Source organism: Microtus pennsylvanicus, chromosome 5 (genome assembly GCF_037038515.1).
Source record: "Microtus pennsylvanicus isolate mMicPen1 chromosome 5, mMicPen1.hap1, whole genome shotgun sequence".
Lineage (NCBI taxonomy): Eukaryota > Metazoa > Chordata > Mammalia > Rodentia > Cricetidae > Microtus > Microtus pennsylvanicus.
Window position 1 is genome coordinate 54465067 of NC_134583.1, and position 72089 is coordinate 54537155.

At 38.3% G+C, this 72089-nt stretch overlaps 1 protein-coding gene across 4 annotated transcripts; it reads right to left on the reverse strand.

The window, feature by feature from the left end:
* Positions 1-384: 384 nt before the first annotated feature.
* Far1 (fatty acyl-CoA reductase 1) lies at positions 385-55315 on the reverse strand. Of its 4 annotated transcripts, XM_075971945.1 has the most exons (13): positions 55184-55256; positions 41544-41599; positions 32193-32386; positions 31127-31302; positions 24492-24671; positions 21994-22171; positions 21045-21089; positions 20809-20927; positions 20141-20208; positions 18404-18575; positions 10179-10308; positions 7436-7563; positions 2722-5479 (listed from the first exon to the last, which is right to left on the reverse strand). In XM_075971945.1, exons 3-13 carry the CDS (start codon positions 32379-32381, stop codon positions 5317-5319), a joined length of 1548 nt encoding a protein of 515 aa, XP_075828060.1. In that variant the 5' UTR covers positions 32382-32386; positions 41544-41599; positions 55184-55256; the 3' UTR covers positions 2722-5316. The 4 variants fall into 4 exon arrangements, with proteins under 4 accessions (XP_075828059.1, XP_075828060.1, XP_075828062.1 ...); XM_075971944.1 differs by lacking the exon at positions 41544-41599 and having other exon boundaries at positions 385-5479; positions 55184-55315; XM_075971947.1 differs by lacking the exons at positions 18404-18575; positions 41544-41599 and adding an exon at positions 17928-18099 and having other exon boundaries at positions 55184-55315.
* Positions 55316-72089: the final 16774 nt, after the last annotated feature.

Consider the following 72089-nt stretch of genomic DNA (forward strand, 5'->3'; position numbering starts at 1 on the left):
GCAGTAGCATCTAGTATTTGGGCCTCTTCATTCAGTTCAGGCCATTTTAGACCTTTATGTATGTTCATATCCTATCATCTTGATTTTTCTTGACCTTCTCTTGAAATCCCAGTGGGTTAACCTAGAACACTGTACCTCAACAGGACTGACTAGAACAATTCTATACAGTTTTTGTGGACATCAGCATTACATGGGGGGGGGTTGCTTCTTAAAAACAGATTGCTGAACTCCAGGGCTCCTGACTCAAAATGTATTTCTGTGTTCCAGTAAGATGTCCATGCTACCTGGAGACTACATTGTGAGAGATCAGAGAAAACTGAGATCAAGGTTTGCTTCAACAGGTGTGGCTTATACTCGCAAGAAAAAACAGCGACACCACATCAATGCTTTTTCTCTTGAACACTTTCATTTATTTAAATCTATATTTGGATATGTGTGATCCAGGAAAACCTTGTGGTGTTTAGTTTCTGATAGGCATTTCACAACAGTGAGTTCTGAGCATACAACGGCCCTCCATTTTCCCTCCCTCCCCAGCTTTAACTTTCCCTGACTACCTTGCCATTTTTTAGCACCAAAAATTAAAATAAGTATCCTTGTGGTTCACATTACTTTTCCAGACACAACTCCTTCCAAAGACCTGGAAACCTCTCTCCACCACTCTCCTCCTGCTGGGTGTTCAAATCACAACCCAAACACCTTATGATGAGATTTTTCTTAAAGTAGTGAGTGCTCCCTCCTCTCAGCTGTATTTTGTCCTTATCTGCGGTACACATTAACCTGCTTTTATCAACCAAAAAACTCCTAAGGGATGATAGTGTGTCATTCAGGACTGGATTACTTTGAAGCTTATCATTTGGTGATAAAGACATATAAAACAGTACCTAAGCATACTAGGCATTCAGTGTTTGTCGGATAACAGTTTTAGGAAGGAAAAATGAACATGAGTACAACCTGACAAGGAACTTTCTCTGAACAGTGATTTCAAATACAAAATCTCCAGATATGTCCGAGTCCTTTATACAAGTTGCACAATGTTTGCATACTGGCCTGTACACATAAAAGTACTTTTAGATTACTTATACTTAATAGGATATAAAAATTATGTAAACAGTCATGCAGCACAGAACACCTCAAATGGCAGGCCACATGTTTAACAGTATATATTATATGCCCTAAGTATAGAATAGATTAATCATCTAGATTTAAATACATATAGGTTTACATAACAAATCACCTGAGAAACACACTCAAGCAATTAAGGGCACAAGACCAAAGCTATACCATATCATTTATGGAAGAGATGTTTGCAAGTAACTTAAAATTATTTTCAAGCTATGATGGGTTGAATCCAGAGACATGGATATGGAGGGCCAGCTATAGTTATATTGAACAAAACTGTGGGCTTCAGAGCTAGAATGAGTTCAAGTCCTGGCTCTGACACTGATAGTATTATGTGTCATATGCCTCAGTTACCCAAATAAAACAGGGACAACAGAGGTGCCTTTAACAGAGGGCTTGTTATAAGGCATAAATAGAGCATCATATGGAAATGCTTAGCATATGCCTAACAAACACTAAGTACTCAAAAAGTGTCAGCTAGAGTCTTTACAATGTCCAGCATGAAGGCTGAGTCTGCTCTCATGAAACCAAGAACCAAGTTGAAATACAGAAGCTGAGAAAAATCTAACATAAAGCAAACTGAGTATTAAGTATCAAACTAAACACTGACAAATTAAAATACATGATCTCCCTGGATGACTATATCAAAACTGTCCTCAGTTGTCTGCTTACATGCATGTTTCCTTTTTTAAAAGGTTTATTCATATAAAATTATATTACTATGTGAAAGTCATTAGTGTATTTATCTTAATGATAAATATATTGATAATATTTCAATAGAATGCTTATATAATGATTTTGGAGAAATCTTCACAGATATTATGATGCATGGTTTTCAGCCCAGCACAAGCACACACAGAATGAGAGCTTTCTTCCTTGGAGCTCAACAGGAAAAATATTAAACTTGTATACCACTTGGAGCTTTTATAAGTAAAAGCATTTTGAACTTATCAACTTGCAAAAGGAGCACATCAAACAATGTTGCTCAAATTTTCTTTATTAAGAAAATATTTCATATACATTTAAACAGACTGTGAAACCCATTTCCATGGTAAGTTACGCAGCATATACCCTTTTCTCTAAGTTTCTCATGCAAAGTTAGATTTTTTTTTGTTTTCAAAGCAGAACAAGTCAGTGCAAACGGTTTCAAGACAGAGCTGGAAGCTGGCCTAGAAAGCCATGCTTACAAAACCATTTACACTGCAACTTTATCCTGACGCATTCTCATCCTCCCCCATGTGGTTCACTCAATCTCTGTGAAAATGAGTAATCCTTTTAATAAAGTAGATCAATTACTGGTGAAGAATCTATAAACATGATGTGATTTGCCCTAGAAATGTGCTGGTGGTCTCTTGGTTCTGTTTACATTAAAAACAAAACAAAACAAAATCTGTTTCATTATTAACTGCTGTATAAAAATATTTTTAACTAAGTGTTTATATTATGCCTATATGCTTCCTCTAAAGTACTGTGTGAATAACTCAGACATAAATAAAAGATGCTGAGAATCAATGAGGGCACCTAAAAAAGATGAAATGGTCAGAACTACGTAGTCACGGTAACTCATGGATGATTTCCACAGTGTAAAAATACAATAGATGCTAGAATAGAAATATAGGGTTCATTTATTACTTTTTGGTTTACAAACAAAGGCACCCAATGCTTCTATTTACTTCTTATAAAAGATTATCAGTTTACACTTAAAACAACAAACAAACAATACACAAAACAAAATTTTCCAATCAGTTCCTATAGACAAACACAAAGGAGAGAGGGGAGAGTCCCCTCCTGCTTCCAAGCTTCATCAGGCAGACTGGAGGAACGCTTATTCTATGTCACCCTTAAGTCAAACAACATACCACCTGCTCATGCTTATCTGCACTAAGCTTTAAGATACATTAGCATTGCCAAGGCAATTAAATGGTTACAATGACATTACAGTGTACAAATATGTATGCCAGAGTTCAGAGAAGGAAAGATAGTGAAAACCCCCCCAAATGGTTTAGAATACGGTTTTGTCAAATAAGTTGAGTGAAATAAATTTATTTTATAGGTTGTCCTATTGAATAATCTCTATGGAAAATAAAATCAGAACTAAAAGTGCTATCTAGCAAATTACAAACAAACAAAATACATTTACAAATCCTTTAAATATGACTTGACTCCAAAGCATACTTGGTGAGGACTGATGATCTCTCCGTACTAATTTCAAAATTGTAAATTCCAGAATGAGTGTCATTTATTCATTACCTTTCTTTTGAGAACAGGATTCTAAATACACAAAATTAATTTGTAACCTCAGCATAGCCCTAGTCAGCACTGCTTTAAATTAGATGACAAGAGCAATAAACAGAAGACACATGTTGATCCACTTTACAGACCTGCTCACATTGCACCTGATTCTTTTCTGAGACCCAAAGACAATTCACCAGATTCTAGGTATATTTGACAGATGTACAAAAATCATACAAAGGTTAGTGTGTTGTCATTACATCATGGAAATGTGTTTGGAGACATGGAGTATTCAATGTATATTATGTGGGCCACCTTATAGGCATCATTTATTCCATTTTCGCACACTATCATGGTCTCTCATACCTTAAACAAGGCATGGTCCTAGACCAGAGACTTCAGTATCATTCCAAAGAATACATAGATATTTACATACATACTTCTTTTAAAATAATGTTTATAAGTTTTACTACACAAAGTCTGGCTTCAACATAGAAGCATTTTTTTTCCTTTTCAAGACTATACACCTGCATGGAAAAAGTTGGTTTCCTTACATTTTGCTTTTTCACAATAGCAAAATAAACTTCTTCTACACTGCATTTCAACTGGCAAAAAATTAAAATGTAAAGTTACATTTCATTTCTTGTACTGTGAACTGACCCCTTTAAGCACTTTCAAGATACACGGCTGATGATTTAAATGTAGTACTTGATCAGCTTAATTATAACAGTGTTGTGCTGAACAAGTCATTAAAGAAAATATATGATAAAATAGTAACAAACTAGTAAGATTTAAAGGGAATTGTAATGCATCAATAAATATACATCAATTTTCTTGCTATTACTTGTTTCTATAACGCATGTCTTTCTAAAGCTAAAACAACATGCAAAGAAATGATGACTTGATACTCATTCAAAAGTTTGCTACTTTACATGGTAAAATCCTTTATTTAATTTTATACACATACTTATGCATTATTTATTTTTAAGGAATTCAGCTTTCAAGGTCAAAATTAGTATGTGTTGGTAAACACATGAGGACATTTTCTTAATGTTAAAAGCCGTAACTACATTCCTTCAGAATAATGCACGTTCAAGATGGGGTGAATTCTGCGAGAAAATTTGTAAGGGAGGAGAGAACACATGTGACAAATCCTTCCCCAATGCCATCTCCAATCAAGTCTCAAGAAATCCTCTTCAAAATGAGAACATATCTCACTAGAGTTACATTTGGTACTAACACAGGTTTACTGTGCAGGGTTTCACTTTGCTTCAAATGCACAGAGCATGTACTGATCCGGTTTCTCAAGTTCACTTAGATCTGTTAGTGTCTCTAGAATAATATTTGGCCTTCTGATCCTAAGAGCAACTGATTACTTGCAGAAAAATGATATGCAACACACATTTAATCAGAAAGTTAGAACAAGTCTTTATATATGCTACCACCTATAATTTATAGGAAGCAAAAATACATGGCTGTGGTCTTAACAAAACTAAAACCCACCTCTCATCTGATCAAAAAAAAAATCTAACATTGAAGAATCAAATCAAATACTTAACTAATTTAGCTAGGCTTCCTCTCTGCACACTTTCCATTGCACTGAATTTTAGGACTGCATGTTAAGGCATGTTTTAATTAGTATGTTCCAGAACTGCACAGTTATACTGGTCAATGTTCCCATAGTCCCACTTCTTTCCTCTTCCTACCCTCTGCATTCCAAAGATCAAAATGATAAGTCATAGTTTGAGTGGGTATTGCAAATCTGAGCTGGCATACCACAGTGTGTTCACTAGCTTTTCAGCATAAACATTAAAATGTTACATAAAATGGACCATAATTTACTCCACGCTCAAACTTAAGATGGTTTAATGTCTTAACAAAAGGTGAGATGACTTAGGTACATTTTACATTTTGTGCATTTAGATCACCGTATGCATAGATGTTCTAATGCTAAATTCTTGGTCTTCAGTATCTCATAGTGCTGGATGCTCGGAAGTATGACAGAAATTTGTAACACAGACTAACCACAAAGTACCAGATGTTTCTTGCCATTTGTGATCTTGCAATAAAAATACGCCAGATAAGAATCACAAGGATAGTATTGAAACCATAACGGATATTCCGCAACCTGGAAAGCAAATCAAAAGACACACTAAATATTTTCTAGAATAAAATTATTTTTGGATAGCAGCTAATTAATAGTTATAATTTTAATCAAAGTTCTAAGCAATCTTTGAACTTTCAACATTTGAAAGCTAAACTAAAAGTTAGCACAATTCAAACATGCCTTCCTGCCTGAACAGCATACCCGAACAGCATACTAATGCCTTACTCTAGCAACAGAGAGTACAGCAAAGTCTTTTCGTGTCAGTGTACCTGGACTAAAGACTCAGTAAACAACAATTAAACTGAGCAATTGCTTTGTACCCATTCCTGTGATAGGCTTCAACAAACTGCAGGTTAAGACAAGCATGGTGGCATCATAACTGGGTATCCTAGCACTTGGGAGGCTGAATCTGAGCAGGAAGATCCTAAGTTTGAGATCAGCCTGGGCTACAGAATGAGGTCCTGTCAGAAATAAAGAAAGAGGGGTGGGAGAAACCTGGATGGGGAGAGGGAGAGAGGAAGGGAGGGAAGAAGGAAGGGAGGGGGCGGAGGAAGAGAAGGAAGCCAAGCCAGCAAGCAAAACTGGAAGTAAAACAGATACATGTCTGAGTTTCTAGAGTTTCTAGCTAACAGTCCCCAAACCCAAAAGCCAACTGATAAGTCCTCATCTAAGAATAAGATAGCATTAGCTCCATAGAGAACCTTTCTGCTCACAAAGATCAACAAGCATGTTCCTTTATGTTTCTCAACATTTTTGAGGGCTTTTCATGGTTGCATGAAGAAATTTAACCCTTCAGGCAGGTACTATAATTCCAATAACTTAATCATGCAGTCCAAGACATGACTGTAGTATAACAATGAGGTGTAGAAGTAGTGACAGCAGCTTTAAATAAGTAGTCAAAACATCTATGTTCTAATTTCCTTACAGTTAGTAAAATATGATCTTGCAAACCTGTGTCCTCATCAATAAAATCAGCATTTTGCAAAATCCATAGTGCTATTATGACCTTGGCAAGTGAACAGTAGGAGTCTTAGAAATCACACACACACACACACACACACACACACTACACACACATAGTAATGAGATGACCCTTAGTAATACTTAAATCTCTGAATGATGGGACTATAGCTGATTTTGACTCCTGTTTTCTGAATTTATTATGTTTTAAAACAGCATGTACTACCTCTACTAAAAGAGTAAAAACACTATTACTCTGTGCTGTTAAGTTTAAAAAATAAAAAAAAATATAAGTAACTTTTGGTTCAAACAATATTCTCATTTTCTGCTAGTACTTTTACTTTTTCAATAGAAATTTAAGGTAAGTAAATAGTGATTTTCAAAATTAAAATTTACCCAAAGTTTATACTCTGGAATACACACAAATGAAGATAGTAATTTTTATAATCTCTATTTATTTATGTGTATGGATACTTTGCCTGCATGTATGTCTGGGTACCACATGTATGCCTAGTGCCTATGGAAGGCAGAAGATGGTGTGGGTGGGATCCTCCAGAACTGGAGTAATAGTTGTGGTCCACCATGTAAGCTGGGAATCAAACTCTGGGACCCTGGAAAAGCAGCTGGTGCTCTCTTAACCAGTGACCCACCTCTCCAGTCCTTTAATAATCTTTTTTTTTAAATTTATTTATTTATTATGTATACAACATTCTGCCTCGATGTATGCCCGCACGCCAGAGCAGGGCGCCAGATCTCAGTACAGATGGTTGTGAGCCACCATGTGGTTGCTGAGAACTGAACTCAGGACCTCTGGAAGAGCAGCCAGTACTCTTAACCTCTGAGTCATCTCTCCAGCCCTCCTTTAATAATCTTAAATACCACATAGTTACAAATTCAAAGTTAAGCACTATTCCTAAATATAATACATCATTTTTATTCAGAATACTCTTACACCAAAGCAAACTGAAATATTTTACAAGAAAGAGAAAATGTGCAACAAGCCCATGACAAACTTACTTGTTCAGATGCTTTCTAGCTGCAGGGAGCCCAGACATCTCTTCATTCAATACATATTTTTTAGTTCCCATGCAGTAATTCTCTATATATTCTGCCCAATGTAGCTGCCTTACATCAATATTAAAGGTCTATGGTAAGAAAAAAAGTTATTGCTGTGAAAGTGTTTTGTAATTTGTCAAAAAATTCAGCTTATCTGAAGTACAATCTCAATGAAACGATTATAAAACACTTAACTATACTGTCAACATATTTCTGTGCTCTTCACTACTTCACAAAGGAATTGACATATATTCAAGTTCCTTTTCATATTAACCTCCCCTCTCTTCTGTATATTTTCTACAGCAAAAAGATTAATTTTCTAGAGAATATTTCTGACATCAAGAATGATCAAGCAGAGCATGCCAGCACACAGTAGGCAGGTGGGTCACCAGTCTGAAACCAGGCTTTGTGTGTGGGATTTGAATGAAAATGGCCCCCATAGGCTCACATATTTCAATGTTTAATCAACAGGAAATGGAATTCTTTGAAAGGATCAGGAAGTGTGGCCTTGTTGAATGAAGAGTGTCACTGGGGGAGCCTTTGAGGTTTCAAAAGCCCATACCAAACCTAGCCCCTCTGCCCAAGAATCAGGAGGTACTCATCAGAGCCTGTCTGCATGCCACTATGCTCCCAACATGATGACAATGGACTAGCCCTCTGAGACTAAGCAAGATCCCAATTAAACGCTTTCTTTTATAAGAGTTGCCCTGGTCATGGTGTCAAGCAGTACTTCTTCACAGCAATAGAACAGTGACTAAGACACTGTGCTTACACAATGAGACCCTGTCTCAAACAACTACCAGCACACACACAATAAAGAAACAATAAAAAGCAACAGCTAGCCATGAACGTTGGTTTAGGATTTTAGTAACAGTTACTTTGTCATCTGATGAAAAGTGTTGATAAACCTAGAAAAGAAGACTTTATAGAAATGCTACCTGCGGCAAATAAGAGGGCTATTAACTGTTCAGTACTCTAGAGCACACAGGCAGTCAAGTATTTCTGTGAAATGACAAGATTATTCACCATAAACAACAAGTTCTAGAAGGGAAAACATTACAAATAAATCACTACAATAAAAAGATAGTACCACGGCACTAACAAAGGAGATTTGACTTCATCTAGGAGCTGTTATGAGACATGGTGTGTGTGTTTGTGTGTGTGTGTGTAAATAGAAAAGGCAAATTTCAACAGACATCTCAAGGAATGTGAATTACAGGAAAACAAACAATGATTAACAAAACAACAACATGGAAGTGAGGTAGCCTGAGTCAGACTGGGTTCCAACAGCAGAACCAGATCCTGCCGATCATTTAAATGTGAACTTGTAGAGAAAGGGTCTAAAGCAATTATGAAGAAATGTCTAAGATTAAGTTGAACTTTGTAAAAATAAAAGTATAAAAACTCAACTGGAATAGTTTCAACACTGCTGACTGGCTTTTGGAGAATTTAAACAAATAATTTACATTTTAGTTAAAATAACAAATGGATTAAAAGCCTAAGGACACCAGGGTCTACCACAAAACCATTCTGTGAGAGGATAAGACCAGAGAGAAATAGTAGCATCTGAAGAAACAGTGCTTAAGGATTTTCCCAAATTGCAGAAAGACACCCCATCTACAGATATAAAAAGCCCAAACAAAGTTTTAGAACACCAAATATGTGAAAAACCTGGAAAAGAACAAGGAGAAACAAATAACTGACTTTTCAACTGTAACAGAATAGAACATAAAATAATCTTTAATGTGCTGAAATAGTGTTAAAAAAAAAGCTACCTAGGGTGAATAAAGACTGATAATCAAAATATGAAAGTTTCACTATGATCAGTCTCCTAATTACGCCATATTCTGGTGTCCTAGACAACACACCAGACAGAAAGAAAATGATAATAAAGAGAAGCTCTAAAACTGAAAACAGATGGAGCAATTGTCTCCTAACTGTGGGGCTTGAACTGGAGAAGTAGAGTAAGATGTAAGCACATGGCTGGTGAGCTGAAGACACAGTCAGGGCCGTGCTAAGGTTCTAACCACCAAAAGGACGGGGCTGAGAATAAGGCCCTAGGTTTAATCCCTAGCACTGCTATACTTCTAACAGGAGGTAATGGGATGTATTTAAGACAGATATACACACTAAAATATAGGAGATTGATGGGCAGTAGTGGCCCAGGCCTTTAATCTAGCACTCAGGAGGCAGAGGCAGGAGGATCTCTGTGAGTTTGAGGCCAGCCTGGTCTACATAGGAAGTTCCAGGCCAGCCAGAGGCACATAATGTGACAAAACAAGCAAAATCTGAGGTAACTTCAGAAGGAATACAGTTTAATTTTCAAACAAGCAGAGTGGAATAACAAAGAGCATACAATATGAAAAAACAATTAGAGCCCCTCCCCCACCACCAAAAAAAAGGATCAGAGAAAACAAGATATCCTGAACATAAGACCTATAAAGATGTTAAAGTTCTCTCTTAGAGAACTTTCAACCTGTGGAAAGAAAGGATTAACAACTCATTTGTACTTTAGAAAGCCTTTGATATTCCCAAATACTTTATCAATTCTAAGACAATGCAAATTGTATCCCTCTATAAGTAATTAAAATTAAAATACTGAAAAAATATAATTAGATTGACTTATGTACTGGTTGTGGGAAATGCCTAGATTTCAGGCTGTTTTCTGGTTACATATTTTTAACCTAAAACGGAAAATACTTGCCTTTTTATCTTCAGGATTTAATTGGTTCATTAACATATTGACATTATCAGTATTCCAAACCCAAGAATTACTTGTGAAATACTCAAGAAACACCATGGCTTTGTGAAGACGGGTGATTGTTTTCATCATCCTGTATTTCAAGAAATAAAAAAATCCCATTATCACCATGGTCCCAACCATTTACTCTCAACTGTAATTCAGTAAGTGTACCAAAATAGCAGAGAATCAGAATATTTCTGCATCTTGGGAGCATAAATTATAAATCCAAAATGAAAAAACAAATTGGAAGTAGCAGCAAAGGAAATTTATTATCACCTGCACAAAATTCTGCTGACACAGAATTAATTCTCAAAGCATACGCAATACTGAAGTTTAAATTCAAATTTTCTACGTATCACATAAGGCAAAAAGATTCAGTTTAGACTCCCTTTGCTTTTTAGCTAAACCTGTCCTTAATAAGAATCCTTAACACAGTTTCTACAACTATGTTATAATCCCAGCACTTCAGCATCACTGAAGCAGATGACAGAAATATTCCTCTGCCATTTAGTCTACTCTAGTAGAAAAATACAACTTTCTCTTCAGCAGTGATTGGCACCACCTCTGATCATGTGGATGTGCTGTGAAATCAATGACTAATGCCAAGGACTTTCTGAAATACTTAATTGCTCAGGCCTCACCCATGTCTTTCCTCAGAGAAACAAACCAGTATAATAATTCTTTGTTTCCTTTTGAAGGGCAAGGATCCTTAATCTTATCAGACAATATATTTATTATCACTTGTATAAGTCATTGATATCAAAGTACTAATCCGAGCAGTAATTAAGAAAGAGCTTTCTGAATCAATTACACACATACACACACACACACCAAAAGAAAAAAAAAACCCAGGAAAATAGTTCATGTAGAAATAAAAAAATTCCATTTACATTCCCACAAAAAGGATTAGCTAAAAGTATATGAAATTTAGAAAGACCTCAAATTAGGAGCTTTACAAATGGAGAAAAATCAGAATATAAGAAATGATAAAGAAAATAAAAATAGTACCATTAGCCAAGAAACTATGATAACATTTATTACATTTAGAAAGAAACCTTGAATAAAATACTTGAAGGAAATAAAGCAATATGAATAATGTAAAGAAAAACTACTTAATTTACTAAGGAATTCTAAAATAAATTCTTCATTAAACATGTGAAGAATTATCAAACATCCAAAGCTATATCTAGATAAAGATTTAAAAACATATAGCTAAAACTTAGGGAACTTTCCTTTAATGAACAAGATTTTTCTAAAAGAATTTTTTCTTTAAAGATATAACAAATTTAGAACAATCAATATTTATAATATACATAATTATATACAAAATTATAATATACATTAATTTCATCCCAAACATGCATAGTTCACATCATTTTCCAATGAGTATTTTACTAAAACATTTTTCTTCCTGACTCCTTAACTGTCCATTCTTGCCTAATCTCATGTGTGGATTCATTCAAGTGACAATAGCTGCCCTAAAATCAACCCTTGATTCCGTCATCCAAAGAACATTTCTTATTTAAAAGTAAACAAACAAACAAAAAACCGAGAGGGGCCAGGCATGGCAGCTCAAGCATGCTTGTAATCCCACACTTGGGAGGGTGAGGCCGGAAAACTGCCATGAATGTGGAGCTACACTAGTTTATAACTCAACCCTGTCTCAAAACAAAACAATAACAAACAAAAAACCCACGAAACAGAGGGAAGAAGTTAGAAGAGTTGAAAATTCATACACATGAGAAATTTGCAGACAATTATCATCAAGATATTGGCAAAGTGAAGTACACTTGAAACTGTACCATCGCTCTGGTTCAACATGTCATAGTGAATGCTGTGACTATACTGTCTGGTACCTGTTGAGGATGTATTTATTCTTTACTATGACAACTTCTAAAACAGAATCAATAAAATATAATTAATCACAATTTACAGTACGGCCAAATCTTAATAATCATCTAATCTAGGATTTCTCAACCTTAGCTATCACAAATAAAAGTATCTATGTACTAAGATACTTGGCAGTACCCATGGCCTCAGCATACTGGGGCTGAGGTAAAGCACACCACTCCCCATTGTGATGACCAACTCCAAATACTGTCAAATGTCTCCTGGTGAGAATCACGTAGATGAAAAACGTCAGGTTCAGAGAAGTTAAACAGAACAACAACAAACATGAAGTAACTTTTTAAAATATGCTATTTGCAACAATGACATAATGCTAAATGTAGAATAATTAATGATGATTCTACATGTAACCTGGTTTCCCCTTTAACCAAGAAATGGAACATAATTATCTCAAAATATACAAAGAGTCAGATTTTATCTAGCTGATACTCAAAATCATGTAAATGAGTAAACTGGATTCCATGAACTGAACAACATTAGTTTAATGTAGAATGAGGTATTATATTAGGGTCTACAGAAGGTGTAACATAGTGTTCACTTACTCTTGACTAGGCAAATATCTAAAGAATAAACTATAAGACTTAAGTTAACGTGTACATCACCTAAGTAAACTTTTATATCCCTTGTTGCTTTTATTTACTTAATTGTTTTTCTGAGACAGGGTTTCAATTATTCTATGCTGGCCTATGTAACTATGTAGCCCAGGCTGGCCTCAAACTAGTGGAAATCCTCCTATTTCACAGCTTCCTGAGTACTCAAATTCAGTCTGCAGCACCATACCCTACTCCTTGCTGCTTTTATATTATAAACTTACAGAGGTCTCAGATTATTCCTGCTTTGATAGAGCCTACAAAGTAAAGTTACCTACACTAACTTCTTATCACAAGGGGAAGACATTAGAATGAAGTGTTCACTTCAGAAGTAAGAATGGCGCTAAGAGTAGTCTGTCTTGCTCTTTGTACACTCACCCTTGAAGACTTCAGTCACCTTAAATCCTGTCTAATGACCCCTGAGGCTGTCATGCTACAAGCAATCTCAAACCAGACCATGTGCAGACAACACATGAAGAGTCTAATTCTAAAGGAAGAAAGCTGCCTGGCTACTCTGCATCCTTCCTCTCCCTTAATGACTCACTCTAGTGTATATGTCCTGGTTCCTGTCTGATCATAGCTTAAAGACTTACTGGTGCAGGACAATTTTGTATTCTGTCAATTATGTTTTAAATAAATGCTGATTGGCCAATAGTCAGGCAGAAAGTATAGGTGGGAAAACCAGGCAGGAAGTAGAGGTGGGGCAATGAGAACAGGAGTATTCTGGGAAGAAAGAAGCTCTTTCCCCAGTCCTGCCGAGACCAAAGAAGTAGAATGTGACCTGCCCCGCTGAAAAAGATACCAAGCCATGTGGCTAACATAGATAAGAATAATTGGCTAATATAAGTTACCAGAGCTAATAAGAAGCCTGAGCTAATGGGCCAATCAGTTTATATCTAATGCAGACTCTCTGTGTAATTTGTTTGGGATATGTGAGCTGTGGGAACTGGGCAGGACAAAGATACACAGAAACCCCAACAAGCCTGGCCTTCATGTTACAGACTTACTTCAACCACAGCCATTCATCCAAACCTCTCCAGAATTCCTTATTCACAGAAGTTGTGACACATAAACAAAATAACTTGCTTTGAGACACTATGGTTACATAACGACTTGTCATGCAATAGAGTAAGACATCTTAGTACTGGGAAGGACTGACAATAATACAAAGTTGAGGTTTGTGGCACTTTAGAATTAGGTGGTAAACTCTGTTGTGACCTTTGAGATCATTTACTGAAATCTGAAAGGGCCATGGAAAGAAAATTAGAGGTCGCTTTATACAGCTTGAAGCTACAGTAACATGAAGATAACAAAAACCAAACCTATATTCCTAAAATTTAATCTAGTCAAGATTTCTTGTAATGAAGACAAGCTGATCTTAGAAAGTAAAGTGTCTGAATGAAATTTGGAGAAAACGTAAAAGGCTAATTAGGAATTCATTAAAAAACAATTTTCTTATGGCACTGATGCCTGTCATTCATGCTCACAAGTGCTAGCATACAAGTCCTGAGCCCTAGGCTCATAATGGCAGAACAGTGCCAGGTAGAGGAAGCCCAACTGAGCTGCAGTTTCCCCCAGAAAGTGTTTGGCATAGTTTACTGCACAGAAAAACTGCTGCATACAGCAAGCTGGGAGAAGCACATGGGAAAGCTGGGAATTCTCAAGATTCTTGCACTAAAAGCTGAGTGGACCACTCCACTGATGCTAGCTACCCTTGCAATCACCAGCTAACCAGTTTACTAAGAATGTATTAAAAGGAAGACAGTAGGCAATCCATCAGGAGGGTAAGAAGCAGCAACAGACCTGACAGGATAGTGGGAGACAGATGCTAAACCTATTGTTAGGCTATTACTAAGTCTGTGAATAGTAACGAATCAAATGTATAGAAAGTGATATTTTTAAATCTAGAATTCAGAAATTCTAGGTTGTATCCATCAATTATTTAAAAACAAAAGGGAAAAAGATAGTTTCTGAATATAAATCAAATCCAGGGTAGAGATATAACATTCTTTAAGAATTTAGAGTGCCCTTACACAAACATGGAATTTTTTAAAACAGAAAGACCAAACAAAAATCTCTCCAGATTGTAAAGACAGATACCATATTCTCTACTATTTGGATGGCAGGTTGTAAGAAGCAAAGATTTAGTATCTATAGGTAATATTCCATAGCAATCTAATGAGACATAAGAAGGGCTGTCTCAAAGAGATCTGTGATAGGCTCTGATCTATCTGATTAGAAAAGACACAATGGAAACTCCTAATTTTTAGCTACATGAATATATATATATATGTATATATATACATACATATATATATATACCAATGAAATTGTTTCTGTAACAAAAGTAAGTAAATAAGAGCCCACACACCAAATCCATTCTATTACTGAACAATCATGTTCATTATTTATAAACATGTCTATGACTTTCCTTTCTTTTAACAGCAGAGCAGACTGGTAGAAACAGAAACAATTGCTTACACGGCCTAAATGTATACAAGATGGCCCCTTTAAAGAAACATTTCCCAATCTCTGTCCTGGATTCTAACTTTTTATGGGCAGGAAACAGAATGAGTAGGCTGTTCAAACTTGCATGGGTCATTTTTTTATGGAAAAAAAATGAAGAATTTTCAGAATGTAGAAACGAGTCTAGTTGTCAACATATACCTGGACTGCAATTGAGAATTGTTATAGAACAGTGTTTGCTTCATGCCTCCCCATTTTCTCTTTTTGACAACACTGTCTGAAGCCATTATCTTAGGTTTCTCTCAACATATACAGAGTACCTGGGCAGCTGCTAATTTGCTTTGTCATGGAATCTGCAATATCATTTCTAAACTATCTTATCTGTAACTGGATCAGATTTAAATGGCAAAACCTCCAGCTGATATCATAGGGATTTGCGGAGGAAAGAATTAGCTGCACTGTTCAAGGTAGAAGAATGTGAATTCTCTTAGCCAGAGGGTTAACTGTTACAGGCTGTACTTTCCAAAAATAGCTGAAAGCCATTCTATTCTGATCACTTGCTCATTTCCAGGGTCTCACTGCTCTCCAGAGCACCCCTTTTCCTTACATCTAGGAGGGTTTGTGACTTGCTTGTGAATAAAAGCAAATCAGGCATGGTGGCATTTGCCTATGGTCCTGGCTTTCAATCTGAGGCTAGCATGGGCTACATGAAATCCTATTTCAAAGAACAAATAAGGCTGAAGTGATAATGGAGGATTTCTAGCTTCCACTTTACTTAAAGTCTAACACTTTAGCTACCATGCAAAAAAGTTAATTCTTAGAGGCAACCATTAGGCCTTGAAAAGATCCTACAAAGAATAATGCTGATGAACAGAGGCAGTAATACCTGGCTCCTTGCTAACCCAGTTCCACAACCCCTGACCAGACTGCAGTTTTTTCAGTCCCATCTGATCACATGACAAGTCTTAAACTAAAACCACAGAAGCTTTCTCTGCAAATTCCTGATCCCACGAGAAAAAGAACACAAGATAATGAAATAATGACTATTTTAACTACTAAATCTGAGATGACTTGCTATAACGCAGAATCTTCTTTGTATTGCTTAGTAACTATAGATTTTTCCTTTTATTATAATTATTCTGAAGTTTATTGAGCTCCCAGCTATGACTGCCTTCACTAGACCTATGCAAGATAAAGCCAGTCAACATTCTAACAAGGACAGGGTAGAATCTCACGTGTTCCCACCCCTAGCTGAGAAGCTGCTGATAGCTGACAGCAGTCAGTGGAGGGGCAGTCAGTTTTCTTCACACATGTGACCCTCGGTAGGTCCAACATGCTCCAGTGTATCATCCCATACCCATGTAATATGTAGGTAGCATAAATTGGACTCAGTGGGTGGTGGTGGCGCAAGCCTTTAATCCCAGCACTCAGGAGGCAGAGGCAGGCGGGTATCTGTGAGTTTGAGGCCAGCCTGGTCTACAAGAACTAGTTCCAAAATAGGCTCCAAAGCCACAGAGGAAACCCTGTCTCAAAAAAAAAAAAAAAAAAAAAAGAAAAAAAGGAAAGAAAGAAAATATAAAGTCAGGAGGAGTAGGGTGGATACAGAAAGTTGGGGGTGAATATGGTCAAAATATATTGATTTCTTGTATGAAATTCTCAAAGAATTAATTCTTTTAATTAATGGGAATTAGCCCATTCTCTTTGTCAGGCAAAATGGTGCATTAAATCTCTTTTACTTTTTGGGACTAGTTTTGTCTTTTCTGCCCTAATTTATAGCAACTTTACTAATATAAGTATGCATTACCATCAATCATTAATTTCACCTGAGTTTTAGCCATGAAAAATGCCAACATAAGCAAAACTATTTGCAAATCATTCTAGGAAAGTTGAAATGTTTGTTCTGCAAGTTGATCTATTCAACACTCCCCCTTAGTTCAATGGTGAATATATGAACATTCTGAACTATTCAATCTACCAAAATTCCCTATAGGTAACTCAGATCCTGAGACACTATAACTGGAAATACCTCACTTTTATTTTTTCAGCAGCTGATGAAAGTCCTGGAATCATCATCTTCTTTGTACACAAATACTTAAATTTGCCAATTAAAGGTGACCAATGTAGTTAAAAAATATACATTTTGTAGTATATTTCACTATGTGGTAAAGACAGTAAGTAGGAGAACTTTATTTGTGGGGTTTCAATGAAAAAAAAGGAAAGGAGAAAGAAAAGATATTACAACTATAAGAAAAGAGCAAGTTTACTGTTTGTCAACTTTTTAAAACTAGAACATTAGTCAAAAACTGTAATCACCATATTATAAGCTGAATAAGTAGCTAAGATATTTCAAGTAATTTTCTAGAATCATCCTATATTTTTCATATAAAACTAAACCATCAACTTTAAAGCAAAATATTTGACCCTGAATCCCTTGTAGAAACTTCAGCACTAGGTTTTTAAGGGAGAGCGAAGGACTCAATTTCAGCTTATAATAACAATGACAATCCTGAGGTAGGACATTTCCTGCTATAATGGGAGTTTGGAGAATCAGTGACCCCATAAGATGAAATCCATTCTTGGTATCTGAACATCTCCAATTTCTAGGAAATGTCCTGGCATCTTGATTGTGATTGTGTTTAATCAGGTTAGTAATTCTAAAGGTAAGCTCATGCTAGCGACATGATGTCTCTCCAGCAAGCTTCCACCACCTTACCAATACATAGTGTATTACTGCTATTCTTCTTACCACGGTTTCTGACCTGTCAACCTGAGTGCAAGATCGAGCAATAATGCAGGTACTGTATGTCTGACACCCTTCCAATAATGGAGTATTAGGTTGTTGGTATAGAACTTAATATTAGGGTGCCTGAGTACTTGGTTTAAAGGATTCATCCTGAAGAAATGAGTTATATAATCTCCTGTAGGAAAAATAAGCGTTAAAGCATTTTGAATATTTTTTTTATTCAGAAAGAACCTAAAGTTAGACCTAGACTTCAACACATGACAGTAATTTATCACCCAAAATTTAGAACAAATAGAGTGACTTACAGCACTACCTTTGCTTTTCTGACAGTGTCTTACATTCAAGAGTCTTCTCATTCACAAAAGGCCATTAAGCCTTATCATAAGCATGAACAGATAAAGAATTAATAGCATTTCAATGTTAAGCACGGGTTGTTTAACAGTCAGAGGAACAGATAAGACAGAGCTAGTCACCATTACCTTGGGCTTCTTCCAGTCATCCTGAGGTAGATATCATACAGGAATGCTGGGGCCTTATGGCTTACAGCAATCCAGTACTGATATAAAAGGTGATTGGAGGTTAGATTTACATTGGGCCGTCTGAAGGCCTGTTCGAGAGGATTCCTCTTGAAAGTGGAAATTACATGGTATTCTGAGGAAGAAAAGTTGTGTAACAGCTTTGATAACAACCATGTAATGAAGTTTTGAAAAAAAAAATCATGTTTTCACAATGCAAAATATTTTACCAAAGATTCAGAGTTCATTCATTTAAAAAACAAGCTTTTCTATTCTCCATAGCTAAGAGAAATGGGCATTAGACTGCTGATTCCAAGGGGTTAAAAACTGTCAGAATTTTAATTAAATGAATAAATTTTTACTAAAATTCATCCTGAAAATCTTGTTAATGTTTTACCTAGGCCACTTTATAATGTCACTCTCTATATTTCACCTCTCACGATAGCTTCTTTCTTTCTGTTCCTCTTTCCAGATTCTTATTACTGTACTTACTTAAAAAAGAAAAGGAAAATCATCATCCTTTGCTTATGAATGATTTACTCAAATTAAGACACATCATACAAGCTTAAAACAACCCCAAAATAACCTCTGCTGTAGTTTACTTAGGTTATTCAACATCAACACAATCAAACTAGGTATCTTCTATGTTAATATTTTAATGGAAATGTATAATATGGAATTTGATTTTTCACAAAACTGTACAACACAACAAAATGTATAAAAACCTCACTTACTTAAGATGCTTCAATATCCCTGAAGGACCATGACTTAAAATATTGTGAAATCACTATAGAGTTTTTTCTTACATACTCCAGTCAATCCTTAAATTTAAACACAAATGGCACAGAAAAACCCTAGTACAAATATCAAGTAAGACTGCTTTAAGGTAGCTAGGTGTGGTGGTGTATGACTATAATGTCAGCTCTTGTGAGGCTGAGGCAGGAGGATAGAAAGTTGAATGCCAGCCAGAACTATATTGCAAATTCCAGTTCAGTTTGAGCTACATAGTGAGATTTTTATCTCAAAAAAAACAAAGCAAAGCAGAAATAAGGGCCAGGAATGAAGTGGTAGAGTGCTTGACTCTGTGGATGGGTGAGGAAAGGGGTAGACTGATCCCCAGAACCAATTTACTTTAAAAACAAAATTATTTAGAATAGCAAAAATTCAATTGGAAATAAAAGATTTTAAAAAGAAAGTCATAAATATTTATATCTGACTCAATTTAAAAAGAGTTTGCCTTCAATTGTCTTCAAGTTTTACTAGCCTATTTTAGAGCTAGTTAACAAATGTTCTACTTGTTATAGATCTTTTACTTTGGTAGAATGTAGTATGGCAAAAAGTATCCTACTTCCTAACTCCTTCACTTGAAAGTCTGGGGACCAACTGATAAACCTACTCTTATAGGTATAAATATTACCTACAGACTGGCAACGTAAGACCTGAGTGTACTTATTTAAGCCACAGGTAGTCTATGAGAGTGTTGCAGATGACAAGAGAACAGCCAGGGTCTCACTAGGTGAATGGAGACATACATCAGGCTATGTGAAACACTGAAGGTGTCCACAAGGCAGGATTGGTAGTTATTCTCAAACAGTAACTAAAATAAGAATAACTTTGTAACTCAGTGGCTCCAATATCTCATTTAAAAAAGTCAGTGAATGCTTTAGGTTCTAACATTCAAAAACATAGATAAAATCATACCAACTTCCCCCCAGTGGAAAGGATTAGTGCTGCCTGTTGTGCAATTATACACCATGATGTTTCTTGGTCTGCAAAGACAAAGATGAAAGCAAAGAAACATAAGAGAAGTCAAAAGTATCTTAAGTTTTATGTACTATCAAAGCAGGAAGACATGATGATGCTAGGTACCTATTCTATATTATACAAAAAGCACCCTAAGGGATTATTTCTTAAATGTTTAGGCTTTAGTTACAAATACTATTATTACCATAAAAGGATGTTCAGAGATTATTATAGCTGCTCTAGTGTGCCATGGTTGACATACAAAATACATCTCTTGTTTATACTATTTTAGTTTGGCTTAAATCATCATTCAGGACCCCCATCCATCCACCCACCCGCCCGCCCGCCCACCCACCACACACACACACACACACACACACACACACACACACACTTTCTTTAGTTCCTAACAAACCTGTAAAATCTGTGAATTCATTAATTCTTTCTTACCACTGATGGTTCCACATGTTACTGCTTCCACTGCTCAGCAACTAGAACAGACAGTGGTATTTCCTATATCCTAATAGGACACTTTACTAACATGGCACAATCAGGACTAAGGGATTAAGCTCCTTTACCCTCTCAGTTACCACACAGTTAATAAGCAAAATCGTTGCCTCATATACCTATTAACTCCAGAATACCAGGCTGCAGCAAGGCTTGTGTTGACCACTACATCTACAGGAACAAGATCTGCAAGGGCATTGTTGGAGGCACGCATTGTTCGAAGAATTCCTTTCCCAGCCTTTTTTGAAATTAAAAACAACACATTCAGATACATAGTCAAAACACATATACATAGACATAAGTATAAAGATACAGGAATTTTTAATCAAAGAAGTAAATCAAAAAGTTTATTTACCGCAATGAAGAGACCACTTGGTCCATTAAAGTTATCAATCCATCCCTGATGTCAAAAATTGAAGGAAAAAAAAAGAGGTTAAAACTAATATCAAAGTAGATTTATTATCTGAAAGTGCTAACTCCAAACACACTTTGTCGTTTTCTCCCAAAGCCTAAGAAAGACCTACATTCCATGAAAAATAGTGGTCTTAGTACCCAAAAATGTCCCAAGAGTTTCCTCTAGTGTAATAAATGACTAAATCAAAGTATTTTTAAATTATTATCTACCTCTGCTAAATCTCCACAAAGGGGAAAAATACTGTATACTTTCCACAGCTTTTCCTAAATTAAGCCCGTACACCCTTGATTTTATACTATTTATTAATACAGTATCTTGATTAAGAGAAAATAATACGTGTTCCTTAAACTTAGTTAGTAAATCAGAAGAAAACAGAATAATTATCAAAACAACAAAAGACAGGCTTGGGCTTTTTTTTTTTCTTTCCTGAATCAGCTTACTTTCTGGCGTTTGTTTCTGCCTTCTCTTATTTTAAGGATTTAAAAGTATCCTAACACCCTTTTTTCCTGCTTTAGTAGTAGCAAGTTACCAAAGAAATCTCTTATGCCTTTCTTAGCTTTGTAATCTACACATAGAAAGATATACTTTACATAACTTGCTTTTGGCAATGAAAACAGATAAAATCGTGGTCTCCTTTACTGAAGACACAATGTCAGAACTTTTGATTTGATTTTCGGCCAGAAATTAAAACTGTTACTCTACATTCCATACACTCAGAAGCACCTTAGAGATAAAGGCGTGAGTAATATATCTCTTTCTATGCTCATCAGCTCTGTACAGTAGAGCACATTCAGCATATAACACAACTCTTAAATCTTATGCCTACTCTTTATACAGTTAGAACTTAAAACTCTAAATCCCAATTACTTAACAACTTTAAAGAGCTTACTGGAAAAGGTTCTTTCCAACTGGCACCAACAATCGATGGCCTTACAATGGCAACATTTAGCTTTGCTCCTTCTTGTTGTACAACATATTCTGCCAGTGCCTTGGTGTAGATGTATGTATTAGGTCTGTCGCCTATCAATTTTGGTGTGATATCATTTACTAGGCCATCATCCATCCATCTGGCAAACAAAGAAATTACATTAAAAAATCCAAATATTTTATCACAGATTAAAAACCTACTTAATTGAACTTTGCACAAACCTATCTGTTGCCCTGATTTAAACAGTTGCACAATAACCCTTTTCTTTCTTCTTTTTTTTTAAATAGGGTTTCTCTGTGTAGCCCTGGATGTCCTGAAATTTGCTCCGTAGACCAGGCTCACCTTGAACTCAGAAATTCGCCTGCTTCTGCCTTCCAAGTGCTGGGATTAAAGGCATGTGCCATACAATAACTTTTACTAACAGGGGAAAAAAAGGTAGTGTCTTTAAATATGAAACATAGGTCTACTATCTCCAACTCCTGTATCAAATAAGAACCAATAGATCTTTCATAAATCATATTTAGATAGCAAACTCAACTGACCTGAACCAATTAAGGGTTTTTAGAAATTATCAAGCAGTTTAAACATTCAATATTTGTGTGTCTTTGATCGGGGATGCTACCAAAAACGAAAATGAAGTAATTAAGTACTATTATATAGTTCTTAAATCAGAGTTCCTTTCCAAAGTCCAAATAAATTCCAAAATAGATCAGGTGTCTCAAATGTTTCATTAGAAAGTACATATATATGTATTACCATCTAACAGAGTAACAGGTTAAATATACACATTTGCTATTTACATATATTCACATTTAATATAAAATGTCTAATAATCTAAATATTTAAGATGAATCACTGGGATTGTATATCCTCAAGAAAGATTAACAAATACTATGATTAATAATAAAAATATTAAAGCCTGTTATGAAAATTCAATTAACAACCTACAATTCAGTCATTTCTTAACTGACCTTACCATCTCTGAAGATCACCTGTAAAAAGGACCATGACCAAACAGGTGACGTCAATGATCTTTCCTTATTTTTCTCTAAGGTGCTATGTCCTTGTTTCTAGAAACTTGTCCTTTATGTCTACTAAGCACTAAAATAGATTCTGTATATTGTTACAATCTGATGATAAAAATAACTAGAGAAGCTTAAAATGCTCCCACATATGGAAGTGTCTGTATGTGGAAGAGTAAGAACATTAAACTACAGGCAAATAGCTATCCAGTTTGAGAAAAAACTACAACGGAGATTGAGTTTTAAAAACTGGGTAGGATAGGTAGTTGACAGGTGGGAAAATAAGTTCCCTGCACTACCTAAAAACAAACAAACAAATAAAAATGCTGAAGAAAGACTCAGGCCACTAAACCTTACTTCTACTGAGTTTACACAGCAAGTTCACAAATCATTTACTAGACTAGACAGATTCCTTTGAAAGCCAGGAAAGGAGAAAAAAGATTTAGGTTACAAGGTCTTCTCATTTCCTTAGATACATGTATAAGCCAAGACTAAAAAGCTAAAAAGTAATAAGCTTCATTAACATCACTTTTCTCCAAAATCACAAACGCTTTTATTGATTTATGACGAAATGAGGTATATATTTAGGAACATCTATGAAACTGAGTCTCACAAGAAATGTCTCAGTCATCTATGGTATTGATTTTCTTACAATCCATTTCCATGAAAACCCTTTCTTAAAAGGTCACGTGTGCTTATTTCAGGGATGGTGGGACTCAAAAGTAAATGGAATTATCTATGATGAAAGATGGGACCAAAAAAAAAAAAACCAAAATTGTAAGAAAAAAGCCCATAGAGATACTGTTTGAAAACAAATATGTAAAGATGTAATGGCTGTTGGAATGCTTCTATAATTGTAGTCCCCAAAAGACTTCTTCATATGGTAAGAAAGTCAGACCAAAAAGCAACTGAAGGCTAGGTTGTGTTATATACATTTCACATAATCCTCTACATTTATCAAATACAAATATTGTTCATTTAAGAATTGCTGCTAGGAATCCCTGTCCTTAGAAAGATAACACTAGGAGTATGAATTAAAGGACTAGAATTCCTCTGGTTCTCCTAAAAAAGAAAGTCTCATTTTATGTATTGTACGTTGCAGGAGAGGGAGTTCTTTAGAACCTTGGGGTTAGCAGCCATTGGTCTCTGGTCTCCATAGGAGCTAGAAATGACTACCTAAAAAACAAAGCTTCTAAAACAGAGATAAATTATTCAGAGACGTTCCTCCAATCATGACCTGACTCAAAGGGAAAACTCTACAATGACCTCACCAACAGAAAGAATCCTGTACTGGGCAGAAAATAAGCAGCTGTTGAATACAGGAAGAGATAAATCCATGCATGCACATGTGTGTAGATAGCACAGAGAGAGGGAAAAAAGATAAACCTGAATCCAAAATCTTAAGACTAAAAGCAATGTGTATAAATTCAAACATACTCTAAAGAATCAATCAGCTTCTTGGGATCTACAGGGGGAGGATAAACTACTTCATCGATATGCTTTCGATTGCAGTAGGCGTACGCTGTTGACACATGCATGAACACTTCCAGATTCTTCATTTGCTGTGCAAGGAGAATAAGCTGTCGTGTAGCAATCACATTTAACTGAACAGCATCTCTGCAAAAGAAAGAGACAATGAGAACTTAGAAATCTATGTGTTTTTTTCCTTTAACATATTTAAAAACCAAATCTGAATTTCAGTAGGTAAGTACAGACAAAGAAACATGTTTTTTGGTAATTTGCAATTTCTCTGTTAGCTCTGAGTTGGTGTGTTTTATTTTAGTATGAAGAACATTAATTTTAATAACTATGCATGAATCTTCCAATAATAAAATAAACTCCAATATAGGATTTGAAAAACAAAGCATACACTGTGATGTAAAACAGGATTATGAACAAAGCTATAGAATCAGGCTAGGCTCAGACCCAGGTATAGCCTCCTTGTTAGCTAAAATGCTAAGTTACACAAGCACTCAACCCTCAGCTTCCTCACCTGTAAACGAAACAGTAATAGAATCTCCCACCAGAACTGGGAACGACTAAATGAAAAAAATAACTTGTAAGCATTATAAGCATTTAGTATCTGCTATTCTTAACACCATCTCAAAACTGCCTGTGAGTATTAAGATAAGCAAATGGTGGAAAGTTTTTTTTCTATACAACTTGATTCATAGCATTTTTTTAATGGTCCATCAAAAGGTCTATTGTACAACATAGTAATTGAACTAAAAAATAACATACCAGAATAATGAAAATCATACATTTTTAAAACATTCTCAATACAAGAAAAGTTATGTGAGGTCATAAACATAATACTTTAGTCATTCCACATGCATTGTGCATGATAACATAGAGTCCCAAACCAGTGACACATCCAATCTCAAATAAATAAACAAACAAGTAAATGAATGAATGAATGAATAAATAAAGTAAAAACAGTGAATAGCATCCAAGGAATCCTATCCTTAATTTGTCCTCTGGTTTCCACACACATGTGTACACTCACCTGGACATACACCAACAAACAGACTAGAAAAGTAGGGGGACGGGGACAGGTTGAAATACTCAACACTACTGAGTGTAAAACTGGCATAGAGTATTACAGTCTTATTACAACTACAAATTCATACAACTGACCTAAAAGAAACTAGGACAAAGTGCCAGTAATTACAGAAAGTATGCATTTATTAATCTAGTAACCTAAATTTCAGAGCAAAAAGTCACCCAAAGCCTAATTTTTCAAACAAGAAAAACAATTTTTATGGCAAGTGAAAATTACACAAATTGTTATGTATCAATATTACAGAATCATGTAGTGACTAAAAGTATAACCATGAAAAACATTAGAAACATGTAAGTTATTTCTATGCTAAATTTAAAAGGTGAAATTATTAAATTAACATTAATAACTATGTAAAAACAATGCATGCTTAAACATAGATCCAATGAGCTTTGAGGGGAGGCCTTTTTAAGGTAGGGCCATGTAGCCTAGGGCTGGCCTGGAACTCCAACTCCCTATGTTGTCTAGGATGAACCTGTTTTATGATCCTCCTACCTCCACCTCTTGAATGTTGGGATTACAAACATTACATCAGGTGTGAAATGTTTTTTATAAAAATGAAAATGGCACTGAGCACTCTGCAAAATGCTCATATTGTCAGTGTTTAAGAAAAAATACGTCACAGATAGAATTCAGTCTATCTGACTGTACAACAATACTTTGATAACTATCTGTTCAAAAAGAATGGGGACAAGGAGGATATTGTTTAAGAAGAGGTATACTGAGAATATTTTATTACAAGCTCCTGAGGACAGGAAAAGAAGTTCTGGGTCACCAGAAACAAGGAGTAACTCATAAAAGGGAAAATCTAAATAAATAAAGATCTCTTAAGACTTTATTTCTTTTAATTACATCTGAGATCCTATGGAGGAAAAAAAATGTTTTTAATGAAACTAAGGTAGGGGGGACTTATGATCTTCCCAAATCTCAACTAAGGAGAAAAAACATCTGTTCAAATGGAAATCTAGCAAAAGACCTTTCACAGAGAGGATACTATCCACTAGAGCATTGAGAATGCATTATTTTCTTTCACATTTACAAAACAATGGGGATAGGGAGAGAGATGTTTTGAAAAAAGGACACAAGGGGTATTCTGTTGCACTGTCCTGCAGATAGTGACAGTTTCTAGGTCACTGAAGTGAGGAATAACTCAGGAGGCACACTTCTGTGCCTTGAGTCTCTCCACTCTATTTGTACCTGAGAGCCCAAACCTGCAGACATACTAAAACAATATCTGCAAGGCTAGTTTTAACCTCAATAGAGACACTAGTTTTATTCTGTTGAACTTCAGACTGAGTCCCTTACATGCTAGACCAGAAAGTAAAAAAAATGAAATAACGTTCTCATGTTTTGCTTTATGAAATAGTAAATCTTAAGACAGGCAGGGTCAAGTACAATCAAGAAATCTACATTTTAAAATATGTTTCCAGTTATTATAGTTTTATTTTCTCTTTTTTCCCCTTTTCCTTGGAGGTGGAAAGAGGCAGACAATATATTTATTAAAGGCAGCTTTCCCTACAGGAGCACGTATGAAAAGTTCACAGCAGAGACAGGGCCAGAGACAGAACTAGAAAAAAAAGCTATCACCACAAAGTGCCCACACAAGCACCAGGATTCACCACTGGCCCTTCCTTAGGTCTAAGGACTGTACCATTCCTTTATCTTAATCTGTACTTCCACTCCTTTTGGAAAACCAACTCCATACCCCTAGGGCCTCATCATCTAGAACTGCTTCATTTCTGAAATCCATGCCTTTCCCCCAAACAATCTGTTTATTCCCTTTTCTGACTGTTTTTGACCCCATGATAGCCTCTGGCCTCTTGATATTCCCTGATACTGTCCCGCCTAGTGAATAACCAACTACTTACACAATTACTTACTCCTCTTCTCCTTTCTCACCTCTTTATTCCTGTCAATTTCTCCCCAGTTCAATATTTGAAAAACATGTCTGATGAACTAATGAACTTTGCCTCTTCAGCACTCAACAGATGTGTTCAGTACTATCTGCATTTAGGCCTGTATCAACATAGTTCGCGCATGCCCCAGGGCTTTATGAAAGGGTGCACATCCAAATTTACCTTGGTTCTACCCCAAAGCACTAGGCACAATGTTATGGTGACTCTCCTCCTCCTGCATCCCCTCCGAAGTAACAATTATACCATGTGATATCTGTGGCTTAACAGATGGTAATGATTATAGTTATACACGGTTTTCCCCTAGGTGGCTATTACAGGCTATTTCCAGTATTTCTGAATATCTGGCCCAAACTAATGTTCTACTAATATTTAGACATCAACATACACTAGATTTGCTTCACAGAAATAGTTATGATGTAGAGACTAAGACTAGAACAGTAAACATTCATGACTTAACAAAAGGATAGTTAACAATAAATTATCTAGACTTTCCAACATGGTCTGTCTAGTGTAAGAAATTGTAATAATAAAAAAAATCTTTATCATTAATGATCAATCCAAGGAGAATACAAAAGTAATATACTGTGATCTTTCTGGTAAAGGTTTCTTTGATGTGTTTTTATCCTAATTAATGTTTTCTGTTAATAAAATTCCCCTTAGCCGGGCGGTGGTGGCGCATGCCCTTTAATCCCAGCACTCGGGAGGCAGAGGCAGGCGGATCTCTGTGAGTTTGAGACCAGCCTGGTCTACAAGAGCTAGTTCCAGGATAGGCTCCAAAACCACAGAGAAACCCTGTCTCGAAAAACAAAAATAAATAAATAAATAAATAAATAAATAAATCACCCAATTTCCCCCTTTAAGTCAATGAGAACTATACCACAACTAGTATATTAGTATTATACATCAGTCCCTGAAAACACACTAGGTTTCATATGACTGTGTAAATGATTTCTTTTGATTATAATAAGAAAATAATTAAAGCATGAACTATTAGGGAAAATATGTTAGACTGGTCATTGTACAGTAATGAATTCTAAGGAAAAATAAAGCATCCACTAAAATTCAGTAACAAACAAGCAAAGTAGTATATGCCTGTAATACCAGTATTTGGGAAGCTGAGGCAGAAAGAGCATAATATTGAGGTTAGCCTGGGATACCATAGCCTGTTTCAAACAAAAATCAGAGACTATATTTATAATCTTGAAAATACTATTTAAAGTACAATGTTAGATTTATATGCAAATATACATGGAAGGGAAAATTTCAAATGTTAAAAAAAAAAGGCATTTTCAGGGCTTAGGGCCCAAATGATAATCTCTGATCAACTCTTACACATAAGGTTCAGGGAGCATCACCAAAGAGGGGCAAAAAAATTCTAAGAGAGGACCAGGAAGTCTGCTATGAGATTATGCCTTCCATATATGAGAAGAAAGTACCCATGAAATCTCAGTGATATGGCTGAACAAAATACCAGGTAACATGCCATGGGGGAAATCTAAGAGTCCTATCATGACAGCTAAGAAAGAGAGAAAATTGGTCTTTCCCAGCAATGAGCCCCAAACTGGTTATCCAATACAAACCGGTAAATCCTAAAAATATATACAATATGAGCAACACTAAATGGACTTGGCAAGTTGTTTTTGTGTACTTATTCATATATGTGCGTATGTATTTATTATCCCTTCTGCTGAGGCTATGAATTTGAGAGGCAAAAGGGATAATAGAGGAGGGGCTGGTGGGAGAACAAGAGGGAAATAATGTAAATACAGTACACATATATGAAATTTTAAAAAATTAATTATAAAAAGAAATTTTCTTACTGATGAAGGTACAAATTTCTTTAAGATGGAACGTATTGCTTTACATATATTTTCAATATTATTTGTCTTTATTTGAAGAATAACATATGTTTATGGTGGGAATAGTAATATTCACATAAAATTAAAAACAATTACCATCAATATAGAAAAACATATATGCCTAACATACATGATGCATATCTATCTAATAAAGTGAGATTATACTACACTGATTATGATATTATTTTGTTACTTCTGGATTCTAAACACATGACAGTCCCTGAGTGTCTCACCTGCTGGCTTACAAAAGAATTAAAAGAGAGTGATAAACAATGGCTTACAGACTGATACTCTGTGGTTGAGAGGTAAAATAATCCATCAGAAAAAATCTTCTGAGTAGTGCCAATTTACAGATAAGCAAACTCAAATTCAAGAAGGTTAATAATTGTCCAAAATCTTCAGTTAATAAACAATGAGGTCAAGACTAGAACTAAAGTGTGTTACTCCAAATTTTTTTCCATTTTCTCTATAGTCTATAGTGTTGCCTCAGCTGCCTCAGGAATAAAATGGATTTGCCCAGGACAAGCTGGGTAAAGTTATGACAGAAGGAACAAAAGAGCATGTTTTGAAGACTGTAAAGCACAACCCCGGAACTATAAGAGGCAGTGATCGTATCTTCACACACCCCAAACGCTTGGCATTATGCTCTCACACAATATAATCATGTAATAGTTAACACTTCTATTTTCAAAAAATATGAGGATTATTCCTAGAGCTTAACTTTTTGAACATTTTAAAGAAAAGGGTTTCACAGAGAGTTCTGAATCCCCCAAACAATGCTTTATCATTTAAACTAGTGTAAGACTATATAATAAAATTAACATAAAATTGTACTTTTAGACACACCATCAAAAATAATGGTGTTATGAATTAAATTCTATTATTTGAAGTGTATATTCATTTATTTTTTAAAAAAGATTTATTTATTTTTAGCACATGTGTATGGATGTTTTGCCTGCATATATGTCTGTGTACCACATATGTGTCCAGTATGAATGGACACCAGATGAGGACAGCCAATCCCTGTAATGAGCTACAGATGGCTGTAAGACATCATGTAGGTGTTGGAAATCAACCCAGGTCCTCTGGAAGAGCAGTTGATACTCTTAACCATTGAGCCATCTTTCAAGCCCCTTATTTTATTTTTAAAATACTGATCACTTAAAATGCTGGTTGTGGTTTTTTTTTTTTTAAACTAGAAGCAGGATGTATCGTGAAGTTCAAATTTGGTTTCAAATCAAAACTTAATTTCTGGTGTTACCTTGTGTCTTAACAATGGCACTAAAGCAGAGTTTTTGAAATATAAACAAAGTGTCAAAAGTCACTTCTATCTTAGCATGCAAAACCTGAACTTAATTTTGATTATGTTCTAAAATACATAGTGAAGAGTGGAATCAAACAGCTGCTGTGGTAGAAGAGTCCGACAATTCACAAAGAGGTAACCAACACAGCTGAGTAACTCTTCCCGCTTCTTATCAAGTACCCTGCTCTCTTCTAGTCCGTTACCTCTGTCCTATTTTATAAAGTCATGGCAAGGTTTTATAGTCAGCATATACTAGCTGTCTTTTATTTTCAAAATGATTATAAAAGAATTTTACTAACTTCAAAAAAACACCGACAGTCACTATTAACATATGACAGTTTCACAACATTTTCAAAACAAGCTCACTAAAAAGTCGAATTAAAATTATATCTGTAACATATATAATTCAAATGTTAATAAGTATCTGTACTTACCTTAAATTTTCATTAAATCTTACAGTAGCTGCACAGTGGAATATGATATTGGTAGATTCTATAATGACCTCCTTATCTTCTTCACTGAGAGCGAGTTTAGGTTGGGTGAGTTCACTGTTGATTGGTATAATTTTCTCTCTAAAATCTGAATTTTCATCTCTCAACCTGTCAAAAAGCTATCAAATAGGAATATGTTTATTCTAGGATAGTGTTTTCCACTTCCCGAAATCTATTATAAACTCTTTCCCCATCAAGGACAGCTATTTTAAATTTCATGGGGCACAGAATAGAAGATTGCTTGTCTTCCAGACATAAAGTCGAGACTCAGAGAGTTTGAGCTGGCTACTCAGATTGCCTTATGCCTCAGAACAGGCTTAAGAAATAGAAGACATCTGGACAAAGATAGCCTCACCCTCCAATGCTGCCAGTTAATTGTTTGACTCTTGTAAAAGATTTTAAAGACTGTTTAATTATATGTGTATGTATCTGTACACCTGAGTGCAGTAACCACAGAGGCCAGAAGAGGATGTGGTATGCCCTGGAGTTAGGAGTTACAGAAAGTTCTTGGAGGAAATGACACTGATCAGAGACCTGAAGGATCAACAGAACATGTAGGCACACAGGTGAGTGATGGGGACAAAAGTGAGAGAGAAATTTCAATGCAAAAGCATGTTCTTGTACAGGATGAAAAAACATACATTTTAGAAAGAAACATCAACTGGATTTGGCTATTGCGTGGTTTTGTTTGGTTGTTGCATACTTGAAATATCAATCATAACAGTAGTTTAGACCTTATTAGAAAATTTGGTCTAGCATAAAAGAAAGCTGTTTTCTTCTCCTCACTCTAGTTCACTGCCATACTGCAGGAACTTAGCAATTTCTCCGCAGTTTTCTTTATGGGGGGTGAGGATACTGAAACTATATATATATAGATATATCTATCTATATCTATATATATATATACATACACATATACACACACTATGTATCTAATTTAATGCTTCACGAATTTCATACACAAGCATATACCTCTGTCCCCTTCCAAATTATCATCCTCCACATTTACCTTGCCACTAAGGATTTCTTCCACACGCTCTTGCGGTGTCTGTCCAGCTTTCTGTCTCACCAAAACATAGACTGAATTCACCTTAGGACAAGATCTCAGCAACTTTTCCAGAAGCACCTTCCCTAAGAAACCAGTAGCTCCTGTGAGGAGGATATTCTTGCCTTCATAGTATTCTGGGATTGAAACCATTTTGACTATGAGAGAAACATGACAACACAAACAGTTTAATGAATGTATGCTCAATCTTATTTTAAAACCTCTTGGGTTTCCACATTAGTATTTTAAAAGACTGGCAAAAATCAAAATTAAATATTGACAATTATAATACAGAGGAAGCAAGAATGGGCTGCAGCTTCTCAAGACCTTGTTCTTTCCTGGATCACCTCAGAAAATCACTCACCTTTTCAGGCCCCAGGTTTCTTTAGTATAGTTGTATTTAAAAGATCTCTAAAACATTACATTAAGAACGCAAATATTCATTAAACCTCTGTTAAACCTTAATACAACTGAATAATGGTTCTCTTTTCCCAAAGAAATTTATAATTCTGAATGGAGGTCAGCAGACTCAAAATAACACTTGAATAACACTGCCAGGTGTCACAGTCACCTGTCATCAGACACCTAAACAGGAAGAGAAAACATCAAATCCTTTCTTCTACACATTCATGACAATAAGCAAAAAAAGGGGGGAGGGATAAAGAAAAGAAAAGGAAAGAAAAAAAGAAAGGGTGAAAAAATATACAAGAAAAGGGACAAGGGATGTATGATGTGAGTACAGGAAGATCTATGAAATATGTTACTACATGAGACTACACTATATTAAAATCCAAGCTCGATGCTACTTAGAAATCCATATACATAGCATGAAATATTAACACATGCCTGAAGACATGCAATGCAATCAGAAGAAAAAAGCTTCAATACTACTTAAAGTCATTCAACTGTAAAGTCTAATAAATGTATGTGTTTATGTTCAAGGTTCTCATAATTTATAAGTGTTCTATAAAAATCACCTTTCCTAGACAAGTATGGCAACTAATCCTCAAAAGAGATTTTCTTTACAGAAAATGCAGAGCATCACAGAAAACAACGGCACCCAATGCAGAGATCGAATCATAGGGAGCCAAGCCTAACAGATACATTTACATCACAGCTCCTGCATGCATGGCTCAAGGAACATCACTGAAAGGGAATGAAAAGATTTTAAAAACCAGAATACCAGTAAGTAAGCCATCAAATAATCTCTCCTAGAAATGACTACATAAACAAGACCAAAATAATAGAAGTATCAATGAACAAGTTAATACGAAAAGGAGAAAATTTAGAGATCTCACCCCTAGACAAAGGACTACAGGCAATTTCTTACTGATGAAAGAAGAATTAGCCTCTCCCTTATTGGTTACCCAATGCAGATTGCTCAGCCTTGAAGCCATATACACAAAACCAACAACAATGGACTCAACAGTTTACATTTATTTCTGCATACACATACATACATATATGAATGTACGTAACAAATACAACCAAAGAAAAAGAGGCTATCAAGTTGTGAGTTGTGTGGCATGGGAGACATTTGAGAGAGGGTAGCTGGGAGAGGCTGGAGGGAAAAAATGGAGGGGAAAGCGGTGTCATTTCTATTTCAATTAAAGATATTTTTTAAAATCTAGAAACAAAAAACTTCATGAATAAGCAAAAATGGAGGAGAGGAATAAAGCAGAATAACTTCTTAGAACAGATGAGAATGAACTGACAGACCATGACAGAAGAAGAAAAGTACTCTAAGGTCAGAGCTGTATTTAACATCTCACCACTGAAATCCAGGAGAAAACACCAAACTTGGGATCAAGAAGCTGGATTAGAATACGAGGTCATCAAGGTAATCAAAAATCATGCACACAGAACAGCAGAATTACTCCTGACAGAATCATTTCCTGAATAAATATTGGCTCCAGCCTTAATATTTATATGTACTTGAAGCGAGCATCACAGCTGAGTGCTTAGGACACAACTAAAATAGGCTAAGTTTTAGGGCACACCAAACATCCTTAAGAAGGTGGGGAAATCAGGGGATCTTCAGAAAGGAAACAAAAACAAAAACCCTTGAAGTATATTCCAAGAAGCTCTCAACCAGTAATCCACATCTCAGGAAAAAATTCTTGGGAAAAAGATCTATCTCCAAAATCAAAGTCAAAAGCAGCTACCAAAACTAACTGCCTAGTTCTTCACAATCCAACTACAAAGTAAGATAATGAAAACATCAAGAAAACATTGAGGTCTTATAAATACCCTCTAAGCCATTTATAAATATTCTCCAAACCTTTTTTCGAGACAGGTTTTCTCTGTAGCTTTGGTGCCTGTCCCGGAACTAGCTCTTGTAGACCAGGCTGGCCTCGAACTCCCAGATCCACCTGCCTCTCCCTCCCGAGTGCTGGGATTAAAGGCGTGCGCCATCACCGCCCAGCTCTCCAAACCATTTATAAGAATATTCAATCTACATAATCATGACCCTGAAAGTCAAAGGTAACTTAACAAAAATACCAACAAGATATTGGTCAAGGCCTCCCAAACAATACAGGCTCTTTGCCACTCTTGTTGGTTACCCACCAGAACTACTTAATAAGATTCTATTGCTGAAGACAACATACGTTGGTTGCAAGGTGTAAAGAATCAAGCTGGAACAGGTTGGAAGTTTCTTCCCTGGTAGGAAGATTTCACTGTGCCTGAAGGTACTATGAAGTCTGCTGGAGGAGTAAAGGCATCAACAGTCTTACTTAGCCATGAACCCTACAATCTACAATACCAACCTGCCACGCAAGATATGCTCACCCATGCAATGGTGCATGGTTATTATGGGAATAACCAACTGTTCTCTTACTGTATTTGAGGCCTAATCCACAACAGAGAATTCATACCTGGTACTGTAACCTGATCTAATACTCCATGGCCATAGAGATCTTAGGCCCTAAAGGGGACACTTACTATTGTTGTTTAGGTAATTTATATACTACAGCACCAAGCTATTCTCTAAATATCCTACATTTATATCCAGACAAATGCTATTCTAAGACTGAGAAAAACTTTTCTTTGCAATGTACAGTAGTGTATGCAGAGACCAATGACTGCTCAAGGTACTAAGAGTAAGTGACAGCTAAGTGCTTAGGACATTTATACCACTCCTTCCAAGCCCAGGAATTTTGAAGGAAAAGGGACAATAAGAATTTAAGAAGTTGAAGACAGGAAGAAGGATTGCTGAAATGTCCTCTAGGCATGCCACAGCCAATGTAGTCATCATGTCACAACAACTATGACTATCTGCAATAGGTCTTAAGAAGATGGGACCTATCAACAGTCAATCATAGATCAAGGAGTCCCTAAGACCTTATTCCTCCCTGCTGAATTACTAGCTATGAATGGATTCCAGAGGAAGGGACAGTTTTGACTTCCGTTGTGTACCCCACTAAGAAACTCATCAATTGCTGATGGATAGGGTCATAGTCACAGATAAACCCTGTTAAACTCTATTGATCTTTAAAAAAATGAAAGGGAATAGGGGTAGAAAGGAGATAAGGAATTACAGCAATCACACTGCCCTTTCTATACACATTACCCTTTCTACATGTGTGAAGCTATCAAAGAACAAAGTCAGAAAAGCTTTAAAAATACTGCATCTACAAAATAATTACTACAAAAAAAGAACAAAGATCTTTGAAAATCAGCAATTCACATAAAGGTAGAAAACCAAGAAATAACCAACAAGGAATTATTAGTGAAGGAGTTTAACAAGCCCCTATCGTCGATGAGTAAGCAGCTACAGCACTGCACTCCTGAGAATGGCACAGGACTATCATTCCTTCCTGGAAAGGGTGAAGACCCCTAGCAACTACAAGTTTCTCCAAGTAACATTGTATTCTCTGACTCAAAAGTTTGGACAAAAAAAACAAATTAAAAGTCTAACAAAGGGGGCTGGAGAGATGGCTCAGTGGTTAAGAACACTGGCTGCTCTTCCAGAGGTCCTGAGTTCAATTCCCAGCAACCACATGGTGGTTCACAGCCATCTGTACTGAGATCTGGCGCCCTCTTCTGGCATGTGGGCATACATGGAGGCAGAATGTTGTATATATAATAAATAAATAAATCTTAAAAAAAAAAAAGTCTAACAAAGTCCTGAGTACCAAGTACTACCATTGCTTTCAAGGAATTCACTGAGGATTACTTGACAAAAGTGTTTAACAGCTGTTTAAAAAAAAATTTCATTTAAAATTATATTAAGATAAACTCACCACAAAGCTACTTAAGACATATTCTTTTTTAAAAAAAATATTTATTTATTTATTATGTATACAATATTCTGTCTGTATGCCTGAAGGCCAGAAGACGGCGCCAGACCTCTTTTACAGATGGTTGTGAGCCACCATGTGGTTGCTGGGAATTGAACTCAGGACCTTCGGAAGAGCAATCAGTGCTCTTAACCACTGAGCCATCTCTGCAGCCCCTTAAGACATATTCTTAACTAATAATTCAAATCCAGACTCTGCCACTTACGCTAAAGCTACTACTAATCTGAACCCGTTTTTATTTGTAGAAGAACATGTAGGTCTTATAGGCAAACAGAGCCTAAAGTGACCACAAATGAAGAATAGAGAATGACCAGGATATCAACTTACATACAAAGTAAACTTCTTTTAACTATATTCACTAAACAGATATCCTAGTATTAATGGAAAGGTAATATGTTAATAGTTTTAGAAACTTGGTTAAGTGATTAAAATTAAGGTCCCTCATTTTTAACTTTTTAAACTCTCAGGGTTTTCCAATAAGTAAGTACAAAAGCACAAAAAATACCACTTAAAAAACAAGCAGATTTTTTTTATTGCCAAGAAAACAAATCCCCTTGCCCTGTGATAAATCTTTGAAAAAAAAAACTAAATTAAAATTTTAAATATAATGTTATGATGGCTAATTTCAACTTTCAAACTGACTGGATTAAAAAACAAAGGATTAAGGAAGCACTCATCCAACTGAGACTGTAGGACATTTCCAGAGTTTTAAGCAAAGAAAAGAAGAATCACCTTGACTATGGATAGCACAATTCCATGTGCTGGGGTCAGGGTTTGAGTAATTCCTTCTGATATTATTTCCCATAAATTTCCAGTAAGGTTTATTTCTTTCCTTTTTTCTTTGCTAAATTCACTAAGAACACATGTATGAACAGAATCAAATTTGAGCCCGTGTCTTTTAACTAAACGCCACAGTTACAGAAAGCATAAAAATTTTCTACATGCCTTTCAGAGAGGTAAACATATCAATCATGGAAATAACTGAGCACACAACACCAGAAGTTCAGAGGAAATGGAAACTCTGGAGTGGGTTATCTTAAAGGTCCTATTCAGTTCTAACTACAGTAGGAAAAACATATCCTTTATGTCAGGGCATCCTGCCATATACTGAGCACATCGAACAGACAAGAACCTGCTTTATAAAGAGATGGATGTGAAATAAAGTTAATTCTATATGAGCAATCCTTTAAAACTTCAGATAATACCAGCACTTGGGAGGCAGAGGCAGGCGGATCTCTGTGAGTTCCAGACCAGCCTGGTCTACAAGAGCTAGTTCCAGGACAGGCTCCAAAACCACAGAGAAACCCTGTCTCGAAAAACAAAAAAAAAAAACCAAACCAAACAAAACAAAACAAAAACAACAACAACAACAAAAAAGCTGACAGGCCAAAATGCAGCCGTGTAAAAACTGCTAATTGGTTCAGGTAATTTCACTTTACCAAGATCTCCCTGTGCACCATTTTCAAAGACAGCCAACCACAGAAAATACAAAGAAATTCATTGTCAAACTTAAGAGCTGGAGTTAGAAAATCACCAGCTGGATTTAATTATTGTCATAATCAATTTTAATGAAAATACATCATACTTGGTCAAGAAGTAAGCATATACCTAACATCAGAATATTTATTTTCCTGTCCCACCAAACATGACTTACTTAAAGACTTTACGTAGATAAACTCATTCCTTGGAATACTAGTAACAAAAACCCCAGGACAGTGGAGGAAAACAGATCAAGGTACAAGAAGCTCTGAGATCTTGCTCAAGTGTAATAAATTCAAACACATTTTTACATGTAATCAAGTAAACTCCTTGTGGGTCAATAAATTTTGAAAATGAGTTGACTTAAATGCTCTTGAAAAACAGCAAGTTATGACTATGAATAAAACTGCACAGCCACAGCTTCTTGGCTGTACCTTTCTCCATTTAGGTACCAATGTAAATGTGAATAACCCAGTATATTATTAATACAAATAAACAACTACCACCATATCATCAGGAGAAGCAGACACATTAAACTTACCAAGACATACTAGAGCAAGAAAAACAATTTCTCTGTGCAGGTAAATAATCAGCAAATGTTGGACAGAAACGAATGAAGCAGAAACAAGAGACACAGACTGCAGCATGGCGCACCAAGTCATCACTTTCTCAAGGACTAAGCATGCTGCCCTACAGCCTCTGCCCAGATCACCAGGCAACGAACTCCTGACTGTCCTTGTACTCAGCTCAGCACACTCCTCTGGTCATTAACAATGCTCCAATTGACACTATTCACCTTTATATCAATTGGTTCGTGGGTCGAATACTGGCCACCTGAATTTAATCTACACTTGTTTGGCTCCTTTATATTCTTCAACCTTTTACAACAGTCTATAAACTGAATATTATTTGATTGGTAATGTGCAATTTTAATATTGTACTAGTGATCAACATCAAACTATAACAAATAGTTTAACAACTCCAGGAGTTGAAGTTTCAAATGAAACCAGGAATATTGGTGAAGTTAAGCTGATAAAATTTACATGACTTGCAAAGTTCACATTCAACACACTTCTAACAGTGTGAAAAGACACAAGCCACTGTTTGTGTTACTGTCATAGCTCATTCACCAGCAACTAGCATGGTCAGCAGGACTCTGTTCGTCAAAGACTGAATCCAGTGAATACAAATTACTGGCAAAATAAATGAAAATATTTGACAAATTTCAAGCAAATTAAGTCACTGGATGATACAGGCAAAACTAGTACTCACTACATACTTTTGAACTAATAAACAGATTTTTAAGTAATCATTAAATTTATAGTGTAATTGTTAAGCCTCAGAAAAGATATCATTAAAGACTAGAAGGTATTTATTTGTTGATAGAATAATGCAATATGCACATGCATATATACTCACTTCTTTGTCTGGGGAAAGAAATTAATGATTTTTAGCAGAACCAGACCTTTATCAAGTATCTGAAGGTTCGAAGAAACAAACCACTTACTGGCTGACAGTAATTCACAAGCCCTCAAATACTCGTAAGAGCTCTGGTCCTGCTCTCAGACTACTCTAGTAGATACAATGCATACATTTAGGTTCTTCAACCCCACTATCCTGAAACTTTAAACACAGAAAGGGAGATAAACCATAATAGTACTTGTACAGTAAAACTGCGTGTGACTTTGGAAAGCTTCCTGGCAGTGATAAGGAACACTTATAAACATACGCTGGCACTAAGACTTGAATGATAAATATTATATTTATGAAATTATTCAGTCTCAGGCATTTCATTATAGTAATGTAACATGGACTAAGCAGCTATAGAGAATAAACAAAATGGCAGGACTACGTTGTAATAAAACTTTAAAAAAAATCCTTAAAACTGGCTCCTCTGTGCATTCAATATACAAACACATTAATCAAAGCTCACTAGTAGAGGCAGTTACTGAGTAAACAAATGGACAAAGAAGAAAATATTTCTATTCTCATTGGTATTTTCTCACTCTCTCATTCTGTCCCTCCCTCCCTCTCTGGAGAGAAACCAGAAAGTCACCACTTGCAGGCCATGGTTTGCCAAGCCCTGTTCTAAACAATAATTTCTAGTATTTCACAAGCATTAAGAAAAATGAAGCATGAGTGAAAAAGGAACCAGAGTTCAAAACTGCAGTCCAGGAATGCTCTACTAACACAGGAAGAACACCGTATAACAAGGTCAGTGACTAGAGTTAAACAGCATCAAGCCAGGCACGGCTCTGCCCACACTTATTTCACACTTCCAGCCTCTAGAACCTTGATAAATTTCCAACAAAATAAAGAGCAAACTCTGTGAAAACTTGGTAACCATCACCCTAAGAAACTGATAAAAGGTCAAACATCATAGTGACCACAATTAAGGCCCTGAGCAAAAGGCCTTCTAAAGATGATGCGTAAGCTTCATGTCATGATATAATATGCACTCTTCCCAATACACAGGAAGACAGCTGCAGTTACAAAACAATACTTTAAATACTTACAGTTGGAGTAGCTTTTCAAATGAGCACAGTAAAGAACAGTAGAAAAAAGTTTTACATATCAAAGTTGAAAGATCAAAAGAAAGTAAATGTTAGAAACATGGAATATATTATTGAGAAATATATTATTGACATCTGTATGTCACCTAATCTCAGTACACAGCCGCAGATTCAGAAAAAGTTAAGTTCTTGTTTTATATCACTATTTAACAAAGTAATTTATAACAACCACTAATTCTCTCACAATTTCTTCAGCTCAGGAATTTAGAAAAGGTTCCTCAAAGCAGGTAAACAGCCCAGGTTCTTGAACATAAGAGCTCACTGTCTTTCCCAACAAGGTAGCATGGTTCATTTACAGCACAGTAACCTCAGGCTAGACTGCTCTCAGAGCTGTTGATCTCCTCACAACCAGGATTATACTATGTAGACAGAAGCTGTCAGAAAAGGTGAGAGAGCTTCAAGACAGTCTTGAAGTCACCGGAGTATAACTCTCTGTTGACAAGTGACTTGAAGACAGTCCAAATTCAAAACATAAGCACTACCTCAGGATGTAGTCTAATGGTTTTTGAATGCTAGAATTGTGCCCCCAAGTTGTCGCTGTGGCTTGGGATCCCCTCATCCAACTTGGCTAAGGTTTTTTTGTAGTTGAATGTACAAGAAAAGAGATGAAGAGCAAGTGTCACACTCCCTGTAGTACCACCTTCACCGCACACTACCTTTAATACTCCAGCTTAGGAGATGCAGGTGTAGCTGGGTTAGCAGGTGAGTGAGTACTTGTGTAGAATGCATAGTCTACATTGAGTACAGCATGGCCACAAACTTGTCTTTCCCAGGGACGTGACTGCCACTGTAAACTAAGTCAAGCACTCACAAAGCAAACTAAGTGTGGTACCCCCAAACCAAAATAATCCTAGGCTCAATGCAAAAAGAACAGAATCTGGCCAAGAAGAGCTTATCTGGAAATTCTTGTGGGCTCTGTTAAAAAGAAAGGGGCTCCCAACTCTCAACCAGGCCAGTAATACCTTGCCTTCGTTTTGTTGTTCAAGGAGTCTCTGGGTCCCTTCCTCACCCACCAAATCTGTCAAAGGACAAAATTAGAACAAACAATCTGTTTTTGCTTTTCAGTGATAGAGATTAGCCCCAGTGCCTTGCAACATACAGTTTAACAGACCCTAATTGACTTTTTTTTCTATTCTACAATCAAATAGCATTTCATTCCATAAGACAAATAAGAATTCCAAGGAATTTGGAAGTTACTAGGTTTTGTTGTTTGTTCTTTTCTCCCTCTCTCCCTCCCTCTCCCCTTATCACTGAAAAGCCCTGCTATGTAAACCAGGCAGGCTTTGCATTCAAGATTCTCCTGCTTCTATCTCCTAAATGCTAAGATTATAAGTGTATACCATCATGTCTGGCTTAAAAGGTTGGTTTTATATGCCAAAACAAATAGATAAAAAGGCCAAAGAAAGAAAACAAAACAAAAGGTAGACCACATTACAGTCAACTTAGTCACTTTCCTTGTGAAGTATCAGGTTTAGAACACAAAAATAACTAACTGGTTAATACCAGATTTTTGAAGGTTATCTTTTTTATATTAAGAAAGAGGGAACTTTATTATCATACCAAATGAAACTAACCTGTATGGGGAAGGTTTCACTGTCATTGCTATAATCCTCATATCCCAGGAAGTCAAAAATCAACTGAGAGTTTCAGCTTGGTGATACACAACTTTTACATGAATGACTCCATCTTTATTTATTCAGGGTATATTAGGGGCTAGCATAGGAACCTTACTACAGTGAATTCCTGTAGTTTTTATTTACCAAATAATTGGTGTATGTAGCGGCCAGAGTTCAACCTCAGGTGTCATTCCTAAGGAATCACCCACTTTGCTTTATGAGACAGCGTAGGCTAGGCTGTGTACTCAGTGAGTCCCAAGGATAAGCCCATCTCCACCTCCCTAGTGCTGGGATAACAAGTGCATGAAACTTGTTTTTTTGTGGGTTCTGGAAATCAAACTCACGTTCTCCTAATTGAGTGGTAAACACTTCACCAACTAAGCCATCTCCCTTCCTGGGTCCCTGTAGTGATATTTTGTTTGTAATCTAACAAGTAAGATTGCCTAAGAGTGCAGAGCTAAGCCACCGGTTAGCAATAGAGGCCAGGCAGTGGTGGCACACACCTTTAATCCCAGCATCCGGGAGACAGAGACAGAGGGATCTCTTTGAGTTCAAGGCCATGAATCTGTCTAAAACAGAAACAGAGCCCATGCAAAGGTGATCCCAGCATTTGGGATCACACGTCTTTAATCCCAGCACAAGAGAGGTAGAGACGCGAGTGATATGGCTGGGTAGAGAGAGAATATAAAGTGGGAGGAGACGGGAGCTCAGATGCAGTCTGGGGATGCAGTATGAGATGTAGTCTGAGGTTTCATAGAGACAGCATTCAGTCTGAAGATTCATAGAGACAGAATCTCGCCCTTTCAGTCCAAGCATTGGTAGAGGTCAGAACTCTCCAGTGGCTGGCTGTTTTACTTCTCTGATCCTTCAGCTTTCACCCCTAATACCTGACTCCAAGTTTTTATTATTAAGACCAATTAGAATTTGTGTTACAGGTCCCCTTTACCATATATTATTTTGCTAGCAAAACTTTTTAAAGTGTGATCACATGGGCATCATATTTTCAAACTTCTATAGTCTCTCTCTCTCTCTCTCTCTCTCTCTCTCTCTCTCAGCAATCCAACTTATTTGAATAATGGCATTTCCCATTTCAATTAACAGGGAGCTTAAACTAGATTGCCACATTTGGAGCTGCTAATCTTTTAGCCAAAACAAGACAATTCACTTCAATGAGACTATAAAGGAGCCTTTACATACATCTTTCAGTTTCATTTGAAGGCACATTGAAAGACAAAGGTCTAGCTAGTAACTACAAAAGAGTAACAAACTTACTAATGACAAAATTGTATATATTTATTATATACAACATGCTTTGAAACACATGTACACTGAATGCAATTTATACATAGTCTTTTGACTAACAAAGTATAAATTCCTGTGAAAGGAATCTATACACAACAAATAAACAATCAAAATGCAAACTCAAATGTACAAACTATGTTCACACAGCAAAGAACAGTGAGTTCTTTTCTCAAAAGTTAAAGCTTATCAGGCAGTTTTCCACAGACAAAAGAATAGCTCTAGCATCTTGGATAACATTTCTTTTTTCAATAAAAGATGCTAGTGTCCAACTCTGTTGTAAGCATCCATTGAAGTAGATATAATAGCCACTCTGTTTGCCTACACTGCACTGATATAGCAATATCTGTATTCTACACCCCTAATATCTAAGGTACTTGGTAGTAAGGAATCTCAATGTCCATTAGATTAGTTCTTGTCCATTAGATTATACATGTTGAATAGTTACATGACCATTTTGTACACCAAAGTCCTTCTATAAGCACAGCACTTTCACAAGAACTAAAATGCTTCTAGGATCTTACTATCCTGAAAATTTTTAGATGCTTAGACAATAATAATATTATTATTAGCTCAATAATAAAAGAATTATTTATACTACACCAGAGAGTTAGTATCAATTTTATGGCACTAAAATTATATGCTTATAAAAATTGCAAAATTTTCAATATTATCCATTTTCTTTTGCTCCTGTTTGTAAGTTTAAGGCCTATACTGGTAATTGTTATAAAACCTACAGAAAAGGGCTGTATTCCTGGCTATACAGTACGATAAAAAAAAAATAGGATAGTGAGTGGAAAGAAATCTCCAAAATATAAAATGCAAACAAGTCCTAATAATGGGTTTAGTCACCGAGTGAGTGGGGAAGTGGGGATCAATTTTACCACTTGGAAAAACATACTCAATTCCATTTCAGGGAGAAAATTCTTTGAAGAAACTTGCCCATTAAGTCAGTCACATGTAATTTTGTTTTAGATAAACTACTTTATAGACAAATGACTGGGCTGTATTTATTCCTTACCTTAATAAAAATGTTTTCAAATTAAGAATTTTTTATTTTAGTATTTTTATCTTAAGAGAAATAAAAGCATTTGATACACAAGGTATACTAAAAAAGGTATACTAATACTTTGTGTTACCAAAGATGAAGCTTTCAAACCTTGCCAAGTCTACAAAAAAACTAAAATATTCTCTTTTGCTTAAAAAGTCATGAAGATTGTATACTGTCCACAACATATTTCATGATTAATATTTTTAAAATACTGAGCTTAAATTGATGTTTTTTTTTAAAATGTACACTTTAACCCTAAACATTACATGCAGACTACATGACCCCAAACTGAGTCAAATTAATAATCATATATCTTGTACAGTCTAACTAAAGTATACTGGATTCTATTCACAAAGTTAAATTTTCAAAACATGGTGACAAAATTGTATTCTGCAAATACATTCATAACTGCAAACAGCTATGACTCATTATGATTATCACATCGAAAGACTTCTATGTAACCTTAAAGCAGGAAACTGCTCTCACTCCCTGCCTCAGAGGTATACTACGCTTTTCTTACATTACTTTCTTCAGAAGGCTTCTGAATCTGTGGTTAAGGTTAAACCTAAAACCATGGAAGTTTTGTTGGGAAATGGGTTTGAGAAACTGCAAACCGTATCCTATCAGATTAGTGAAAGTACATTAGCATTACAAAGGCTACGAGATGTCCAGAAATAAAGATACTAAGTGAACTTCAAACCAGGCCCTTCACAGGGAAACAATGCTCACTAAAAGCTTGTGATCACCAGATCAGCCATCTAAATAATACTTCTCTTTTTAAAAATGGGACAAGTCTCTGCATACAAATCACTTAAGAAAGAAAACACAATTGTCCTTTGATCCATAAGGCTACATATGAATAAATGCTAAACGAACATTATCAAAATATATGATGGACTTATATCTGTATTCGAGAACTAAGTCTGGTTACTGCAACTAGCAATGTTACCACATTTGATTCTCAGAAGTTATTAGAACAGTAATTTTCAAGAAATACTATTGCTAGTTAAATCATGCCGTCTTTACCTACTCATGGGTTTTGATGATCAAGCTTGTTTTTTAATCGAAAAGAAAATCACCAATAGTTTAGGTTCGTTACCAATTTAGTTGTAGGTATTTTTAAACTCCTACAATTTCATCGTTGATTTCTAACTAATCAAGACTTCCATTTTTATAATTCAATTAGGAGCTACCCATATTCCTAATAAAAATCTCCCCCAAAATACATTTCTATCCTGGTAATGGCTATTATTCTACTACAAAGTTCACATTTAAAAGCTTCAGAGGCACTGTTATGAGTTCTTTCAGATTAAAGGAACGTGAATCCTCACATGGTCAGGGATTCCTCTGGCCATAGCAAGCAAAAGTGGTAAAGAATTTAGAATCAGGGCCAGCTGTGTAAGTGGTGATAACATCTGCACTCAGATGTCAATGATCCTTTTCTGATCTCTAGTTCTGAGTGAGAAGGAATACGTTCATGGATGTCTTTAAAGGGCTAAATCCTGTAATCTCTTCTCAAAAACCAGTATCTTTTAAGACATATCATGCAACTAAAAGCTATCAGGCTTTGGGTATATACCCAAAGGATGCTCAATTGTACCACAAGGATATGTGCTCAACTATGTTCATAGCAGCATTATTTGTAATAGCCAGAACCTGGAAACAACCTAAAAGCCCCTCGACCAAAGAATGGATAAGGAAAATGTGGTACATTTACACAATAGAGCACTACACAGCGGTAAAAATAATGACATCTTGAAATCTGCAGGCAAATGGATGGAGCTAGAAAACCCAGACCCAAAAAGGCAAATATCGTATGTACTCACTCATAAGTGGTTTTTAGACATAAAGCAAAGAAAACCAGCCTGAAAAATCACAACCCCAGAGAACCTAGACAACAATGAGGACCCTAAGAGAGGCATACATGGATCTAATCTACATGGGAAGTAGAAAAAGACAAGATCTCTGAGTAAACTGGGAGTATGGGGACCATAGGAAAGGGTTGAAGGAGAGGGGAGAGAAAAAGAGAGGAGTAAAGAAAAATGTATAGCTCAATAAAATCAATAATAAAAAAAAGCTATCAGGCAAGGACTGGCCAAGAACTGTGAAAAAGTCACAAGGGTAGTAATGTCTAGTGACTTTCTGAATTTCCAGTATGTTTTCAGCTGTCGAACTGAATTCAGGTACCTGGCAGCCTACTTTAAATAAGCCTTGTAACCGTTACAATACTAAGAATACAGCAGAAAAAATTGAGAATACAAAAACTCAGAGATTTTGTGGTCAAATTATCAGTCATAGAGCTAAAACATACTGTTCTGTATATACTGAGACCCATAATGAAAAGACAGTCAAAATTTTTAGAACTGTGTGTGTATGAATGTGGGTGCACGCATGTTGTGGCCCATGTGTTGCGGTCAGGGGATAACTTTCTAGAGTCACTTCTCACAAAACTACTGTTCCTGAAAGACCTGGCTGTGTCTGCCGCTGACTGCATTAGAAGTACTGATATTACAGATGTGCATCATCCCATGAGTTCCAGGGATCAAACTCTGGTCACATCTTGCACAACAAACATTTTTACTAAGCCATCTTCCTGGCTCTAGTCAAAAATTTAAAAAGCACAAAAGATTTAACAAGAATCAGAGTAATCAATTGCTACACTACAGGGCCTATAACAACCGTGCTTGGGCAAGTTAATTAACATCTCTGGTATCTTGTTCAATTCACTGAAAATCCAGATTGCTTATCATCATCTAGCTCACAAAGTCTATTTCTAACTACTATTCATTAGAACACTCGGTTTCCTAGTGTTATATTTGCTACTTAGGGAATTATTAACTTTAAAAGGTCACCAAGGTTATCACTTTAAAGTCATTCACCTACTATTTACCATCTTCAGTCTATCAAATGTCCCACTATCAGCTAATTTACCTGCTTCCTCTCTGAGAATTGTGCTTATGCTAATAACCAAATACTATTATGACCTATATTTTAAATGCAATCCATAGGTTTCTAAAAATTGCATGTTTCTAAGAAACCTATTAAAAACCACTCTCCAAACTAAGGGGATGATGAGTGATTATGGGCCTCAGGGTTTCACTGACAATCAATCCATCGGCCGCAAAGCCTGTATTACTTGTAGGGCTATGTCAACCCACATGTGAGTTTCAAAATAACAAGTTTTTCTTTTTCTCCGCAGACCTTATTGTTTAAGGGCAAGGTAATATAAAGAACTTTCTGGTGCTGCAAGAAAAATAAAAGGTATTTATGCATTCTACAATGGCCACCTTCTGTTCATTCAAGCAGATGCAGCCCTACATGATGTACATAAAACACTAAAGCACAGTCTACATAAAACCAATCTCAAAAAAATCCAACTAAACAAAAACCTGGCTATGAGCGGGGTGGTGGTGGCACATGCCTTTAATCCAAGCACTCAGTAGGTAGCAGCAGGTGGGTCTCTGAAAGTTTGAGGCCAGTCTGGTCTATAGAGCGAGTTCCAGGACAGCCAGGGCTACACAGAGAAACCTGCCTTGAAAACAAACAAACAAAAAGCCCACCTGGCTATAGTTTAATTTCTCCCCCAAGAATTCAGTGGGTCTACTTTTTAAGCAAGTATTTTAATGATAAACTTCATAATTTTGTAATCCCTATTAAATCACTTACTTATAAAGGTAAACACGACATAAAATAGAACAGAGTTGAGTTTTCACAGTATCTTTCTGCCTACACATTAAAGAATGAATTATTAGCTAGAACTACAGTTCAGGGGTAAAACACTTACCAAGTATGAACAAAGCCCTGGATTCAATCTCTAACACTGCACAAAGGGGCAGTAGATATTAAGCCAGGATCCACAGACCTCAAAGGGTTTTGTTACTAAGGTCCGAGAGCCATGCTGGGGACCACTGAGCTACAGCTACAGCCTAGCCTCTAAAAGTTTTAAGAAAGCACTAAAGTTATACAAAAAGCTAAATGCAGGTTTTCTTCTAAGGAGACAAATCTTTATGAAGATGTTCAAATTCATAAAAGTTAAGAACTTCTGCATTCTAGAAAATAAAAAGTTATTTTTAGAATACTTCACAAGATGACATGATATAAATTTCCCCAGTTCAAAGATATCTCATGATTCTCTAAGTGCACATTTCTAAGAATTCCATGAACTACAATAAACTATATACTTCAAAATCTTGTTTCTCAAATAGTTAACACGTGTATGCACACAAAAGAGACATTATTTAAAGCCTCCAAGTGATTTGTATCTAAAAGAAATGGCACATACCCACACTTTAGCCAAAGTACATCGATTATTACATGTTGGCATACAATATTTATAAGATACCAGCACTTTTTAATGGGAATGTGCCAAATAATCCACTAGGGACAAATATACATTCATAAAACATTGTGCCTTAATTTCTAGTACAACAAATGGCTTTTTCCAAGAACTGATGCAAGATCCTCACTATGCGCATAATGCCTTATATGGGTCTAAAAGATAAAGAGATACTGACTAAGATACAACTGAAGCCAAAGTTAGATTTTTCTATCTATATGCATAAATTTGTGCAAGTTCCTTCACCATACCACCTACTAGTTCTTCTCTTTCCACATATCTAAATTCTACTTCATTTCAAAAGAATTCAACTCACTACCTGTTTCCAGTGCACATATTCAGTCTCCCTCCTAACAGTCTACCTGCCCCACAGCACCTTACTGTATCTGATTTCTATTGCACAATATCACAGAAAACAGAAGTTTCAAAAAATACTTCAGATGAAAAACATTTCTATTCCACTTTGATTAACATTAGGCTGTGTGGCAGTTTAGTTCTTTAATTTGCTTTGAAGTTGTGGGAAAGTAGATGGAGGTACAAGCTAGGAAGCAGTATGGCCCAGAAGTATATAACTTTTAAAGCTGGTGGATAAGTAACCGAAGGCTTCTTAAACACAGGCCCATGAGTTTTCTCCTTTGTATATTTGTTAAGAACAGAGCAGATCTAGTTTGGATAAACACTTAATGTTTAGGCAAAAGTAACTTCCAACGAAACTTCAGCCTTATTTTTCAAGACAGGGTCACACTATATAGCTCTGGCTGTCCTGGAACTCACGATGTAGAACTCAAATCACAGAGATCTGCCTAGGTGCCTTTGCCTCCCAAGTTCTGGGATCCAGCTAACTTCAACATTTTTACTCTTGTTATTTGTGGTCTGGGAACTAAACTCTGGACATTGCAGGCAATGCTAAGTACGTTTTCTGCCACTAAGCTACAATGCTAGTAGGTTCTCAACAGCTTTAACATACACACATACATATTACTAATATGTTTTTATTAGCTCAGATAAGAGACAACATCCATCCATTACTTTATGAACAATTTAATGAGTATATGCTCTGTAAGAGAGCCTATCTCAGTAAATATAAGATAGCAAAAAGAATATAATTAAGAACACAACCATATCCTTAGGAATCCATGACAAAAATGACAGAAGTGAAGAAAGGGAGATTAAAAAGGGAAAACGAGATAAAAAGCAACTGTAGTTTCTAAGGTTCTACTCCCTGTCACCAGAAACAGATGAGGAAACTAAAGTCAGAGACGGGAAGTGACTTGTCTACAGTTAAACATGAAATCGCTAACAACGACAAAATTAAAACTCAAACCTGCTCATTTCAATTTTCTGCATTATGACACATTTCTGTATCATATAACTAAAGAAAATAAGCAATAATTTAAAGGTAAGTAAATAAATAAGGAAAGGCTAGGAAGAAAATGCAAATTCTAAAACCATTACACATTAAAAACTACATGCATCTAATGCATCTACCATACTTCCTCAATTCTCAGGGATATTTGGCTTTAAGATACAGTATCCACTCCTAACATTTTAAAGATATACTATCAAATATATTGTCTTTTCAAAAATACTGAAATGTTGAAACATGCATCTCTAAAATAGGAAAATATAATCTAACAGATCCTGTAAGAAACAAACTCATTACTATATATTTAGAGGTAGGGTCACAGCGCACAAACATCTGCAGCAGGAGTTTAGTATGGTGGCATATATGTTTAGTCTCAGCACTCAGGAGGCAAAAGTAGACTATCACTGTGCATCAAGACTAGTCTGGTCTATCTAGAGAATTCCAAGACAACCAGGACTTGGAATTAGATCCTCAGGACTTGGAATTAGATCCTATCTTAAAGAAAGTGGAGGAGAGGACTGAGACCCATCTTCTAAAGTATCAAGCAGCTATTAAATACTGGAGACTATATGACACTTTTTTCAATTAGCGATATTAATATATAAATAAGTCCTTATCTGTCTGAATTTCAGAAACAAAACCCAGGTTTGGGAAATTTTTTGCTTGTTTGTTTTTCTCAGATAAGATCATGCTATGCAATCCAGGCTGGCCTCAAACTCAAGAATCCTCCTGCCTCTGCCCCCCAAGTGCTGCAATTACAGACACATGACACTATGCCCCACCAAAGTAAGGACTATGTCCTAATTCTGTCACTTAGCTCTCTAACTTAAGTTCTCTGAGCCTCAGTCTCCTCATTTATAAAATGCAGCACATACATAAAAAATAAAGTAGTTGTGATCATTTAATTAGGGAACATAATACAGTGTCTAGGTGAAAGAGAAATCGCATTACACTTATTCCACAATTTCTACAGTCCGAATGGAAGTTATTGCTCCCTCTTCATTTATGAGATTGGACTCAATCTGCACTGACCCTTGGGGAAACCCTCCTACTTTGTTTGGGAATAATTACTTGATAAACAGAGCTATTTTCTTAATATGTTTTCTTTGAATTGGGAATACAAGAGTGATGTGTGTGTGTGTATGTGGTGTGGTGTGCATGTGAGAGTTATACATGTGTGTGCTTCTGCATGTGGAAGCCAGAGGTTGACATTAGATATTTTCCTTGATTGCTTCTCACTTTATTTTTGAGACAAGTCTCTGATTTGACTAGATTAGTAAACCAGCAAGTCCCAGGAATCCTGTCTCTCCTCCTTAGTGCTAAGATTACAGGCATATTATGTCAGTTCTTCTGTGGGTGCTGGAAATCCAAACTAAGATCTTCATGCTTGCACAGAAAACACTTTACTGAGTGAGCCATCTCCCAAGTACCAATAGTGAATCTTTAACTGTTTAAGTAGATGAGTGAAACATAAATGTAGCATTTTTATACTGTTTACTGAAGTGAAACTTGTAAGTCTGTATCAAACCCACCAAAGAGAGGAACAAGGGAACCATGTGTGGGAAGGAAGGATGTAAGAAACAGTTAACATGACCCTTCTATGAGTGGTTCATTGTTTTGTTTTTAGAAAGAGCTTAGGTGAGGAGTTTATTGAGAGAAGGGGAAAGGGTTAGAAGAAAGGAGGGGCATGGCAGAGACCTGCTTTCCTCTTCCAGAAGAACAGCAGAAGAAGTTCTTTTCTTAAACTCTAAGAAAATAAATGTTCAGGAAAGTCAGGACCCTATCTCTACCACTTAAGGTGCTTTAATAACCTAGTCCTATGGCTTCAGTAAATGCCATCTTTTAGGACATACTATTTCAATTCACAACAAATCAGTCATTTTCTGTAGCACGAATAGTAAAACACAGAGACAGATATTGGGGTTCGACCTGAAGATCAGAAAAGCAAAGTAGCCAAGCCACTAAAGAGTTCTTACCTCTATGAAATTTTCAGACTGAAAAAGAGCGAGTTCTGTCTCATCCTGCCTTATATTCCTCTCTAGTGCTGGAATTAAAGGCATGCACCACCACTGTCCAGCATCTATGGCTAACTAGTATGGCTGTTGGGATTAAAGGTGTGTGCCACCACTGCCTGGCCTATATGGCTGACTAGTGTGGCTGCTTTGCCCTGACCTTCAGGCAAGCTTTATTTATTAAAACACAAATAATATACCACTATAATTTCCAACATGAGAACAGGTCTTCCAAAATAGCTCACATGGAACAGATATCAAATAAGATCATCTCTGCTTTCACTCCAAGCTTAGACCTACATATTCCCTATTGCCGTTTCTATTAAATGGTTGTTATCCCTTAATGATAAATATAACAATACTCATTTTTATTTGGAAAAAGTACAAGCATTTTTAAGACACTCAGTTCTTTTAAGTCAAAGAATAAAGCATTATAAGGGGTTCTGCTATGATTTTCCCCCTGAAAGTGATGATAGCTGTAACCACACTAAATATTTAAATTAAGTACCCACCACTAAGCATGACTGTTGGCCCAAATCACAATTCAATTCAGCAATCTTGAGATCACATTCACATTTCTTTTTTCCTTATTTTCCTTGGTGGTTTCTTTTTAGTCATTGTTCTTCTGAGTCTTCTTTCTAAAAAGTCAACTCTAAGCGTCTCTAAACAGCATAGTCCTCAGTATCTACAAAATCTCTCCGAGCAATCTTTTTCCTTCTTTATTGACTTCTTTTATAACAAGTTTCTTCTATAAGAGGTTCAGATCTGACCTTTGGCTTTTCTGGTAAGTTAAGAATCTCCAGCATTTACCAGTGCCTGGCATCAAGCAAATGCTCAACTAATGTTTACTAACTGATTCTGTCAATCCTGACTTGCTATGTAACAGCTGGTGTGACTTGTGATAGGCAAGATAAATCTGTCTGAACCTCTCCCTCATCTACAATCCAAAGATGACACTTGGAAAGCTCAAAACAGTTTCTGGCACCAAGGAGCAACTAATAAATTTTGCTATTTCTAGCTATCAAAAATATTTTGGGGCACTGTACATTACTGTTCATCTTCAGTCCAACTGTTCTGTTTCCTTCCAAACCATCATATGGAATCACTACTTATCAACCAAGCTTTAAGAGGAGGCTTAGCTGATGACCACATACCTAATCCTTCATTTAGGTTTATCTGTAATTTGCCTTAGAAACCATTTTCATTTGTGTGGGTTTTTTTTTTGGTCCACAGTTGCTTACACTTCATCCAAACTACTGGATTGTAATCACCCTTGTGTCTAATAACCCATAAACTAACTCCTTGTGCAAATGATCAAAATTCACCTTTCTCAAGAAACTCGCCCTGCTTAACCTGACCTGAACTGCTTCTCTGCTTACAGGTCACTGCACACTTGGGCACTAGGTTCCAATAAGGATAAAACATGACTACAGTGAGTTGTTACCCACAAACACCTTCCACGTCCTGAAGAATGATCCAGTAGCTAAAATTCTATACTAATCTGGTGAACAAGGAAACATCTATATAACTCCTCTCTTGAATTCTGCTCTTGACATGGTAACTCCTCGAAGGCCTTTTTCCTGTCCTCAAGTAGAAATTATCCCTCCCATTTAAATCCACTGGAAATGTGGTCCCCTCTTCTCTGCCTCCTAATTCTGCCTGCCATGCAATAGCCATAAAAGCTTCAAGGAGGAAGGCGGTTACACTAACTTACATATACTAACGTCTTTCTCAAATGAAAGGAATTTATTGTTTATTTAACTACAAAACTTCTCAAAATTGAAACTACCCAACAAACATAATACAAGTCCCACTACATTAAAGATTGCTCATTCAAGACTGCAAACTATATTTATGCATTAATCCTCATTTTTGTTTCTGTAAGAGACCTTGCACCATTTTATGCGATATTACACATACCTAACAAGATAACTGAATCTTCAAATGTTGCTCTTAACATTTTCCTTTTTCATATAAAGAATTAAACAATGTCCCAATCAAAAACAAATAATACTTAATACCCATTACTTCTGAGATAGGTAAGTTTGTGTGAGCTGTGGCAAAACACTCGGATGGATCCTCAGGGAGACAGGACAAAGATCAGACTCGGTAGCAAAACTGTGTTCCGCCTTTCCTAAGTATTGCGTGGAAGGACAGTCATGTTAAGGCACTCGCTCCCTCAACTCAGTTCTGACTCCACTATTCACAAAAGATCCCCACCCTTGAGCAAGCACACAGAAAGCCACCTTGACTGCACCCTGTGTACTTTCCAAGAAGCCAAATAACACCTTCTATCCAAACATCCTCCATTCATTCCTACCCTAAAATCTCTCACCCCTCGGCCACTTTCCGGTTTCTGTGTGCCTTCTTACACTCCACATGCCCTGTCCCCATTGGTCCAGAGACCTTAACCTTCAAACCCCAAACCAGATCTCCATCTCTCAGCCGATTTCCCCTCAACCCCATCGATGCCTACTTCCCAGGGGCCAATCCCACTCCGGACCAGGGGCCTCTCACAGGACTCCCTCTCCCGAGCATCACTTTCTTCCTCCTCAACCCGGAATCTCTCAATCCCAGGCCGCCACCCTCCTCCGTTAACTCCGCGCCCCACCGTGGCCGCCTCTGCGCGGCCTCCCTCCCACCCCACGCAGGCGGCGCCCCCGCCTCCCCGGGGCTGCAGGCCAGGGCCCTCTCCGCTCCCTCGCCGCGGCCCCGGCCGTCGGCAGGGCGGCGGCCCGGCCACGCCGCGCAGGGACCGTCCCGGCAGAGGCGGCGCCCCCGCCTCCAGGCGCCCGCAGCGGGGCGGGGGCGGGGCGGCTCGCAGGCCCCACCTCAGCGCAGCTCGGCCGGGGACGCCCGCAAAACGGCGGCTGGGCGCGGAGGGGCCGCGGCCGAGCCTGCGACAGAGCCCGTGCTTCTCACCTCGATGCGGAAGCTCGGGCCTCGCTCTCCCCTCAGCGATGGCTACGCCGCCGTCGCGCTCTCCTCACTCGCTTTTCACCGCCCCCGACCGGCCGCCGAAGAGCGGACAGACAGCGGCGCGCCCATTGGCTGCGGCCGCGCTGGCGTCAGCGGGTCCCGACCGCGCCTCGGGGTCTGATTGGCTGGCGCGGCGCCTCTTTTCCACGTCTGCTCCTGATTGGCTCTCGCGCACACCCTTCCCGGGAGAACCGCTCACCTTCCACTCTTCTTCAGCCTCCCACCCCCAAACCAGGTTTCCCCCCCGCCCGGGGCCTGACGGCCAATGGGGGAACGGAGAGAGGCCGGTGGGTGGGCGGCTGGGCGGTGTGGTGGGGGGAAGCGCAGCCAATGGGAGCGCGCCGCACATCCCGGCTCAGCAGCGCCGCCCCCGGCCACCCGCGAGCCGGAGGGTCGCGCCCCGTGCCACGCCCGACTACCCTGGCACGGGAGGCCGGTCGGCGCGAAAGGTGCGGGGTGGGCAGCGGGCGCGAGAGCCCGCCCAGCAGCCCTTGCGGCGTGCTTGGGTCTTGCCAACGTGGACCCTTACTCGCCCCAGGTGGGTCTGGCTACCCACGGCCATAGCTGAGTGTGAGGATCCTGCCAGAGAACTGCCAGCCTGGCTCCTCAGAATGCGGAGCCATCGCTGTGTAGACCTCCAGAAGGGCCCATAGAGAGGATAGGAGCCGGGGTCTCATCCACTCCATCAGATTGTCCGTCTAGTCGGTACCTCTTCCAAACAATCCCGTGCAAGATGTAGGGACAGGGAGAGAAGTTTCAGTACTATGGCCTTGGAGGGTGGGGCGTGCGCGGAGGGGCTAGGGTGCCAGGGAACTTGGTGTGCTAGCTGGGAACCTGATTTTTCTCGATCCAGTGGTGGTTACCCCGGTGTGTGAAGATTTCGTGGGGCTGTGCGCTTCACGTACAGTTTTTGAAATAACAAGATTCTGGTAATCACTTCATACTTAACACCAGGGTTTGGCTGTCATTCAAACACTACAAACCTGAGCTAGAGAGAAGGCTTTAGTGGTTTAAAAGCAAGTACTGATCTTCCATAAAAGGCGAGTTCAGTTCCCAGTACCCTACATGGAGCAGTTCACAACCACCTGCCAGTAGTACCAGTCTCTGGGCTCATTTAGCACCTGCACTCGCGTGCACATACCCACATGCAGACACACGCACATACACATAATTTAAAACGATAAAAAAATAATAGTTGGAAACTACAAACGACTGGGGTATGAGCGTTTCTCCTTTTCTAAACGAAATATTTTTATTTGACAATTTCATGTTTGTCTGGGGCATTTTTACATACATAACCCTATTGCCCTCTCATCTGTGAAACCCATATCCCCAACAAGCCTTCTCCTACTCTGATGTCTTTTTTTTTTTTAACTCACTGAGTATAATTATGGTTGCTTTCATGAGTGTGTTGGGAGGTGTGGGGCGTGGTGTTTATCAGAACATAGGCAACATACTATTATTGGACTTGATTGGGTTCTCCAAGCCAGGTTGCGCCACTTGTCCTCAAGCCAAACAAGAAGCTTTAATAATGTAGAACAAAAGAAGGAGGTGTGTTCAACGTTACCACATTGGGAAGAGAGACAAAGAGACTCAGTGAACCGCCAGTCAGTGTCCTGAAATGAGGTTCAAGTTTAGAGGGCCAGTGTCCTGGTCAATGTGTGATCTCAACCGCCATTGGCCCATCATTATCTGGGCTTCAGTCTCATCCTGTAACTTGGTCTGATACATTGTTAAAATTCTGTGAAATGTCTTTCTAGAAGATTCGTTCCCTTTCTGACTGGCCTCTTTTTTTCCCTCTCCAGCGTCAGATTTCTAGGGAAATTCCTAATTCTATTGGGTCCATTGTTTCAGTAGTCTGAGAAACACAAGTGTCTCTTTAGAATAGCTTCGTTTCTTCAAAGTCTATAAAAGTTCCCCCACTTTTTGTTTTAAAATCTCAGTCTTGAGGTGGAATGTGTCTGAAACAATTATAACAAAATTCAAGTAGAGCCCAAGGTTAGAGCACATTTAGTGCCAGATAGCTGGGCACAAGAAGTGTTTTTCATAACCCCTTAGCTTTTACTTTTGGAAGGACTGGCACAGGTAACTCTGTCTTGTTGGCTTGAGACGGGGTTGGAGTCATAAAGCCTACCCTGGTCTCAAACTTAAAATCCTATTTCAGCTTCCCAAGTGTTGGGATTGCAGGTACCTACTCCATACCAAGTATGACTTTCTTTTAGTTCCAACAACTTATCTCTGAGCAATGTTCTCTGAAGGCATCACTGATTAACCATCTGGTGGTCTGTTCTCCATTGTCCCAGGATGCTAGGAGAACATTCATCCTGGTTGGTATGATCTGATCCCTCCTAGGGGGAAGAGGGGAGGAAGGAACAGATGTCAAGAAGTCAACGCCAAGAGAACCTTAGGCTCAAGCTGGGGTAGGAGTAGATTTCAGATCAGACCTACCTGAAGTCCATTCTGCTTCTCCTGCGAATAACACACTAGTTAAAGCTTTCAGGGTAGACTGGATGGTGTCAGGTGATTTCCTTTGGAGATTTTGGGGGCTTGTTTTATTGCCCATCCCTGTTGGTGGCATGAAAGTACTCACCATGCTGCACACAGCCAGAGGCTTCACCCCACAAATCTTGTTCAGATGCCTTTGTCAGAAGTTGTACCTCTGTGGAATGCCAGCAGACAGCTGGGTCACAAAGCTTTATAAATACAAAACTATTTAACAGAAATTGTGTTTTATAAAAACACAACAACAGTACATGTGTTTCAGAAATTGCATACAGACTTACAAATATCTAATACTTTACAATCTTAAAAAAAAGACTTGCATAGCTTAAGAAGAACCCCATAGAGCCAACAGCAATTAGTATCATGGCACAGAGACATAAGGAAGCTACATCTAAAGCAAAATTTTGACTCTTTTGTTTAACAGAATAAGTCTATAGCCTTGGTAATGAAATTTTTAAGTCTCTTATGAAATTAGGAAACAGGGCTAGTTATTACAAACAGATCATATATAATTATATCTCATATACACAATAGCAAAATATACTTATTTTGTCAAAGCAAACAAGTATATGTGATTTTAATTAGCAAGAATGCTCAGGTAGCAATTTTTCAAATGTTGTTTTAAGACTGTAAGACACTAAGAGGTCAGCATTAGCCCATTCTTGTCCTGAGACCTTTTTACAGAGAGTGGGAAGGGGTCTCCTAAGGCCCATTGTTACTCATTTCAAACAATGTTGTTTGGTTTTAGGAGTCAATAGCCAGGGACAAAAAGAAAAACCGTTACCCAGGTCCCATACAGCATGTAAAGAGTTTATCATTTCTATCAGTTGTTCATTGTTTTAAAAGAATCACAGGTACAACTGTATAGATCTCCTTAAATGTACGTATCCTTGGCCTTGTTTTTTAAAATATAATTTTATTGATTCTTTCGGAATTTCATATCATGTACCCTGATCCCACTCATTTCCCAGTCTTTCCATGTCTGCTCTCCACCCTTGTAACCCTTCCACAGGAAATAATATTACAAAAATTAAAAATTTAAGATTAGAAAAGTCTTGCCAACCCCTCTGGGCAGTGCACTCACTGTTCCTCTATCAACCGCAGCATTCCCTCACAGCTGTCACAGCTGTCTTCAGCCCCGGTGTCACGTGTGTGCCCCTTCTCTCCTCCTCCTTCCCCACCTCCGCCTCACGTATGTTTTCTTTGCCGTGGCATTAGGAGCTGTGGCGTGTCACACAGCATACCGCCCCGCCCACACAGTTTTACTTGCAAGCGTTCATTGCAGTGAGTCCTTAGTCTAGTCCAAGGCCTCTGACTTGTGCTTCATCAATTCTGAACCCTCTCTGAGCCTCCTCTGTGCTCTCCTGCTGCTGCCCCATTCGTGGAGATCCTACGACTCGGAAAGCATGAAAGCACTCATGGTGCTGCGCCCTGGCAGAAACTCCAAACAGTCCAGGAAATGAACTTGAATCCCATGGCTTCTATCCTCCATGAATTCACAGTCTAGTGCAGTAGTTTCGAAAGACGATCACAGATGACTGAGCAGCTAACAGCAGCTTACCTTCAGTCTACTATCTTAGATGCAGTCCTGTAGACATGTTAAGCAAGCGCTCTGCCACTGAGCTACATCCTCAGCAGTACCAAGCACTTGAGAGGCCAAGGGAGGAAGAGCACTTGAGCTTAAGAATTCAGTTAGAAGGCAGCCAGAGAGACAGAGCAAAAGTCTGTCTGTGTGCGACACACACACACACACACACCCACACACACACACACACACAGAGAGAGAGAGAGAGAGAGAGAGAGAGAGAGAGAGAGAGAGAGAGAGAGAGAGAGAGAGAGAGAGACCCTTTGTACTGAATAATAAATCTGAAAGTACACCAGAGTAAGATAAAGGTTATAATAGTCATGTTTATTCATTTAGTAATATGTTTAATTTTGATAAATGCCTTTATTTAAACTACTTATCACTAAACTGGGCATATAAAGTTCAATGTGGCAGTCTCTCTCACAGAGCATGGCTGTAAAGAGACAATTCCAATGTTAAGCAGACTGAAAGAGTACACAGAGGTTAACCCAACACAGGGCAGTTGGAAGTATCTTCTCAAAAGCTATGGAGCTGAGTGTGTCACTCACTACTCAGGCGTGGCAGTCTACTGTATGTATGCGTTCAGGCACTATTTCTAGAAAATACATTCTTCACAAAATTTTTAACACAAAAACACCTTTAAGGGATATCTGTATATAATTACAAAAGTTCATACTTAATTCTGAGGATGACAACGGAATTATTTAAGTAATCGCCTAATGAGTGCATTATGATTTAGCAATAGCTTTGAATGCTAGAGAAAGGACTCATTGGTTAGGAGCACCTGTTGCTCTTTACAGAGGACCTGGATTCTGTTGGCAGCATCAGCATGGTGGCTCACAGATATCTGTAACTCCATGTCTAAGGACACACTCTCATGGCCTCCTCACACACCAGGCACGTGTGTGCTGCACAATCATACTGCCAAGCAAACTCTCATAAACAAATCTTGACAACAATTTTGGTTCAGATGTATGTGTATCTAACACATGTGCCCATGGCAGAGACCTTCCCACGATGAGCAAAGAGCTTTCTGGGAAAGGATTTAAAATATTCAGACTCTAGAATGGTGCAGTGCCGTGGCTGGGATATGTTGTGTAGCCAGAAACCCCTATAACGCACCATCATTCTGAACTCAAATAAATCTGTTAGTTATAGAAAGTGAGCGGTCACTAGCTTTCACAAGACACAATGGAGAATTTTGCCCCAGAAAATGTATGAAAACTGTGGTAGTTTGGACCTGGGTTGTCCCTTAAAGGCTCATATTTGAAAAATTTGACCCTCAACTTGGTATCTTTGAAAAGCAGTACAAACTAGAAGGTAGGACCTTGTGGGGGGAGTGTCTCAGGTCACCAGAAGTGTGTTTTCAGAGGGAACTGGAGCACTGCCTCCTTTGCCAATTTTTTCTGCTTCCAATCCGTCATGAGGAGATGTTTCAGCATGCTCCCTGATGTGATATACTTACTGTCTTGACACAGGCAGAAGGAATGTGTCTGAATACAGCGTGGACACTACACCCAGACGTTATGCCAATGCAAACTTTCCCTCTTTTCAAGCTGCTTATCTCGAGTGTTTGTTGCTTTCATGGAAATCTAGTTAAAAATGAACACCAAAATAGATAATTGGGCTGGGAGATGGCTCAGTTGGCAAAGTGCCTATGGCACAATTATGAGGACCTGCGTTCAGAGTCCAAGGACACACACAAGAAGCCAGGCACGGCAGGGAGTATCTGTAGTCCTGAGAGAGGGCAGTGCGAAGACAGGTGGATCAGGAGAGTTCATCAACTGGCCAAGCCTAGCCTAATCAATGAGCTCCAGATTTAATGAGAGGCAGTATCTCAAAAAGGCAGGTAGATGAACAATCGAAGAAGACACCTGCCATTGACTCCTTGCCTCCACATATACATACAGACACCACACACACGCACATATGCACCTTCACACCATGCAGACACCACACACACGCACATATGCACCTTCACACCATGCAGACACCACACACACACATGCACTTCACACCATGCAGACACCACACACACACACATATGCACCTTCACACCGTGCAAACCCCACACACACGCACATATGCGCCTTCACACCATGCAGACACCACACACACACACATATGCACCTTCACACCATGCAGACCCCCCCACACGCACATATGCACCTTCACACCATGCAGACACCACACACACACATATGCACCTTCACACCATGCAGACACCACACACACACACATGCACTTCACACCATGCAGACACCACACACACACACATATGCACCTTCACACCATGCAGACACCACACACACACACATGCACTTCACACCATACAGACACCACACACACGCACATATGCACCTTCACACCATGCAGACACCACACACACACATGCACTTCACACCATGCAGACACCACACACATACACATGCACTTCACACCATGCAGACACCACACACATACACATGCACTTCACACCATGCAGACACCACACACACGCACATGCACTTCACACCATGCAGACACCACACACATCCACATGCACTTCACACCATGCAGACACCACACACATCCACATGCACTTCACACCATGCAGACACCACACACACACATGCACTTCACACCATGCAGACACCACACACACACACATGCACTTCACACCATGCAGACACCACACACACATATGCACCTTCACACCATGCAGACACCACACACACATATGCACCTTCACACCATGCAGACACCACACACACGCACATGCACCTTCACACCATGCAGACACCACACACACATATGCACCTTCACACCATGCAGACACCACACACACGCACATGCACTTCACACCATGCAGACACCACACACATCCACATGCACTTCACACCATGCAGACACCACACACACACACATGCACTTCACACCATGCAGACACCACACACACACATGCACTTCACACCATGCAGACACCACACACACATATGCACCTTCACACCATGCAGACACCACACACACATATGCACCTTCACACCATGCAGACACCACACACACGCACATGCACTTCACACCATGCAGACACCACACACACATATGCACCTTCACACCATGCAGACACCACACACACGCACATGCACTTCACACCATGCAGACACCACACACATCCACATGCACTTCACACCATGCAGACACCACACACATCCACATGCACTTCACACCATGCAGACACCACACACACACACATGCACTTCACACCATGCAGACACCACACACACACACATGCACTTCACACCATGCAGACACCACACACATCCACATGCACTTCACACCATGCAGACACCACACACACACACATGCACTTCACACCATGCAGACACCACACACACATATGCACCTTCACACCATGCAGACACCACACACACATATGCACCTTCACACCATGCAGACACAACACACACGCACATGCACTTCACACCATGCAGACACCACACACACATATGCACCTTCACACCATGCAGACACCACACACATACACATGCACTTCACACCATGCAGACACCACACACATCCACATGCACTTCACACCATGCAGACACCACACACATCCACATGCACTTCACACCATGCAGACACCACACACACACACACACATGCACTTCACACCATGCAGACACCACACACACACACATGCACTTCACACCATGCAGACACCACACACACATATGCACCTTCACACCATGCAGACCCCACACACATCCACATGCACTTCACACCATGCAGACCCCTCCCACACGCACATATGCACCTTCACACCATGCAGACACCACACACACACATATGCACCTTCACACCATGCAGACACCACACACATATGCACCTTCACACCATGCAGGCACCACACACATACCAAAAACCATTCAGTGCTGGGACATGACTTAGCAGTCAAAGCGGTTACCAATCAAATAAGAGAACTAGAGTTTGGATCCTCAGAACCCACATAAATGCTGGGTACACTTGGCAGTTCACTTGTAATTGTGATCTCAGACACTGGAGCAGGGACCCGAAAGCAAGCTGGCTAGCTAGACTAGCCCAATCTGTGAGCTCTGGGTTTGGTTGAAATACGCCACCTGAAGGAATAATGTGGAAGAGGGTTGTCAACATCCACTGCGGGCCTCCACACACACATGCACATGAATATGTGCTCATCTGCACCCTGACATGCATCCACACACATGCATAAACAGTATACACATACACACCAAAGGGGGAGACAACTTCCTTGCTCATCTTTACTAAGTAATATCCCTGAAAATAAGTATGCTGTACGAGACTCAGTGCATTGCAGTTTTATTCAAATATGAAAGAAGTGTACATAGAACCAGCATTCTGTAAATGAAAGTAAATTATACCAAACCAAAAATGTGGTATTATGTTTTATATCCTAAAGGCAAGTACCACACATTTACTAAGACAATACACAAGAAAAAATACTCTACACATGAATGTAGTTACTGCTGCTTATGAATACATGAGAATTCCATAGCTTCTCTAGAAATAGAAAGGGGGACTGGAAAGGTGGCTCCGTGGATAAAGAGCTTGCTGTGCAAGTGTGAAAACTGGAGTTGGATCCCCAGAAACCTTGTTTGGGGAATTTGTTTTGTTGTTTGTTTATTTGTTTTTAAGAGAAAAAAGCCAGGCAGGCATGACAGCAACCTGTTATCTCAGCACTGGGAAGGCAGAAACAGAGAATCCCTAGAGCAAGCTAGGTAGCTGCTTTAGCCAGAATCCGAGAACTCTAGCTAGCAAAGACAACTTTCCTCAATAACTAAAATAAAGAGCCATCAAGGAAGATGCCTCCTCCACCACACCAGTGTGTGCCCGCAGACAAGATCCTGTATACCAAATACACAATCCATAAAAGAGGGCAGAAAGAAAGAGAGAAAGAAAGACAGATAGAAAGAGAAAGAAAAGAGAGAAACGGAGAGAGGAAGGAAGGAATGAATGAACAAAGGTAGGAAGGAAGGAAAGAAGGGAGAAGAGAAAACAAGCAAAACCAAACAATTTTATACAAATACTATCCCTGAACTGAGAAAGTACTTTTCTTATGGCATGTGTCATTTTCCAGCTCATGATATATTTCCTGTCAATGTCTTATGAAACATAGTTCTAGTGAGGTCTTTACTCTGTTCTCCCTAGCAGCTAAAACTTTTATGTGAGTTTCTTAGAAGTTGAGACTCAGGGAAACAAATAACCCGCCCAAAGCTGCACAGCTGTTAGCTGACAGAAATGGGGTTGGCATTTAAGTTTATTGACAAATAGCATAAATTGTATTATGCTCCATGTGCCTCTTCCATAACAAGATTAAACCAGTGTGTGTGTGTGTGTGAGTGTGTGTGTGTGTGTGTGTGTGCGCGCGTGCGTGTGTGTTCATTACATTCTTATGCATGTCCCTCATAAAAGTCTTGAGATTCATAAGTGTTTCTATCATGTCTTAGCTGCAGTTTCCATGACAACTTGAAGACAGCTGTTACGCGTTAGGGAAAACATTCTTTGACAAAACTGAAGTTGCAGCAGTGTGTCATTACAGATACCTAAAATGCACCAAGCTCTTCACTCCCAGTTTCAGGCAACTTTGCTAAGGTGAACTAAATTCTATTTATGGCAGTTCTTCTCTGCACCTCATTTACTGAGTCTTTCCTTATCCAGTACCCAGTCATGACACCCAGAATTGGTCAGCTTTGGTGTGTGTGTGAGCGTGTGTACGTGTGCTCATGTATGCATGTGCGTGTGTGCCTGTGTGTCTGATGATCAAACCCAGGACCTTGCAGCTTTCTAGGCAAATACTCTTCCACTCAATTACACCCCCTTGAAAAGTATTTAAAGGCTTGTAGTGAAAACATGAACAACGAAGACACTGTCAGTTTTCTAACGTTCTCTCTGGCCTACCAACTGCCAGTTCGAGCAAGTATACACTTGGTTTCATTTCCTCGTTTCCCATGATCTGCCTTGGGTGTTTCTGAGACTTGTAAAAGATGTTTGGTTTTCATCCGAAGGCTTAGTCTAAGTGGAGACATCGGGGAACTGCTGTGTCGCTGGTTCTTTAAAACCCTCTTTATGTTCTGATCATTACCTGCTTCTCAGCTGATCCCCTCTAACTCCCAGCTCCTTAAACTGTGAGTCATGACCCTGTGCACACGAATAACACAGCTGCTGTCCTAAAGGGAATAAGAAATAGTAATATTGGAGGCATTTTGAGTGACCTTGGGCTAGAAACACAGATTTAGATGAATCCAGATTGTAGGTTCCACCATGCAAGCAGTTTCATGAAGTTTTATAGTTTTATGGAAGAAAGTCGTCAGTCTGGGCAAGGTTAAAACACATTGGTGACTACACCAGAGGGGCAAGTACGGTAAGATGGGGACGCTTTTCTGATGACGTCCTTAGCTTTAGGGTTGGTGCTAAGTTCACAGACTCCCAAGGCTTTTGTCTGTTAGCCACAGGATGTCAGTTCTGACACAGAGGTGGGCAAGGAATGGCTGCTGGTGGATGGGAAGACTAAAACTAGCTCTAGGTAAGGTGCCGTTAGCCCCTGGGTCTGCCCCGCTCTAGTCTCTCCACAGTTAGAAGCAACTGGACCCGGCAGATGTGGCTTCTTTCCAGGAGTTCTCATTCACATCCCCATATGGAAGAGTCACATAACTGAATGTGGGGGTCACAGAAACTCAGGCAGCAGTAAAACATTGCTGAACATGAAACAACCAGAAAGGAATGGTAGTGCTCACCTGTGCTGTATCTCATGACTTCACTGAAGCCTTGCCTTGAACACACACATCACACACACACACACACACACACACACACCACATACATATACACACACATACACACACACCACATGTATACACACATATATACAAACACACTATACATATATACACACATATGTACACATACACACACACACCACAGTTTGAATTGAATATACCATCACAACCCACAAGGCCAGTGAACTCTGCCTGAAACACCAGTTCAGATTCAAGACTATTGTTATTATGAATTTACTAAACACACAGAGCTTTCTGATCACATAGCAACATTACTCGTTTAAATGTGGAGGATTAAAGCCCTGAAATTTTCACAACATGGTTCTTTACTATGTATTAAATAAATATATCTTTGCATTTTGTTAAAATGTTTGATTTTAAATTTTTTTGCTTAAGTTGTTTGAATTTCATGAAGAATCATTAAATGAATTTTGGTTTGGGATTAGGGTAGGATTTCCAACAATTCCAGGGATGATCCTAACCAACAGCTGCTGTCTTGTGCAACATATTTCTGTATAATGGTGTTCTCCGCATTGACAGTTACACAGATGTCAGTCAACCCTGGACAATGTTAAAGATCCTCTGCATGCTGCAGTATCAAATAGTCAAGCTTTAATTCTTTTTTAAATTTATTTATTTATTAAAGATTTCTGTCACTTCCCCGCCACCGCCTCCCATTTCCCTCCCCCTCCCCCAATCAAGTCCCCCTCCCTCCTCAGCCCAAAGAGCAATCAGGGTTCCCTGTCCTGTGGGAAGTCCAAGGACCACCCACCTCCATCCAGTTCTAGTAAGGTGAGCATCCAAACTGCCTAGGCTCCTACATAGCCAGTACGTGCAGTAGGATCAGAAACCCATTGCCATTGTTCTTGAGTTCTCAGTAGTCCTCATTGTCCGCTATGTTCAGAGAGTCCGGTTTTATCCCAGGCTTTTTCAGGCCCAGGCCAGCTGGCCTTGGTGAGTTCCCCATAGAACATCCCCATTGTCTCAGTGTGTGGGTACACCCCTCGCGGTCCTGAGTTCCTTGCTCGTGCTCTCTCTCCTTCTGCTACTGATTTGGACCTTGAGATTTCTGTCCGGTGCTCCAATGTGGGTCTCTGTCTCTGTCTCTGTCTCCTTTCATCGCCTGATGAAGGTTAATATTCAGGAGGATACCTATATGTTTTTCTTTGGGTTCTCCTTATTTAGCTTCTCTAGGATCACTAACTATAGGCTCAATGTCCTTTGTTTATGGCTAGAAACCAAATATGAGTGAGTACATCCCATGTTCCTCTTTTGGGTCTGGCTTACCTCACTCAGGATAGTGTTTTCTATTTCCATCCATTTGCATGCAAAATTCAAGAAGCCCTTGTTTTTTACTGCTGAGTAGTACTCTAATATGTATATATTCCATACTTTCTTCATCCATTCTTCCGTTGAAGGGCATCTAGGTTGTTTCCAGGTTCTGGCTATTACAAACAATGCTGCTATGAACATAGTAGAGCATATACTTTTGTTGTATGATAGGGCATCTCTTGGGTATATTCCCAAGAGTGGCATTGCTGGGTCCAGGGGTAGGTTGATCCCGAATTTCCTGAGAAACCGCCACACTGCTTTCCAGAGTGGTTGCACAAGTGTGCATCAAGCTTGAATTCTTCGTGTAAAAAGAAGCCAATGTGTCCATCTCATCAGGGTCATCAGAATAGAAATTTGCTTTTGTCTGTAACAAATGGTAGAATTATGTATATACACCACAGATTGCTTCCAAAAAATGTATCATTTATTATCAATATTTTGATTTATATACTTGGTTTCTATACCTATGTTCTCAGGGTTGTGTAAAAATTTTCTTAGGTGAAAAACAGTCACAAGTTTGAGAAGCCCTGTACTAAACCTCAGTTGTTGATCAAGGTTACCTAGCTCATAGGCATTGAGAAAGAAAAAGAAAACAAAAATACTTTGTTGCTGCTGCTGCTTTTCATGAATTGGTTTTTGAGATGGGGTCTCACTGTGAAGCCCAAGCTAGAATCTAAACTTGAAATCCTCTTGCTTCAGCATCTCAAGTGCTGAGCTGAACAAGCATGTGTTGCCACACCTGCCTAAGCACAGTGCTTGTACTGTTTCTTTAGATAGCATCTGTTCTCAATTTTCCAATCATCATTATGAAATGAAGTCATCTTGTTGGCCAGTCTCTTTGCACATCTGGTCACCCGAGCCTTGTTTTGTGCGTGTGACTATCATGGTTTGGATCTCATCTTGGCACAGCAGCAATGGAACAGTAGTACCCTGAGACCTTGAAAATGTTTTCTTCTTCTTGTCTTGTCTTTCTTTCTTGGGGACTTACTACCTTTATATCTGAGCCGGAATGGAGCTGCCCCAGATGCCCAAAGATGACAACCACTAGCCTGTCATCTTTACTCTAAAACCTGCGTCAAAGGGTACTGCAGGTTCTGACCTGCCTGCTTCCTTTCTTTGGATAGTGTTCCTTCTGAAAACAGCCCGAGTGGCTATGGTTTTGCAGGCACACCTTTGAGCCTGTGAGGTAAGGCTTTCTCTTGGGCACATTTGCAAATAAAGGCCCTAAGCTGGAAAAACTTCAAGCAGCCAACCACACCTATGTGTTAAAAAAAAAAAAAGTGTCTACAAAGGTATGGCTGTTGTTCAAGGAAATGAAACACATTTGTCTCGTTTGCAATCTCTTATTGTCCTTAGTTTCTCTGTACCACAGCAGACAGAAACTGGCAGTGGTTGGCATGAGAAAGTGGAGCACACAGACTATGGGCTCTGATTTGAGTACTTGACTCCTGGTGTAGAATCATGCCTCTCTTCTTACGACTTGTGTGCTCTGGAGCAAGCAAGTAAACTCAGCCTCAGTTTCTTGAAACTAAAACGGAAAATATTTTCATGTCCCTCCTCGTAGGGGTGTTGTGAAACTTAGAATCTTTTGCCACTGACAAACAATCTCTAGCACCTGGAAGACTAAGGTGTTTGTTAAATTATGGGGGAAAGGTTAAAATCCAGGTATCATCTGTTTTCCGTAGTATGCCAGGTAACTAAGAGGTGATATTTTTTTAAGCCCCATAACAAGAGTGTACCCACCCTGCATTACTAATTCCATTTACTGACAAGGACACAAAATATAGAGGAATTTAACCCAGTCCCCTAAGACCACATAACTGAGTCAAGAACTCTGCCCACTTGTGTCCAACTCTAAAACATTTACCTGTCGACCACACAGCGTTGGCCCCGAAGGCACTGAAGACTGCTCTCAGGGTCCACGTTTAGTTACAGCCGACCTGGTTCAGAGCTGGTCTTAAAGTCACTGTGCCTGTTTTTTACCTCATTTCACAAGGAAATAATTTGGTAGTAGGAGACTCTAAACAACTTGCTCTAAACTACCTAATTACCTAACAGCTCTTTAGTGACCATTGAATAGCAGCCAACCATATGCTGATATGGAAAGGGATAAACATTTACATTCTTTATCACAGTGATCACTTTATTCCCATAGTGATCAATCAACTTTAGCTGCTTTATCTGTGCCCCGATAGTCATCTAACAAGCACTCAGCATTTGTTGCAATGCCAGCCCCTAGGAATACAAACATGATCAAGACATGATTTGTCTTGAAACTCACACCAGCTGTCAAATATGGGAATTACTAAGTACATAATTGAGGCTGGTCCAGACTGGATTTGTGCTTTAATACAGAGAAAAAAAGTCTTACGAAGAATTTAAAGTAAGTTGTATTAATTTTATATTCAATTCATATACTATAAAGTAAAAATGTTAGATCATTTTCGCCCCTTTTAAATGTAGCTATTAGAAAAAAATTAAAATTATGAATAGCTTGCATTGTATTTCTATCAAACAGCCTGGTCATTTGCAGGAGACAAACACAGTAAAATGCAAGTACCAAAAAAGGAGTCAATAGGAAACCAAATGGGAGCACGCAGGAGGAGGGTGTAAGGGACTCAAGGAAGGAAGGGAAGGGAGGGATTAGCTAAGGGTGAGTAAGCACATTGTCAGAGATGTATTTTCTGGGCAGAAGCTGAACATGTAGAATGTTACATAAAATGGAAAGGGGTAGCCAGAAAGTCAAAAGATGATGAATAGCCTGATTCCCTCTGGGCTGAGACAGAGGAAAGGAATGTTTGATGAGAAGAAGGATTATGAGATGGATTTGAAAAAAATCAGTTGAAACAAAACTATGAAAAACCAAGTGGTCACATACTGTTGATATGTTTTAAATAGATGGAAAGCCCTCGAATGCCAGAATAATAATTTTAGTGACCATATGGGAGGTAGGCCAAAAGAAAAGAAAAGGCCGTGGAGTGGGGTGTGGGAAGCAAAGGTAGAGATCTAGATAGCCGTAAATGGTTTGGCAGCAGTGGAGCAGGAATGCCGGGAGGCCAGGGATATTAAAGACGAGAGATGGAGAACTGATAAAACCTGGTTCAATATGTAAGAGAAGGAAAAAAAGAGGCGGAACTAAGAGGGACATTAAGTTGTATTTCTGCTAGGTGATATGACATTCAGCAAACATTTACTGAAGGCTTTACTTCTATTACGTGCCACGGACAGTGTTAGCATATTACAGCTTAGTGGCGCCTCAGAGAAGGTGTCTTAACTTCATGTGGTTACAACATCTACGAGGGTTCAGGAAAATAAGTGGTTAGATGCATACTTAATGATTGGTCAATTAGCGAAACGTTTACAGCTTATCCTCAAGGAGCCAAGGGGTCAAAGTTTTGTAGCATAAGTTATTGGGAGTTTCTCATATTATAAAGTAAGGAAGGAGGTGGTTCGCAGGGGGAGAAGACACCAGTAAAGATGGGTCATACGAGGTTTCAGGAAGAATGTGATGAAACGGGAACTCTTTCAAAAACTGCCTGCAGAGTAGCATATTGCACTTCACAAAGTAACGCATTGTATTTTGCGGAGCAATTTGGCAGTCTGCGGTGAAGCTTAAGACATGCATTGCACAGAATTCAGCTATTGGACGGCTGTATCTCTGAACCCTCCTAAGTAAAGAGTCTAATATTCCAGGTCATGCATGGGAAGAAAGCTATGAAGGCTTCTGATTGTATGTATTTTTTTTATAAAAACATTCATCTTTAAGTGGAAATGAAATTGAGCTTTAATTGACACCAGTTATACAAAATACCTGAAAAATTAATTTACCATAAAAGGTGACCTAGGACATAGTTCGGTGGTGCAGCTCTTGAACACATGCTTGTCACAGGCACGTGCCTAAGTCAAAGGACAGCTTTTAGGGGTTGGTTCTATTCCACTGTGGGTTCCAAGACCAGACTCAGGTTGTCAGGACTGCATGCACAGGATTCTATCAACAGGACTATTCCACTGGCCCTGAATCAAGTCTTGTAATTCATAGACCTTTGACAGCTACTCAAGATTTAAACTATAGGAATACTCGGGCTGTAGCTCCGTGATAAAAAGCATGCCAAGCAAACAGAAGGCCCTGGGTTCAATACCCAGAAAAAAGGATGGGCGGTGACTCTACAGTAAAGAAAGAGAGAAGAAAGATGCCTAAATTATAGCACTGATAAATCATTCAATATATATATCAAATAAGTGCTTCCAACTCCCAAATTTAAACAATCAGGCTTATCTTCTCCTTGACCTTTGCCTACTAGATATCTTCACTTTGGAATATATTGAAAAGATGGAATGGCTAAGAAGCTCATAGATAACTTACAAATAAAATTACATTTTATTTACAAATAAAAACATGGATGAAATCCAGGCGTAGTAGGTTGTGCCTTCAATCCCAACACTCAGAGGAGAGGCAGGTAGATCTCTGTGAGTTCAAGGCCAGCCTGGTCCATACATTGAGACTCTGCCTAAGAAAACCAAAACCAGCAACCATGAATCAAGAGAAAGCAGTACGTGCATTTTTTAGGATTACCGAGGTAAGTGGCAGAATTACAGCTCGAGGGATCAGAAACAT

Excerpts from the sequence above, each read along its gene's own strand:
- Far1 (XM_075971944.1), bottom strand. The coding sequence starts at position 32,381 with ATGGTTTCAATCCCAGAATACTATGAAGGCAAGAATATCCTCCTCACA. Across the intron at positions 22,172-24,491 it reads AAGCTGATTGATTCTTTAGA|ATGGATGGATGATGGCCTAG; the intron begins GTATGTTTGAAT and ends TTTGTTTGCCAG. Across the intron at positions 18,576-20,140 it reads TTTCCACTGGGGGGAAGTTG|AATACCATGTAATTTCCACT; the intron begins GTATGATTTTAT and ends TTTCTTCCTCAG.